This window comes from Mus musculus, chromosome 2 (assembly GCF_000001635.26).
Source record: "Mus musculus strain C57BL/6J chromosome 2, GRCm38.p6 C57BL/6J".
NCBI classification, from domain to species: domain Eukaryota; kingdom Metazoa; phylum Chordata; class Mammalia; order Rodentia; family Muridae; genus Mus; species Mus musculus.
Window position 1 is genome coordinate 172,995,574 of NC_000068.7, and position 68,564 is coordinate 173,064,137.

General features: G+C 53.2%; 2 protein-coding genes and 3 long non-coding RNA genes across 10 annotated transcripts in view, besides 1 other annotated feature; 3 read left to right on the plus strand and 2 right to left on the minus strand.

The window, feature by feature from the left end:
- The first annotated feature begins 4,542 nt into the window (after positions 1 to 4,542).
- Positions 4,543 to 20,166, plus strand: Rae1 (ribonucleic acid export 1). Of its 3 annotated transcripts, none has more exons than XM_006500023.2 (12): positions 4,543 to 4,677; positions 7,086 to 7,180; positions 7,934 to 8,038; positions 9,587 to 9,679; positions 11,308 to 11,394; positions 12,487 to 12,573; positions 12,671 to 12,742; positions 13,797 to 13,904; positions 16,427 to 16,533; positions 16,607 to 16,682; positions 17,054 to 17,248; positions 19,710 to 20,108. In XM_006500023.2, exons 2-12 carry the CDS (start codon positions 7,091 to 7,093, stop codon positions 19,794 to 19,796), a joined length of 1,107 nt encoding a protein of 368 aa, XP_006500086.1. In that variant the 5' UTR covers positions 4,543 to 4,677; positions 7,086 to 7,090; the 3' UTR covers positions 19,797 to 20,108. The 3 variants fall into 3 exon arrangements, with proteins under 3 accessions (XP_006500086.1, XP_006500087.1, NP_780321.1); XM_006500024.4 differs by having other exon boundaries at positions 4,543 to 5,050; positions 19,710 to 20,102; NM_175112.5 differs by having other exon boundaries at positions 4,544 to 4,803; positions 19,710 to 20,166.
- A 6,151-nt stretch (positions 20,167 to 26,317) lies between these two features.
- On the plus strand, positions 26,318 to 39,161 carry Rbm38 (RNA binding motif protein 38). 4 transcript variants are annotated; one of them, XM_030251891.1, is made up of 4 exons: positions 26,318 to 26,833; positions 27,219 to 27,342; positions 27,754 to 27,808; positions 37,933 to 39,161. In XM_030251891.1, exons 2-4 carry the CDS (start codon positions 27,225 to 27,227, stop codon positions 38,234 to 38,236), a joined length of 477 nt encoding a protein of 158 aa, XP_030107751.1. In that variant the 5' UTR covers positions 26,318 to 26,833; positions 27,219 to 27,224; the 3' UTR covers positions 38,237 to 39,161. The 4 variants fall into 4 exon arrangements, with proteins under 4 accessions (XP_030107751.1, NP_062420.2, XP_030107752.1 ...); NM_019547.2 differs by having other exon boundaries at positions 26,329 to 26,697; XM_030251892.1 differs by having other exon boundaries at positions 26,331 to 26,921.
- Positions 39,225 to 41,267: an enhancer, noted in NCBI's record as "VISTA enhancer mm92". NCBI's record gives its function as "enhancer in: heart[5/11]" and the evidence as "EXISTENCE:transgenic organism evidence [ECO:0001131][PMID:17130149]".
- Gm36337 lies at positions 54,111 to 55,446 on the minus strand. The gene is made up of 2 exons (XR_375355.3): positions 55,146 to 55,446; positions 54,111 to 54,269 (listed from the first exon to the last, which is right to left on the minus strand). It is a non-coding gene; the product is annotated as a predicted gene, 36337 (long non-coding RNA).
- A 9,039-nt stretch (positions 55,447 to 64,485) lies between these two features.
- Gm36462 lies at positions 64,486 to 66,334 on the minus strand. Its single transcript, XR_867072.2, has 2 exons — positions 66,224 to 66,334; positions 64,486 to 65,692 (listed from the first exon to the last, which is right to left on the minus strand). It is a non-coding gene; the product is annotated as a predicted gene, 36462 (long non-coding RNA).
- Gm36417 overlaps positions 66,144 to 68,564 on the plus strand; it is a 3,866-nt gene continuing 1,445 nt past the window's right edge. Inside the window, exons 1-2 of the long non-coding RNA XR_375357.4 lie at positions 66,144 to 66,424; positions 68,263 to 68,387. This is a non-coding gene — a long non-coding RNA (predicted gene, 36417). The remainder of the gene's footprint in view (positions 66,425 to 68,262; positions 68,388 to 68,564) is intronic.

Consider the following 68,564-nt stretch of genomic DNA (forward strand, 5'->3'; position numbering starts at 1 on the left):
GTTAGGCTATTTTGTCAAAAAATGGGAGGGAAACACAGGTCTACAGTGGTCATGAAAATTTGGAAATAAACTTCAAAATGGCTTGCAAATTCAGTCATCTAATTAAATTATCTAAAATTTATGACTGGAAATTTTCTTAAAATAATTTCCCATTATTTGGGAAATAGCAGATCTGCCACACTGAGGAGTTGGCTCCGCTGCCCACCTCTATTGGATGCACATGAGAGACTGGTGCAGACAGTTTGGGGGCCATCTAGAGCTCAAGCTCACAAAACCTGCTTTCAGAAAGCGTTACTGCACCACAGCTCTTCCCAACGGCAGCTGGCAACAGACATGCCCTCAAGGTACCCTGACCCATGTGCAAGAAGACAGGCCTGGAATCTGTTTATAGTTAGAGTGGGGAGGAACGAGGACCACAAAAGATGTTCAGAGAGTCTGGGTTTTTCCTTAAGGGCTCACAATGACCCTCACTTAAAAGGAGAACAAAAGCTGCATGTAACAGCCCACTTTCTGGGAGCTGAACTGTCATTATTACTGGTGATGCTAAGTGACTTCAGAAGTCATGATTTCATGCGAGGAGACAAACAGTGCATGTCCTCCAAACAGAGCAAATCCTCTTGGCCGTCCCTGTGGGCTTCTTTCAGGCCTCCTGGTTGACTGTTAGTGAGACAGGGATCTGTTGGGTGCTGCTGGAGAGATCAGACACTCTGAAAACTGTGCCACAAGTGCACATCAACAGAAACACTGGGGTGTCTGCAGAAGGTGGTGTGGAGCAACACTGACTTTGTCAGCAAGTGGGCTGCCCTCCCCACCCCCATGCACACCCCACAATTACAGCTACCTAAGACAAGTCAAGGCTGCCCTCTGCTGGCGAAAGCTTGCTGGGCACTCAAATCCTTACATTCTTTTGAGTAGTAATTTCCTTAAAATTATTTCCAAGTCACTTTGGGAAAGCGCAAGACTCCTAAAAGGAAAATGTGGGAGGCCGGGAAACCTCTGGTGAGCGCTTCTCAGGCCTCCTGAGCTAACTGGCTCCAGGTGCCCCGATCCCAAACCTCCACACTTGGCCTCCAAACTGCTTGCAAACCTTAAGTCAGCCTATGAGAAATTTCCAATAAAAGTGTCAAAATTAGGGGGCTGGAGAGATAGTTCAATGGCTAAAAGCAATGACTGCTCTTCCAGAGGTCCTGAGTACAAATCCCAGCAACCACATGGTGGCTCACAATCATCTATAATGGAGTCTGATGCAGGTGTACATGCAGATACTCATACAGGAAATAAAAACAAGTAAATAAAATATCAAAATTAAATATTGTTTAAGTTGAAAAATTAACTAGAACAAAAGTTTTGGTTTTTTGTTTTGTTTTGGTTTGGTTTGGTTTAGGTTTTGGTTTTTTGAGACAGGGTTTCTCTGTATAGCCCTGGCTGTCCTGGAACTCACTTTGTAGACCAGGCTGGCCTTGAACTCAGAAATCCACCTGCCTCTGCCTTCCGAGTGCTGGGATTAAAGGCATGTGCCACAATGCCCGGCTAGAACAAAAGTTATAAGCATACCCAGTGAGTTGGAAGAGAATTATAAACTGCAATACATCCTGAGTTTTCACCAATAAGGGTAATGTGATATTCACAGCCAAAATTTCAGTATTTTGATTCTTATGTGAGTTTTTACCCATACCGAGTGCATAGATGATTGATCTCCCTTTGGGATTTAGGCACAGGGAAGAGACAACACTGCCTCTCGTGTTGTCCAGGCTTTGGGGTTACCTTCACTTGCTGCCTCTGTGGAGGGGAACATGTTATAATCTGGTTTCCAGCTCACAGCCATGACAAGGATGGCAATAGCAATAGGGAAGACCCTAAAGGACCGTCGTGAGGATGAAGTGGGAGTACTCAGGGAAAGTCTACTTCTGCATAATACAGTTTAGAGAGGGTCCCAGAATGGGCGCTGCTGTGTTTGGTGTACTGATGTGACAGGCAGCTTGCAGCCAGGCCCTTATATCTCCTGAACAGAAGGGATTCCTGGCTGTATCTCAGAACTCTCTGGGAAAGTAGGAAAGAATAATTTCCTGAGTTCCACCCAAGACCTACTAAATTTGAGTCTTTTGAGTGCAGCCCAGGCATGAAGGTTTTTTTTAAAAGCTCTCTGACATTAACAGCCTTGCTGGAATTCATTGGTGGGGTCTTTGGTCCAAGAACCCTAGCTGAGAAGGTGGTAGAAATGTGGTTCCTCCAGCCTGCCCCAGACCTATCGGGTCTGCATTTCACATCACAGATCTAAAGCTCTTTGAGAGAAGGTCATGAGGACCCAGGACACATAAGCAGCCTCACGCGCTCGGTATTTTCTCAGTAACTGGCAGGCTCTGAGGACACTGGGGCAGGACCCACGGTTCATAGTCCGCAGTCTGTGAAACAAGGGGATGGAGGGGGTGGATGGTAACGAATGCTAAAGCTGGGGGGGAAAGATGACCTTTCTGCCCGACATGATCTCCCCGTGGCCTGCGAGGTTGATAACTATCTGAAGCTGGCTGCATAGGCTGCAACACCACCTGTCTTAGTTACAGTTGCCACTGCCGTGATTAACACCATAAGCAAAGCACGCTGGGGAGGAAAGGGTTTATTCTGCTTAGGCGTCTACATCACAGGTCATTAGCAAAGGAAGTCAGGGCAGGAACCTGGAGCAAGAGCTGATGCAGAGGCCATGGTGGGATGCTGCTTACTGGCTTGCTTTCTGTGGCTTGCTCAGCCTGCTTTCTTATAGAACCCAGGGATGGCCCCATCCACCATGGGTTGGGCCCTCCACCACTGATCACTAATTAAGGAATTGCTTTACTGTCTTGCGCACAGCCTAATCTTATGGAGGCATTTTCTTAACTGAGGTTCCCTCCTGTCAGATGACTTTAGCTTGTGTCAAGTTGGCATAAAACTATCCAGCACACCCCGCAGGACTATAATGCAGTGCTGCAAGGGCCATGGCCCTAAAGGGAACTGTGCTGTTTGCTGCTTGATGGTTGTGGCCGTTACTGTAAAGCCTCTTTGGTCACTGTCAGCTGCCCTCACTAAGGGTGTGCTGTGCTGGCTAGTTAATGAATTCTTTAGACAGGGATCACAAGGCTGGGGAGACAGAGGAATCAGTCTGGGCGGGTCCTGGGAAGGTCATAGTAACAATGCCCTGTGAAACCAACCTAAAGGAGCCCTCTACTCTGGACCCAACTCTTCCCCTGAGCCCCAACAGGAATAAACACGACGACGACAAACCAAACACTATGTACGCTAACTAAACCTTGTTATTTGACTTCTCAGGGGATGGGAGTAAGTAGATGATCACCAAGTGTCCTAGACAGGCCTGTTTCCTCTGTGTTGTACTGAGGTCCCTTAAGACAGGTAACCAGCGGCCAGTTTTTATTCCATTGTTCTGTAACCCTGTTCCTGCCTTACATTTTTAAAAATTGTTTTGGAGACAGAACATTTCTGTGTAGTTCTGATTGGCCTAGAACTCACAGAGACGCCCCCCCCCACCCCCTGCCTCTACCTCCTGCGTGCAGGGATTGGAAGGCCTGCCAAGTTGCCCAACAAGGAAACTAATTTTGTAGGGACCAATCACATTTTGTTCTTCCTCACTGACACTTGTCCTTTCTCTCTCTCTAAAACCGCTTTCCCTGATTGGTTCATTGGAACCCCCATTCTGGAATCTAGCTAACTATGTTGTCATTTTATCTGACACCTTAAACACTCTATGTGGAATGTTTCATAGAGCAGGACTTTTGTGTTTCAAACAGGCTTAATACTGACCTATTAGTACATGGGGCTCAGTAATTAAGTGTACTTGTTGCTCTTGAAGAGAGCCATGGTTCGGTTCCCAGTACCCACATGATGGTTCGACTATCTGTAACTCCTGTTCCAGGGGCTCCTACACAGTTTTCATGCCTCCCCAAGCATGTGGTGCATATACATACACACAGGGACAACATCCATGCACGGAAATAAATCTTAAACATCTCAGGGAGTAGGAACCATTCCCCTTATCATACCGCTCGGGATGTTCCAAGTAGGCAGCCTCTCAGAGGACAGTGCTAGATCTGAGCTGGGGAACTCTTTTTTTGTTTGTTTGTTTGTTTGTTTTTTGTTTTTACATGTATATGAGTATGTTGCCTGAAGAAGTTTAAGCACCACTGCGTGCAATGACCACAGAGACCAGAAGAGGGCGTCAGTTCTCCAAGAACTGGTGTTGGTTCTCTTGGACCTGTGAGCCGTCCAGTAGGTGTTGGGAATAGAATCTGGGTCTTCCCCAAGAAGCCACTGCTCTTGGCCGCTGAGCCATCTCTTCGGCTCCACGATCATCTTTAGACGTTTAAACAACAATCAATATAACGATACACACGCGAAAACAACGCCCTCTCTCAACTAGTTGCCTGGCAACTGCGCTGGCCGACTTTCCACAAACGCACAACTGCTGGCATAAACACTTCCTCTCGCCCTCAGCAGGGCTTCTGCGCATGTGCGCCCGCCTTGAGAGGGGCGGGACGCCGTGCTCTGACGCTTTCCGGGCAGTCCCGGAAGTGGCTCGTGGCGCGTGCGCGGTGCTTCTGTGGTAACGGGGCAGTTTCCACCGGCTTGAGGCGGACGACTCGGCGGTCTGGGGTCTCCCGGCTGCGCCCCCTCTGCCCCGCGCCAGAGCAGGTCCGTGGCTTCGGGCCCCGCCGCGTGCGTGTTCCTCAGGCGGCCGCCGCGCTCCCTCCGGGAAGCCCGGGCCCGCGTGAGGAGACCGAGCCCCTCTCTGCAGCCGGACCCCGTGCGCTCCGCTAGGTAGGCCGGGCCTCTCCGCGTGCGCACACCGCCCAGGCCACGGGGGTGAGGGGACGGTGGGGGACCGCGGCGTGCGCGGATGGGAGGGGCACGGCCGAGCCGGCGGGCGTGGTCGGACGCTTGGGAGCAGCCCGAGCTAACCCAGTCAGCCAGGAGAAAGGCCCCTGAGAGCTACGGGAGCTGGAGAGATGGCTGCGCTGCCTGCCAGAGGTCCGACCGCCTCTTCACCCCCGCTGCAGGGCACCCGGTACGCCCTTGCTCTTCTCACGTGCGCATGGTGATCTGAAACTAAGTCCTCAAGTAAATTGCACGGGAGAGGAGCGTGCGGATCCCAGCACACACTGGGGGTCGTTTCGTTTCCTAACTCCAGGATGGAGGAGTTAGTTTTTCCGGTGAAAATCAAGACTAACTCACGCTCCGGAGAAACATAGCCCTGGCTGCGTGTCTGTGCATCCCTCTCCCTGTACAGACAGGCTTGTAGTCCTCAGCCCCGAGAGTTGTCTCCCGAGCCGTCTTCTGAGACGTGAATGTGCACCTTATGGTGGCTCTGACACATCGTGGCTGTCTCGAAGGCAGCAGGAGTCAAATGCGCTCCCACAGTTCCTTGCAGTTTCCCTTTCCTTGTTATTTTAAGGAAGCGACCCTCATTAGGCTGTGGATTGCTCGGGCCTTAGCCTCGCTTTTGGAGAGGTGGCTGACTTGGTGGAAGTCTGGGTTTTAAGAATTTGCTTTTTAGTAACAGCTTGAAATGTGGCAAAAGCATATGGGAGTCTGGAGTCACAGTGCACAGATGGTTTCCTTGGCAACGACACAGTTGTCAATTACATTCAGTGTTAGACCGTGCAAATCCTTTTCTTTAAATGGGCTCTTTTGTAGACCAGGCTGTCCTCAGATTTCTGTACAGTCAGGGATGGCCTGCTCCTCCTGACCCTGCCTCCCAAGTGCAGAGATCACCTGTGCCAGCTCACCTGACTAACCCTAAACTTTCTCTGCCTGTTGTGTGTATGGCCATGCATGCGTGTCACAGTCCACATCTGGGCAGAGGACAACTTTGGAGTTCTCGCCTGCCTTTCTGTTGGTTCTGAGGGTCGAACTCGGGTTTCCAGGCTTGCACACCAAGTGTCTTTACTACCTGAGCCAACTCACCAGCCACAGAGGAGCCTGGAGAATGTGCACTGTTGTTTCAGGACAGCCGGAAGATGAGGCATGGCGAGGGACGGTAGGGCCCGGTAGACTGCCACGCTCAAGAAAGCAGTGCTGACTATCGATGGCTCCAAGTCTACACCGTCACACCAGACCTTCAGTACTCAGTGGGCCAAAGTAGATTGCTTTGGATTGTTCTTTTCTTTTTTGGTGTTTTGAGACGGGGTCTCTGTGTAGCCCTGGCTCTCTTGAAACTCACTCTGTAGACAAGGTTGGCCTCAACTCTCAGAGATCCGCCTGCCTCTGCCTCGCAAATGCTGGGATTTAAAGGCATGTGCCACCACTGCCTGGCATGAACTGCTTTTCTTAAAGCCCTGAGAAATTGTGGAACACCTGCCAGAACTGGTTGTTCTTTCTAGGTAACATCATGTAGACATTGACCTAAAATAGAGAGGAAGGGGGACCCTGGGCACAGGAGGCCCCTCTGCCCACTGCTGGGTGCCCAGTGTGCAGTTCTGACTCTGGAGAGTGATACCTCTTTCCTAGCTGCTGACTGAAGCACTGTAATATGTCTGCGTTGGTGCCCTAGTGCTAGCAAGGGCATCCTCCCTAGACAGTAAAGTAGATGTGGATGTAGGAAAGTCTTCCTTCATAGCTTCCAGAGGCTAACAATGCTCTAAAAATAATAGTGTGTGTGTGTGTGTGTGTGTGTGTGCGCGCACAGACACAGCCTCTGTGTGTGTGTGTGTGTGTGCACAGACACAGCCTCTGTGTAGCCCTGTCTGGCCTGGAATTCAGTATGTAGACCAGGCTGACCTCATCCTCAGATCTACCTGCCTTTGCCCAAGTGTTCTGATTATACTATGCTGGGCAGAGCGGCTTTTTTTCTTCCCCCTGAAACAGGGTTTCTCTGTATAGCCCTGGCTCTCCTGGAACTCACTTTGTAGACCAGGCTGGCCTCGAACTCAGAAATCTGCCTGCCTCTGAGAACGGCTCCTTTTATTAGGCATTCTGCTTGTGGAATATTTAAATCTCTTCTAAAGAGCAAGGCTGGCTTAGCACCACAGTGCTAGTTTCTACTGTGTACTTTGTACCTAAGAGGGGCCAGTCCTTAATGGTTTCCACTTTGTGTTTTCCAGCCAACATGAGTCTGTTTGGATCAACCTCTGGATTTGGGACTGGTGGGACCAGCATGTTTGGGAGCACAACCACAGATAACCACAATCCAATGAAGGTATCACCTGGACCCCCACAGGGCATGCAGAGAGCCAGGGAGCCTCATGTTGGGTGAAGAGAATCGGGTGGGGGTCTCTCTCACAAGATGAAGCTGAGGAACCCCGGCACACATAGCTCGTCCTCAGCAGAGCTGGTGTCCTGCCCTCACATGTCCTCATTACAACTGCCAAGCCACCTGAGAGAGCCGGAGCTTCCCAGGGCCAGCTTGCTGCATAATGTGGTGTGGCTCTCACAACAGACCTGGAGAATGTCCTGTTGTCTGTCTGTACCGCAGGAAAGCTAGGACTGGGGTAGGCGTGGGGCAGCTTGGCCAGACAGGTGGAGCAGGTGGGAGCCGCCTTGTGCAAATGCCGCCTTGGTGCCTTTCTTTTAGCACATGGTGAAGCCTGCAGCTCTAGTATTTTCCTTGACCTGTGTACTGCTCCTGTGTTTGATCAGAGTAAGGAAAGGTAAGATCCAGTTAGGTCTCAAGGCAGAGATGAGCTCGAGGTTCTGGATAGAAAGAGAGGTACCGCCGGGCGGTGGTGGCGCACGCCTTTAATCCCAGCACTCGGGAGGCAGAGGCAGAGGCAGGCAGATTTCTGAGTTCTAGGCCAGCCTGGTCTACAGAGTAAGTTACAGGACAGCTAGGGCTACACAGAGAAACCCTGTCTCAGAAAACCAAAAAAAATTAAAAAATAAAAATGTAAAACAAGAGAGGGATGCCTTATGGTGGTGATGTGTGCATTTAACCCTGGCCTTCCCTCCCCAGGATATCGAAGTGACATCTTCTCCTGATGACAGCATCGGTTGTCTGTCTTTCAGCCCGCCAACTTTACCAGGCAACTTCCTTATTGCAGGATCATGGGCGAATGATGTAAGTGCTTCTCAGGCAACTGCCATGCTGGCGAGCCTGCCTGCCCTTCAGCTCCACTCTGTCTGGGTGAACTGAGGCCAAGGCTTATGCAGTGTGTGGTCCTTTCAAAGACACAGTGTAGAAACTGCATCCTTCTGAATGGCAGCACCATAGCCGGGCACTGCCCACAGGTCCTCGTACCTGACTCACCTGCACTTTATGCTGCTTGTTAAGAACTTTTCTTGGCACCCAGGAACTGTTCTTCAGATGAAACCTGAATTTGTTAGACTTTAGCTAATGAGGCAGATTCTTCACAGACTGTTCATCGGCCCCTGAACGGTACACTCACTGGCTGCAGAAAGGGGGGTTTGTAAAATCTAGCATGGGCACGCATGTCAGTCAGGAGGCTCCACACAGCCCAGCAGCCCTAGCCCATTCTGCTGCTTTTGTGATTGGAATGTATGCTACGCTCATTCCCATGGGATTAGAAGAATAAGCGTCTGTGATGGGTCATAGTGCGAGGGACAAGCCAGAGCCTTCCAGTCCTGCTAGCAGGCAGGCTAGTTGGAGCAGCTCCTCAGAAGTCTTTCCATTTACCTTCATTCTGTGACTCTGCATGTAGGACTTGGGGAAAGCGCCTGATACTGCCCGTCACATCCTCAGAGCGAGACTGCTCATGTCCATGCTGTGGGACAGTGGCTTCACATGGCTGTCTGTGAAACTGGGATGCAGATCTGCCAGCTAATCTCAGTGCCCCCAAGTCCAGGGTTACAGCTCCAGAGCAGAGCACTCACCTGGGGTGTGTGAGGCCCTGGGTTCCATCCCCAGTACCACAGAAAGCCCAGGCTTAAGGTCCACAGTTAGCTTCTGCCTGATCCTGCTGTACAGGACCAGACTCAGCTACACAGACAGACCCTGATTCTCACCTGGCCTGCGAAGCGAGCATGCAGGGACCGGTGAGGAGGAAGCATGAGAGGGATGAGCAGGCCTGGTCTCTCCTCACTTGACTGCTCCTTGGTGTTGAGTGAAACCTAGGTTTGGTGCCACACACCTGTTGTCTACCCCCTGTCTCAGAAAAAAACATAAGCCAGGTTAGAAGCACGGTCAGAGCTGGACAGGGTGGGCCTGCAGGGGAGGCGGCCGCAGCAGCAGCAGAAGCTGGCCGCGAGTTCCAGTGCTGTCTCTGGTTTGTTGGCTGTAAGATGTGTGTGCATTGAAGGAAGACTGGATGTATCTGGAACTTAACTAGTTCTCCCTGGTGGAATTTATTTTCTTGTTATAGTTACAAAATCTGCAAAATTCATTACTTTAACGGGAAAGTGACAGGGGATGCATTCCAGGAGAGAGGTGGGTTTCCTCTTGAGGCCTGAGTGACTGCTGAGTGAGCAGCTTGGCTGCAGTATGGGTGCGAGCGATCCCGTTTGGGTTTCAGCTGCTTGCTTGTACTTAGTTTGCTCTTGAAGTAGATAATCAGATTTATGCAAGAAGTCTGAAGTAAACTGTTCTATGCATGTGCACACCAGAGACTGGGAAATGCCCTGATCTCATTAATCTGTCCTATTCTTACAGGTTCGCTGCTGGGAAGTGCAGGACAGTGGGCAAACCATTCCAAAGGCCCAGCAGATGCACACGGGGCCAGTGCTTGACGTCTGCTGGAGTGATGTATGTCTTGTTTCCTCTTTTAAGATAGGATTTGTATTACTTACAGACAAACAAAAAATTGTTGCTATGTCAAAACACCAAGGTTACTTATAAAAGAAAGAGTTCATTGAGCTTATGGTTTCAGAGGATTAGGGTCCATGATGGCAGAGCAAAGTCATGGCCACAGGAACAGCTGAGAGCTCACATCTTGACCTGCAGGTAGGAAGCCATTGGGAAACCTCAAACGTAAGAGCCTATGGGGCATTCTCACTCAGAGCACCACAGGGTCTTGTAGTGCAGCCCTGGGTGGGACAGAAATAGAATTCTATGACCCTCGACTTTCTGAGCTCCTAATATCTCAGCAAAGAGTTAGTCTTCTGTAACAAAAGGCTTAGGGCCAGAAGTGTCTTAGTTGCCAAAGCTCTTGAATTTAGTAAGCAGTTGCTTGTGGTAGCAGCACCTTGGAGCCTGGGATTTTGGATTAAGGATATGAACCCTGGGCTGGGCAGGGGTGGTGCGTGCCTTTAATGGGAGGCAGAGGCAGGCGGATTTCTGAGTTCAAGGCCAGCCTGGTCTACAGAGTGAGTTCCAGGATAGCCAGGGCTACACAGAGAAACCCTGTCTCGAAAAACCAAAAAAAAAAAAAAAAAAGAAAAGAAAGAAAGAGAAAAAGGGTTATGAGTCTGCACTTCTAGTTGTTCATGTAAGGTTTGTTTTCTTCCCTTTCCCTCTTGTGGCTTAGTGGAAGGCTTTTCCCTTTCTGGACCTGTGCTCTAGATAAGAGCTCTGTGACAGGAGTGGCCACCCTGGCTTTCTAAGACTGTTTTTTTGTTGGTGGTGGTGGTGGTTTTTTTTTTTTTTTTTGAGACTGGGCCTTTTGTTTGTTTGTAGGCTAGAATGGCCTTGAACTCTGAGATTCAACTGCTACGAAACCACCACCCAACTTGTTTTGTTTTTTAAGTAATGTGTGTTATGATTTAAATATAAAGTGACCACAGGTTCTTAGTTTTATTTTTATAGGTGTTGTGTCTCCCCCCCCCCTCCACCCCCCATATATGTTTTTTGTGTTGTTTTTGAAGGGTGTGGAACTTTTCAGACATGGCGCTTAGAAAACTGAGCTATAGAGGCCAAACTAGATAATTCTTGGATACAATGCCCTGAAATGTGACAGGTGAGGGTCATGTGATCAGTCAGGCAGGCTAGGCAGTGACTAGTACCCACTTAGTGTCTCGCCAGCCACATTTGGTTTTCATTTGCTAGCTTTCAAAGCCACTCAAATTCTTAGAGAATCTGTTTCTTTTTGTTTGGTTGGTTTTTGTTTTTTTAACACATGATTCCTCTGTAGCCCTGGTTGTCCAGGAATTCACTCTGTAGACCAGGCTGGCCTCAATTCAGAGAGACCCATCTGTCTCTCTGCCTTCTAAGTGCTGGGATTAAAATCATGCACTACACCACCCCTTGAGAGCCTGTTTCTCTGTGAGCTCTGAGTGGTCACTTCCAGCTGTAAGTGTGTGCTGCCTAGGAGACTAGTTTGCAGTGTGCTGGTCCTTAAATGGTAGGACACCACAATGCAGAGAAGATGCTTTGCCCAACTTCTCGGGCGTGGAGACTTATTACTTTTGCTCAGCAGACTGTCCCTTTTAATTTAGGATGGGAGCAAAGTATTCACAGCATCGTGTGACAAGACAGCCAAGATGTGGGACCTGAACAGCAACCAGGCCATTCAGATAGCACAGGTGAGAAGCCTTTGTGGGTGGGCTTACTAGACAGCATAGAAAGACTTTTCAGAGTGGTCATAGCGTGTTTTGTAAGCTCCTACATTTGTGCTAGTATTTCTCAGAGCACTTTGCCACAAATCTCCCATGTGCATGTGATGGGAGTAGTGACATCAAGATCTGTAGACAAGGGGACATAGTTCTTGATACTTAAAGCACCTGTGTGTGATTTGCCTCTGTCAGTTACACGTGTTCACTTATCATTCAGCAAGTGTTGGTCGAGTGTCTGCCATGTGCAGACACCATGGGGTTAGGACACCACATACCCATGGAGCCTTTATCACTTGTCTTAGTTAGGGTTCTGTTGTGAAAGATACTATGACCGTGAAAACTCTTACAAAGGAAGACATTTAATTGGAGCAGGCTTACACTTCAGAGGGTTAGTGCATCATTCTTATGGCAGGAAGCATGGCAGTATACAGGCAGATGTGGTGCTGGAGAGGTAGCTGAGAGAGAGGTCTACATCTGGACCCACAGACAGCAAGAAGAGAAAGTGCCTGGCTTGAGCATTTGAAACCTGAACGCCTCCCCTCCCCCCAGTGACACACTTCCTCCAGCAAAGCCACACCCACTCCCTGTGAGCCCACTGAGGCCATTTTCATTCAAACCACCACATCACCTGAGGGGCAGAAGGTTGGGTCTCAGTGAAGACCACTGAGAGTAGTGGGTGTAAGTGTCACAGAGGCCACCTTAGGTGAGGGGTGGGGAAGGCTCCTGAGGCTGTTTCACAGCAGCACCTGTACTGCAGGCATCCCCCAGTCTCAGATGGATGCACCCTAGTGACAAATGGCTTTCCCTCCACTGTTCCCAATGGTTCCCTGGGGATGCCCTGGTCATCACCACTGATTAGTGAGGTTGAGCCTAGATCAGAGCAGCACATGGGGCAAGTCCTTGGGCTATGTCCTGGGGTCTTGGGAACACAACAGTGCCGTTTGGTTTTGTTAGTGTTGAATGTAACCCAGTGTCTGAGTAAGTCAGTTCTTTTGGATTTCCAGAACTAGAGTTGTTGTGCTAATTGTTGAACTGTCCCCCTGATTTTTGTCTTGTGGAAAGCATGATGCTCCTGTTAAGACCATACATTGGATCAAAGCCCCAAACTACAGCTGTGTGATGACCGGGAGCTGGGATAAGACTCTGAAGGTATGCATGCACTTGAGGGGTTGTGCACTCTTGAAGATGGGATTGCTGGGTCCACGCAGGCTTCAGCCCTCTCACTGCTACTCCACTTTGCTTGCAGTTCTGGGATACGCGGTCCTCAAATCCTATGATGGTCTTGCAACTCCCTGAACGCTGTTACTGTGCAGATGTGGTAAGGAATCTCACTTCCTTTTCAACAGCCAAGTAAACATGGCTCTATGTGGTACCTTGCAGTTTGTAGGTATTCTAAATCCTTCAACTTGAACAGACTGTTCATACGTGACATTTGGGACTGCATGTCCTAAGAGTGCCGAGTGATAAGTTTGGGGCGTTTTCCTTTGTTGTCTTTGGGTCTGGAGATGAAACTGCTGGGCTATTGATTGAGCATGTGTGCTAGCCACTTGTCGATAGTCCCTCGTGGGGAGACAGCGTGGTGTAATGGTACAGGAATGTCAGCAGGAGAGATCATGTGGGTATGGGTGTCCCTATCCCTGATCTCTGGGACTGCCTCTGAGTGGTTTGGAAACTGAAGTGCTTTCTCAGTGTCTTGATTGAGTCTTAAGGGTTTGTAGCAACTGCCCTAGTAATTCCACAGTGAGGAGATCCACCTTGAGAAAAGTGCATGGTGGGGGCTGACACTCACTGCATGTTGGAACATACCTGACCAAGCATGACTGCCCATCCTGTAGCCCCAGGTCGGAAGGCAGAGGCAAGGACAGTCTCTGTGAGTTCTAAGCTAGCCTGGTCTACAGTAGGAATTCCAGGCTTGCAAGAGCCACAAGGTAAGATCCTGTCTTAACAAAGGAAGGAATGAAAGAGACAGGAGGTGTCAAGACAGGAGGAAATCACTAAGATCATATGACGGGGTGGAGGTGACCATCCATTCTCACTGGTGACTCGTGTACTTTCTGAATGTCCATACTTTATAGTTTAAAAACTGTAAAGCACATAGTGACAAAAGCCTGGAACTTAGGATGCACCAGTAAGAGAATCCAGGTTCAGGATGAGATCACACTAAGCTGTGCAGAAAAGAATCCCTAGCACCAGCATAAAGCATGTTAAGTACGTGGTGCTCTGCTTACAGGCGGGGCTTCTCTAGGCTTTCACAAACACTTTGATATTGCTAAATTATAACATTAAAATTTTGTGACTAAAATGTTGACTGGTCATTTTGGTGTGAGAGCCCTGTCTTTACCTCAAGTGCCTGTCTTCCTTCTCTTCTCTAGATATACCCGATGGCTGTGGTAGCCACTGCAGAGAGGGGCCTGATTGTCTATCAGCTGGAGAACCAGCCCTCTGAGTTCAGGAGAATCGAGTCTCCCCTGAAGCACCAGGTGGGTGCCACAGCTCTGAGAAGCGCACGGTGAGCGCCTGCCATGTGCAGGGTGGTGCTCGTGTAGGGGGGCACAGGTACGTGTTCTCTCTCTTGAAAAGCTTGCTGCTACGTTCAGAGGAGGTACATTTAAGGAAGCAAACATAGTTTGACATAAGCATGACTGAGCCGGGCTTCCCTGGCCCCCAAACATCCCCCGAGTAGCTTAGTGCTGCTGTGTTCTCTCTGCCCAGCTGGGCGGGCTGCGTCTGTTCTCCAGCTCAGTCCTACCCGGGGCCACAGGACTGAGTCCTTCCTGCCTCCCTGATCTAAGTCTCCTCCTAGCACACATCTCAGCAAATGGGATCAGTCCTGTTAGAACAGAGGACGAAGGTTCAACCATCCGTGCCTTCTTTCTGCCGCAGCTTCTCCTGCTAGATGCTGGCCAGGTCTTTGGAGGCTGGTTCCATGGTGAGCCCTCTTGCCCTGCAGCCTTTGCAGGAACCTGACATAGTTCATCACCAAGCATACGCCTTTAATCCCAGCACTGAGGAGGCAGAGCCAGGCGGCTTTCTGAGTTCGAGGCCAGCCTGGTCTACAAAGTGAGTTCCAGGTCAGCCAGGGCTACACAGAGAAACCCTGTCTCGAAAAACCAAAACCAAACAAACAAAAAAACCCAAGAGTTCTCTAACCCTTCACTCAGGTGTGCTTAGTCTAGTTGATCCTGGGAAACAGACCAACCTGGCCCCTTCAGAACTGCCTACAATCCTTTTCCCTCTGGGTCAGTTTTCCCACACCTCCCACTCTTCTGTTCTTTGTCCCCAGTCACTGATAGCACTCAGTGTAAGTCCTACAGCATCACCAGGAATTCTCCAGAGTACCTTGCTCTGAGTGGTCATCATCTCTGGCCAGGCTCCCTTTGCCCTTCAGACTAGAGGTCACGCTTGAGTCACCTCTCTCACTTACCGCCCCCCAGGCTTCCCCATTCCTTTCTCTGTCTACCTGCCACTCCCAGTCCCAAGTCTTCTTGGAGTTAGAAAAAAACTTCCTGCCATTCGACCTTGCAGTGCTATCTTGCATATGACACCAGAAAACATAGGCAAGAAATAAACACTAACCCAGCAGGACCACACCAGACCAGTCCTCACAGGAAGGAGCAGCCAGCAGTAAAAACCTACAGGAAACAGGCCTGTAGGTGGTAACATGTCACCTTTTAAAGGGATAAAGAACTTTTAGCAAAACTAATGACCCAGTTAAAATCCCCAAAGGTAACAACCTGGCCAGCTACCAGTATGTGAAGGCAGTGTTTCTTTTTATCCCAGGAAAGCTCGGAGACAGCATCTCACACATTGTTTTCAGAAACTCAGAACATAGGGTGGGCGGGCTCTAAAGAATGGCTCCATGGTTGAGAGCACGTGATGCATGGTAACAAAGACCTAAGTTCAGATCCCTGACGTGGTGACAAGGTGGGCCTGGTTCAGTGCACTCCTGCAACCTCGGTGCGTGGGAGTTGGAGACAGGTGTATCCCTGGGTGACTGCCTTGAGAAAATACACACAAAGTGACAGGGGACACTTGACCCCTCCTCTGGTTCCTATGTATTTGCTCACATGCCTGCACATTCATACCACACCATTCACATGTGTGAACACACAAGAGATACAAATAAGAAAAAAAGAAAGATAGCAGGTGTTGGCGAGAGGCGAAGCTCCTGCACCTCGGAAGTGGCCCAGCGTACCTAAGGTTCTGACGGTCGGGTAGAACTACCGCCAGGCCAGCAGTTCTGAGAATGAAATGGCTTCTCATTGCACAGTGGATGAACTTGGGAGTCTGGTGTACTAAGTGCAGTGAGCCAGGGCAGGAAGACACAGTGTGGTTGGATCCTTATACATGATAGCCAGAATACTGTCTTAGGGTTTTACTGCGGTGCACAGACACCATGACCAAGGCAACTCTTACAAGGACAACATTTAACTGGGGCTGGCTTACAGGTTCATTATCATCAAGGTAGGAACATGGCAGCATCCAGGCAGGCATGGTGCACAAGGAACTGAGGGTTCTACATCTTGTTCTGAAGGCAAACAAAAGACTAACTTCCAGGTAGCTAGGAGAAGCGTATTCAAGCCTATGCCCACAGTGACACACCTACTCCAACAAGGCAAGGGCACACCTCTAAATAATGCCACTCCCAGGCCAAGCATATATAAGCCGTCACACTGGCCTTGCTATGTGTAGTTTATCCCACATTCCCTGTGAGCGAGCTGGCTGTTACACCGTTTCCAGGCCAGGGAAACAGGACAGACACTGGGTGTCTGATCTGTAGGTAGCTGCTGATCCAAGGGGCTAAGCTGAGCGGGGCAGCTGCGTTTGTACACGCGTGACTCTGGGGTCCGGGGCTGTAAAAGGTTGGAGAGTAGCATTTGCTGGGAACAGAAACGCCTTCATTTCTGAGTCATGGTTTAGTTCTTCTAAAGCCTAAGAGTAAATAAGGTGACACTGATGTTCATGTTAACTGCTGATGGTCCCTCCTTTATTTTAACCGTAGCATCGGTGTGTGGCTATTTTTAAAGACAAACAGAACAAGCCGACTGGGTTTGCTCTGGGCAGCATTGAGGGGAGAGTTGCCATTCACTACATCAACCCTCCAAATCCGTAAGTGACTCGGGGCCTGGGATGCTCCTTCCAACTGGTTCTGAAAGCAAACTGAGACGCCTTTGCTTTTCAGGGCCAAAGATAACTTCACCTTCAAATGCCATCGATCCAACGGTACCAACACTTCGGCTCCTCAAGACATCTATGCAGTACGTTCTAGCAGCACTTCATCCTAAAGGGAAACCCCCAGAACCAGACTTGGAGCTGGCTCTCCAAGTGCACTGGAACCAGGAGTCATGGGAGAGCCTGTGTCTGTGTGCTCGGACTGCGAGGTTGCCGCGTGTCTGTGGGTGTCCATAGACACTTTCCACACAGAGTGATAGTCTGCTAAAAGAAATGCACACTTTTCCCTGAGGTTGCTGCTTATGTGTGTTCCTCGGGGAGCTCCTGAGCTTGGGTTAGGTCTAAGCTGCTGCACCTCAGACAGCATGCCTGGGGAGTGAAATGTGCCTGGGTGTTTGTTTTCCTTTCTTAGTGGGAACCTGTTTCTGCCTCTCACTGTCCATGTTCACCTTCACAGGTGAATGGGATTGCCTTCCATCCTGTCCATGGTACCCTTGCCACTGTGGGCTCCGATGGTAGGTTCAGCTTCTGGGACAAAGATGCCAGGACCAAACTAAAGACTTCGGAACAGTTAGATCAGCCCATCGCAGCTTGCTGCTTCAATCACAATGGAAACATATTTGCCTATGCTTCCAGCTACGACTGGTCCAAGGTGAGTACTTTCAAGCCAGTTCTGGTCTCCCTCTCAGACTCTGGAGCCAAAAGTCTGAGTTTGAGTTGTCCCTATGGACATGTGTGCCCTTAGCCAGGCTGTTGCCACCTCCCTGTGGGCAGGGACCTGACTCTTGGTGTGGGGTTTACCCTTGCATGGGGGAAGGAGGGTGCTATGTCAGGGAGAGCCATCATGAGCTCCTCCCTGTTCTTGGACACAACACATGAACATGGATGGAGGAGGTCTGGGCCACCAAGGTACTGGAGGCAGTGCAGACAGAGTGGGCCTGGGGTTGTAACTCGAACCTCCCTGGGGAATGTGTCCTGGAGAAGCAGCTCCACTTCATTCGTGGTTTTCACTTCCTTTTCCCACCCAGCCTTGCTCCCCATATGGCTTCTCCATCCGCCTCAACCTTTGCTGCCCTCTCCTACCCCACGTTTCTCACTCCATTCCCCTACACTGTTTTCTCACTGCCATCGGCAGAGTATACATGCCCGCCTGCTCAGCCCCATCTCAGCTTCGCCTTCCCGTGTGCACATGCGTACTCACTGTTGCCTGGCCGGAGTGCTGAGATGCACCCGGTCTCCTCCCTGTCTGCTTCCCACCACTGCTTAAAGCGTCGGTCAGAGGCCACTTACACCACTGCTTGCCAGTCGTTGTCTTCCAGTTAAGGGGAGACTGGGCTTCTTTAGCTGTTTCTGTCCTGAGGTGCCAGTCCTGGTGCACAGCTGCTGCCTACTCATTCCCAGCCATCCCACTCCTGGTGCCAACTTCTGTATATACAGTCAGGGTTCTCTATAGAGTCACAGAACTAATGGGTAGTCTCTGTGTAGTAAGGGAATTTGTTGATGACTTAAACATCTGTAGTCCAACTCACCAAACAGTGGTCAGCAGCAGCTGTGAATGGAAGTTCAAGGATCTAGCAGTTGCTCGGTCCCACAAGGCAAGCAGGTGAAGACGAGAGCAAATCTTCCTACTTTCAATGTCCTTAAGTAGGTCTCCAGTAAAAGGTGTGGCCCAGATTAAAGGTGTGTGCCACCACCTCTGGATCTGGGACTTGCTTTGTCCCAGATGACTAGAAGCTCTCCCTGCCTTAGTCTTAGGGGATTCATAGCCACTGTGCCTCAAGATCTCCATGCCAAGATCCATGTCAGAAACTTGTATCTCCTGGCCTCCAGATTAGGATCACAGGTGAGTCTTCCAGTTCTGAATTGTAGTTCATTCCAGATATAGCCAAGTCGACAACCAGGAATACAGCTGGAATAGCACCCTCGTGGCAACTAATAACTGTAGCTCCAGTTGTAGGGTCTGATGCCCTCTTCTCCGCCTCCCCCCATGGAGTTCACAGGCACATAAACAGCTGTAAACACCTGCACTTTTCTGGGAGTGTTGGCTGAGACTGAGGTGGACGGATCACAAAGCCAAGACTCCCCTCAAACTTGAAGTGCCTGTATGTATAGCTCAGTAGCCGAGTGCTTGCCTGGCATTGTGACAAGGCCCTTGGTTCAGTCCCCAGCACCACCAAAGACAAATGTTTAGGGGGGAAAAATTCCTGCATCCTCCCTGGAGCCACGTAGCACTTATGCTCTTGTGTGCTGCCCAAAGCCAGAAGTCAAACAGCTGAGCACACCTTTAATCCCAGCGCTGGGGAAGCAGAAGCAGGTGTATTCTACTGCGTTCAAGACCAGCCTGGTCTTCATAGTGGGACCCTGTCTCAAAAAACCAAAACTGAAAAACCAGTTGAAGTTGTAATTTGTTGAAGCTTGTGGGCTCACAGTGTTGTGTGGATAAGTAGAAACAGGCTCAGGAATCCTCTGATCGGAACAGGAGCATCTGTCTCCAGTGTGCAGCCTGGACATAGCCATTCCCTAAAGCTGGACTTCACATCCTGTGATAAGCTACCATTGACCACTGACACACTCTAGAGCTTTGTAATGCTGCTGGGGTGAGACTAAAAATAGCAAGAGTGTGCTTCAGCTGTGTCACTTCTCCTGGCCACACCTTCCCAAGTCTCACCTCACCTGCTCAGGATGGTGCTGCGTTCCTCCTCACTCTGGGATCCTAATGGAAGGGGGGCCCAGCATTCAGAGCCTGGGCAGGCTGGCTGTGTCTCTTGGCCCCGCCCACTGATGCCCACAGCCGCTGCTCTTCTGGGAGCTGTTCCTTCTGTGGACTAGGTCCTTCCCCTGAAGCAGCATGGATGAGTTCAGCCCTTTGTGAAACCTCTGGTCAGGGCTGATGCTAATCCTGAGACCCTCAGCTGTTGCCTTGGCAGTGAAGTCATTGACGGAATACCACAGGCGCCTCCGAGGGTAGAGGCTCTGATAACACAGAACTGTTAACTTCCCTCCATTCTTACTCTGCCTTCTCAGCGGTGGCTCCAGTTCTCAGAGCAGGACTTGGTGTGTGTGTGGCTATTGCTTTTAATACTAAGGTCATTTCTTTGTTTTTCCTTCTTTAGGGACATGAGTTTTATAATCCCCAAAAGAAAAATTACATTTTCTTGCGTAATGCAGCTGAAGAGCTAAAGCCAAGGAATAAGAAATAGTGGCCTGAAGCTGGGACTGTTGGAGTTTCATCTCCTCTCTGCCCAAACTTGGGCTCAAGCCCTCGGTGGCCCACAGCCCTGGCCATGGGTGTCCACTCCTGGAGGGACTGTTCTTGTTGAGCATCAGCACAGCATCCTGGCGACTTGCCGTCTCTCCATTCAGCTCCCTGCTGCGGTTTTCCTGAAACTGAGATTCTCAACTGGAGTCAGATCTTGGGGGCACTGTGTCCAGCAGTGTGTATTTGACAGTGTTGGGTGGGAACTGTTGGTGAGCCCTGTGTTGTGTTTTATAATAAAATATTTTGAAGATGGCCTGCCCCTTCATCCCTTTCCCCAACTCCTCAGGAAATAGCCATCAATCTCAGAATAATGCTATGTTCCAAGTTTCTCATCATTTTGTCAGCTCCTGAGAAGCTGTGTGAGCCACATGCCACCCCTGCCTCAGTGTTGAGGGAAGGTGCTGCTATGATGTCCTGAGAGAGGCCACGGGGGGTGGGGGGTGTCTTCCTTCCACAGCTCATTTATCCCACAGAAATTGTAGACAGTGGATCCCAGGTGACTGGCCTGGGGTGCCCTTGGAATCCCAGCTACTCATCTTGAGGCAGAACTTGGAGTCTGGCAGACAACTCGGTTTAGATGGGCAGGGAATGAGGGCTCTCTTTCCAGAGGTGTCTCAGCTCCTCTCACGGAGACTCTTGGCCTCCATGACGGTGAGAGGAGTAAGCGGTAATGCCCAAGCCCTTGAGTGTGTGGCAGTTGGTAACGAGCCACAGGAGCGGAATATAGGAGCTTCTTGCGCTCAGACCCATGGGTGTGGTGGGAGAAGGGCCTTGTCTTCCCCAACCAGAGTTCAAGGGACCCAGAATCATTGTGTGTATGGTACACACACACACACACACCAGCACTCTCAGCTGCACCGGTGCCTTGGAGGACACAAGAAGCGAGAGGCTGCATGCCAGTATGCAGCTGTCACCAACATGGTGACATGGTGTTTGCCTCCATGCTGTGATACAATGCACCCACCAGTTGTCTCCATAATAACGCACTAGTATGACAGCACACACGTGCCTACATCATACATGTAATGAAGTTAATATTCATTTTTATGAACTAGGAATAGTAACATGAAATAATACAATGTGAGATTAATATTAATGTAGCAACTGAATTTAATTTTTTGAGACAAGGTCTCACGTAGCCAAAGCTCATCTTGAGCTTGACGTGCAGGGGCATGCAGGGATCAGAAGAGGATGCTGGTCCCCTGGAGGAGCACCACACTTGAGATGCAGTGCTGGGGCTTGAACTCAGGACTTCATGGATGCTAGGCAAGTGTTCTACCCACTCACTGAACCAGTCCCAGTCCTCAACAGCTGTGGTTTAAATATGATTGTTCCCTTTGCATGCAAAAACATTTGTCTGAGTCTTTAAGCCATGACTCTGAGAAAGTTCCTCCAGTCTCTGCGGATGGCTACAGGCTCCAGGGCCTAGGAGGACCTGTGAGGGTACACTAGTTGGCAGGATACAAATTCACAAGTTGTTGCTCCTAATGCGGATGAGAATAAGTTAGATGCTCTCTCAGAGCAACCCCAAACCATCTGCAAAATCCTAGAGACATTAGCGCCTAGAGACAGTCCAGTGGTTAGTGGGAAATGCCACCAACAGAAGATGAGTTACCCTGCTATGACTCGAGGGGACAGGAGGGACAGATAGGGTCAGGCTTTGCCTCCTCCTGAAAGTCTAAGCTCTGAAGCTCAAGGGCACCACATGGTAGTTTGCTATTTTACTCCAGGACTCTGGCAGGCAGGTTGGCTGAGTTTGGGACAGGTAGGTGGCGTGCAGCTAGGACTATTCTGACTGTCCTCTGGGGAGGAGATTGTAAACTGGTGTCCCACGCCATGGGCCTGAATACTCAAACTTCACACCTGTTCACGTACTTCGATCCCCCCAACCCCAGAGCAGAAGACAGCACTGCAACCAACCAATCTATCCACCAGTCACTGGAGGCTTGACAGCGCAAGAAACGGGGCTGAGATCCAAGTCCAGGCTGACCCCAGTCCGTGCCACAGCCGCTGAGGGGCTGTGGGGAGAAGGGCTGGAACCAGTCCCAGGGGCCCTGACTTCCATACCCAGGACAGAGCACCACCCCTGACCTCCATCCCACGATGCAGTAACACCCCTGACCTCTGCCTGCAGGTACAGCAGCATATCCTACCCGACTCCCACCCCTACCAAGCTGTGACTATAAAGGGTGTCTCTGTGTTTAGTTAAATCAGAACAATTGTATCTTGCCCTTTGCCTCATGGTCACAAGATGTCTTCAGAGCTCCAGACATCTGCTACAAACTCAGGACAGAAAGAATGCTATGGTTTGGCTGAGGAATAGCTCAGTTGACAGAGAGCTTGCCTCATATGCTCAGAGAACTTGGTCCCCAGTACCATGTAAATCAAGTGTGATGATGCAACTCCTGCAAACCCAGTAAAAGGATGGGAGCTCAAGGTCACCCTTAGCTACTAGCAAAGTTGAGGGTAGCCTGGGCTACACAAGATCCTGTCTTAACAAAAAAAGTATAGAAAAAGAAAAAATGATTGCCAAGGTCTAGTATTGCCTGGTACTCGATCTCACCAGTCAGGAAGTGGAGAGCTCCACAGGGGCCCTGACAGACTTCACTGGGGACTCCCTGGCCACAGACGGTTGGAAAAGTAACTGCATCCTCCAACCTCGCCTGTCACAGGGCTCCGGAGAGGAAGAAGGTTGTGGGACAGGGTGTTATCTGTCGACTCCAGGGTAGCAAGGTTTCACAACAGGTTTTCATGTCCACTGTCTTGGCACCTGATGCCACCCACATCCTGCCTGAGGTGCCTGAAAAGCAGCAGCAGAGATTCACAGTCAGGCTGTCTCTAGAACAGTGTGTGACGGGTTTTTCCTCTTTGTTTGTTTGTTTGTTTTACAGTTTTGTTGGTGGTGGTGGTGGTGATGAAACAGAGCTGTGTGTGTGTGTACACATTTGAATGCAGGTCAGAGGACAACTTTGTCCAGTCAGTTCTCTTCTATCTTTATCTCTATTCTGGGGATTGAACTTGGGTGTCTAGGCTTCCAGTTAAGCACATTTGACTCCCTGAGTCACCTTGCAGACTCCTAGCTCCAGAAAGGTTTTCAAAAAACCGGCTTGCTCCAAGATGCTATCTCTCACTTCCTTATGGTGTAATCTCTGGTTCCTCGGTCCCCTTGCTGGGTCTCTGGCATTTATTTAGCTTTTGCTGGCTCCCGGGGCAGGATTTCCCGCACTAAAACGGGATCCTCCACAGCACGGGCCAGCGTTGAGAGCATCACAGGGGTGGTAAGAGCTGATGGTAGTTTCAGGCTTGTGCCAAGAGCTCCGCCCAGAGGTGCTGACCCTGTGAGAGTTATAATTATCCCCTAGTGGCAGGAGGGTTCCAGGGACTGGCCAGCCCCAGTCCCGCCCCTTGTCCTTCTCAGAGCCAGCTAGCTAGGCAGCCTGTCTATGCCCACACCATCAAGGTTCCTGACGACTGGCCTTGCCAGCTGGGGAGTGGGGCAGCCCAAGCCTGAAGCCTGATGGGTTCTGAGCTTGAGAGAAGTTTCTTTTTGTCAGGTGAGGTTGGCCCAGCACAAACAGGTTTAGACAAAGTTTAATCAACTGATAGTCAGAACAGCTGGGTTATAGCCAGCAGCACCCCACTCTAGCCCAGAGGATGAGGTGTCAAGGGTTTCCCCCCAACTCCTGAGTTCAAATCCTGACTCTGCCCAATCTGGCTGTTTTGTCCTGGACCGTGCACCTACCTCTCTGGGATTCTGTCTTCCCAGACCTCACAGCAGGGGACCAGGGCAGCTTCTGAACGAGACTGGGAGGATGAAGTGGGGTCTCAGAGTTGGATTGGCTCAGGATCCTCTGTGGATGAGCCTCCGTCCACCCCACCTGAGAACCAGGCTGACGAGAATGGTATAAGGCTGCCTCTGGTTAAGTCATCTATCTAGGGAACTCCTCAGTGAGCCAGCACCGCAAAGGCCAGATGAAGTTCATGTTTAGTGATGCTAGAGGCAGTTGCCAGTACTCAAGAAATACCACTGAGCCAAGCTCAGGGGGCAATAGCAGCACGTGGGAGGCTGAGGCAGGAGGACAGGAAGTTAGAGGTTGGCCTGGGCTGTATAAAGAGACCCTGAGTGAGAGGTGGCAGGGAGGCGGGGATTCGTTAGTAACTGCAGCTGTCACTTCTGGGCCTTTTGCAGTCACCCTTCCCTCTCCCCACTGGCCGCGCTTGCTTTCTTGCCCTCTTTGTCCCCTCCTAAGTGCCCACCTGGGCAACTGTGCCTAGCGGGCGTGCTTTTTATGCAGACTTCTGCAACTGCACGGTTCGGGAATGAAAGCTTGGCGAGTGATTGCTTCCCATTCATAGCAACCCTGGCCCGGAGTCGCGGCCGTTAGGGCATAAGTGTTCAGAGCAAGGCGAATCCACACGCATGGGAGGGAGGTGGAGAGCCTGGACAGGTGCAAAAGTGGGTGATACGGAAAACCCAAAGAGTCAGGGGGAAGCTACGAACAGGGACGGCCATCCCACAGCCATAGTTTCAAACTCGCAGGTTTAGCCAGCCCCCCGGGGTCACGCCCGTGCGCCGCGTTCTCGCATGTTCGGAGGTCCCCTCCCCCTCCTCCCGCCCAGCACGTGCCTGCAGCGTCCGCCCAGCGAGCTTCTTGGGGCGGGGCCCTAGGGAAGCGGAGGGGCGTGGCTGGGCGGTGGCAGGGGCGGTGCTGGGACTTGTAGGCGAGGAGCCCTGAAGCTAAAACAGTCTTTGCCACCAGCTGCGCTATGCCACACTGGGGAAACTGAGGCCCCAGGAAGGAATCGAGGTGGCTCAAGACTTCAGGGCCAGGAAGTCTCGACGCTTTAGGAATAAGTAAAAAAAAAAAACAAAAACAAAAACAAAACACACTTCAACGAGTTTTCAAAAGGCGCTTCTTTAAGGGGTCTTTGGTCTGGAGCCCCCTCCTCTTTACGTTCCACCAGGGATTCACTCAACAGACGCCTCTCTTGCTAATCCCTACGCTACGCCTTGAGCAACACTTGCTAGAGAGCTCCGTCAGCAGCAGAAGACCTTAGACCAGAAAGAAGCCCCGGTTGGGTAGGGTCTGGGGAGAACAAGCCTTACAGCAAAGGAAACTTGAAGCGAGGAAGGTAAAGCCAAGAGAGTGAGGCGCTGGGCAGGGGTATCCCCAGCAGGCTCGGAGTTCTGCTCTGTGTGAAGGGGACTAGACTGACTGGGGCTGAACCTGCCCAGAGGCTGCCTGCCTTACTGTCCGCCTTGACCAGTGGGGCCAGGCCAGTTTTAGCCCCACTAAAAGCTGTAGGTCTTCAGGTCCCAGTGTGATAACCAGGAATGGGGACATGAGGGACGCAGGATCAGGGCTGCTTCCTGGCCCGGAGGCTAAAGCATCGTGCCTGCTTCTGTGCTGAAATTCCCATTTTCTTCTTTCTATTTTATGGTTTCCCATCATACAGGCTAGCTTCTGACTTTCTGTGTAGCAGGGTATGGACCCGGAACCCTCCCACCCTCCCAACTCCTCAGTATTAGGATCACCGGTGTATTCCACTCGGCTGTTTGAAATTTCTGTCTCTAACAAGGGCCCCACGTTTGCATTTGCGCTGGTGGGGAAGAGTTCTGCAGACTGGCATCATGGTCCCAGCCTTGGCCCACGTTCTACACAGGCCATGTCATGCCTTCTGCTTGTTCTCCTGCTAAGGGTGACCCCACAGGCGGTCCCATGTCAGTGACATGGGAGCCCAGCCGCCTTTGTTCTTCCTCACAGTAGAAAGTAGAAAGTAGAAAGCTCTTAGCTTTCTACAAGACTGTAAAAGGTGTATTCACTATCGATTAGCCCTCATTTTCACAGACTACCTAGTGTCCCGGGGTATGCCATTGTTGAAGTCCCAGCAGAGAATCCCTGACACCACAGGACCGCCAAAGTACGTGTGATGTATTATGGTGTGCGTGTGAATTATTTTTATAAACATGGCAAATTCACTTTGCCCTTTATTTTTATTTTTTATTTTTTGGAGACAGGGTATGATTTAGTCCAGCTGGCCTCAAACTTAGTATATAGCCAAGGGTGGCCTTGAACTGACTCTCTTTCTTGAGTGTTGGGTTTACAGGTGTGTGTCACCAGCCAGGTTTTTGTGATGGGGAGATCAAACCACAAGGGTTCGCGAATGAGTAGCTGAGGCACTCCTTCGGACCTTTTTTTTTTTTTTTTTCGGACCTTTTAACAAGTACGTTTGCACCCCTAGTCGCTCGGGTGTAAACCACTGAATCAAGCAACGCTTGGAATATACCGGACCGTGCGCCCCGCGAGACAGACAAGCTGATACCGGCGAGCACCTAGGGGCTAAGTCACCTCATTCGCCGGACCCGCGTCCTGGCACGCGGGACGTACTTAGAACTACAATTCCCGGCGGCCCCCGCTTCCAAAGGCGTGTCTTAAACGAGAGGGGCGTGACCGCGGGGCGTGGCCGGCTACAAAGGCGGCCGGCAGCTCGCAGGGCGCGGAGTAGACGCTTCGCGGCGGACGGAGAAGCGGCGCGGGACAGCGTGGGGAACTCGGATTCGGCCTGGGACACCCCCGCATGCGCCGGCCGGCTCGGTAGCGGCGGCCCCGATGCTGCTGCAGCCCGCGTGCTCCCCGAGTGTGTTTCCGCGGCCGTCCGCCGCCCCCAGCGCCATGCACGGCTCACAGAAGGACACCACGTTCACCAAGATCTTCGTGGGCGGCCTGCCCTACCACACCACCGACGCATCGCTCAGAAAGTACTTCGAGGGCTTCGGAGACATCGAGGAGGCCGTGGTCATCACCGACCGCCAGACCGGCAAGTCCCGCGGCTACGGCTTCGTGAGTGCCCGCGGCGCGCGCACCTGCCGCCGCCCCTCCCCCACCGCCTCCCAGACCCGCCGCGCGCAGCCGGGACTCCGGGGCTTCCCGGGGCCGTCGGCCCTTCCCCCACACTTTCCAGCTGCCCCAAAGAAGCGTAAGCTGTTAGCGCCAGCGACTTGAAGACGGTTTCCCACTTCCTTCCACTCTAGTGTCCCCAAACTAATTCTCTGAGAAAGTTAACGGTACTTACTGATGGCCTGGACAGCGGGGGGGTGGGGAGGACTCCCCTTGAGGTTCCCTTTACTCCACTTCCTAGGGGATTGTCGCTGTCCTTGAAGGCACTCCGCACTTGAACTTTGGGGAAGGAGCTGCAGCCCTGGAGGCAGAGAAGACAGTGCCCCAAGGGTCCTAAATACCAGATACTCTTCTGGGAGGAAAGACCCAGAGATGGCCCGATGCCCGGGCAAAACCCCCTTCCCTTCTCTGCCTTGTTTTCCTCAGCCAGCCACCAAAGCCCCTGACCCTCTGTGTTCCTGCAGGTGACCATGGCAGATCGGGCAGCGGCTGATAGGGCTTGCAAAGACCCTAACCCTATCATCGATGGTCGCAAGGCCAATGTGAACCTGGCCTACCTGGGTGCCAAGCCTAGGAGCTTACAGACGGGTAAGAGCTTTGAGTTTTCTTTCCAGCCCTCCTTGTTTCTATATTCAGCTTTGGTATCTGTCTGATGGAAAAACGCTGCCCCCGCTCCCCCTTTGTCCCCGAGTGGCAGCCAGCAATCATGTGCCTGCAGAGGCAGCCCAGGGCAACCACCCCTGGCTTGGGAGCTTGCTCCTCTTTCTCGGCAGTTTATGGTCCCAGGGATAATGATTTTTTTTTTCCAAAGTCTCCTACTCTTGGGGAGGGAAGAAGTCAGATGCCGACCAGGCAGGGGATCATCCCGAAAAGCTGGTACAGCCTGTGGACTTAATGTGCTTTGACCAGGAGAGTGGCGCGTGTTATTTGCCCTCCCTGTGTGTGGCCCTGGGACCTTACCCATGCAGTGTGCTGTTCCTAACTGCTCTCTTGTTTTAGGCTTTGCTGTTGGTGTGCAGCAACTACACCCCACCTTGATCCAGCGCACCTACGGGTGAGTGGCTGTAGCTGGCTGTGGGTGGGAAGGAAGGCCTTGAGGTGGGACAGCTGTGGACCTCTCAGCTCTTCTCAGGGCTGGGGAATGGCTGTTTTCAGAAATTAGATTGTGTATTGGGGGTGTGGAGGGAGAGATAAGACCCACTGCATTTCTCTAACCCAGAGGGGAGCACATGTCTTCGAGCCTGGTGTGTACCTTGCCCCCAGTTATGCGACACCTCCTCAGCCAGGTGTCACATGGGCATCCACTTCCTCACCTGTGCAGTGAATGAATGTGGGGACAGCTTTTCTAACTCTCTCGAGTTGGGGAGTTTGGCACACACCTAGTGCGGGCAGCTCTTCTGAAGTGTATGTTAAGGCTGGACCTGGTGGGCTGGGCTCTTCCTGGAGTGCTCTCTGATGTGGGCAGATGCCACGAAGGTAGCTACTGTGGGTCTGTACCAGCTGAGGTTTGATGTTTGTGAATGGCATAGTAGGTGACTGCCACTGGTTGGCTTTTTGTGTGAGTCACTTGCTCTGTATCCCCCTCCTTCTATCTTGAAAAGACTGATAGGCCTGGTAGCTACTTAGGGAAGGACTTGCACAGTTAAAGAGACACAAAAGTTGGACCCTGGTACTTGGTCTGTTTGTTCAGTGTAGACTAGCTGTGAATGAGCCGGTGGGTGGGGACTCTGACACGGACCCTACCTTCTGCAGTGGCAATCTTGTCAAATCCTGGCTGCTGGGTTTTGTGTCCCAGGTTGGGGGGTGGGTAGAGTGGGGTGTCTGTTGGGGCTGGAGCTGAACTTGGCCAGCACAGTGGGTCAGATGACTGGAGAGGGTGCTGCTTGCTGTCTCTAAATGTGCTTGTCCCGTAGGGTGGCACCAGGATTCTTCACAGTCATCCTTGGGGACTGATGGGAGTTGAGCAGGAGCTGTCGATGGGGAACTATGGTTTAGGCCCCAGCCTGTGTTTCCTGCCATGGGGTTCTCCTGGGGAAGTTCTTGGGGTGCTACTGTGACAGATTGTTCCAGATCGCATTTCCCCTGGGATCTGTTTCCTATGTGTAATGGCTGCCTGGACAGAGTGTGGGAACATCCCAGCCTTGGAAACTTCGTATTAGCTTCTCCCTGCTGGCTGTGAGGAGAGTGCTTGCTCTCCAGTAGCTCGCTCGTCTCCTGCTCGCTCTTCTCCTGGGGCTGAGCTTCAGGCTGGTGCTGGGCTGCGCTGAGCTATGTACAGACGGACTGGAACAGGGCCTCCCACTGGCTCAGACGCATAGTTACTGCCTCAGGGACACTAGTGCTTGGCCTCTGTGACCCCTCAGATCTGGGTTCACAGGTCTAATCTGTTACTCTGACTAGACCCTCTTTAACTTGCCTTTTCTTACCTGGAAAATGGGGGACAGCATGCTCTAGTCTCCAGGGAAAGGCTCTCCTCAGAGAGCTAGTGACTTAGGAGTGAGGTTTGAACTCACAGCCACACATGTTGTCTTTGGGGTTGGAAAGTTTCCAGAAGCCCTGGTACTCGGGCGAATCTGACATTGGTCCACAGTGATTTGTAACTAGATTAGGGGGCTGGTCATCTAACACTGATTACACAGTGGCCTTACAGTGTTGGTTGGGTTGCCAAGGAGTGTAGTCACATATGGACAGACAGGTGGGCACGAGGGACTGGCCAGCCTACATTGCCAGTGAACCTTGGGTTCCTCTGAGGAACATCCCACCTCCTGAGCTTGCCAGGCTCTGGGGAGCCCGGGTGGTGTGGTCAGGCCTTGCTGCCTGGGCCAGTTGCTATTAATGGCCAGCTGGGAGGCAGAGCTGAGCTGTCAGCAGGCAAGCCCCCTTTGTTTTTATAAACAATCTGGCCTGCCCGGCTGGCCTGACTCAGCGGTTGGTTTTGTCAGTCAGCCTGGGGCTGCCCTGGCTGAGGGCCTGGTGGGAGCTGGAACCCTGGCAGCTCAGAGCCTGCAGGCACCTGGCTGTACATTTTCCTCGGCCTTTGACATGCTGAAGACCCCACAGCCCACCTGTAGGCCAAACCACTGGGCCTCCTCTGTCTGTCAAGACCACCCCTCAGCTTAGAAAGACGCTGAAAGAATAGCCAGCTTTGTGCTTGCCCGAGTCCTCACCTGCTTGCGGAATGCCTGCTTGTGGAATAGGCCCTGTTGGTTGTACAGCCTGTGCTTGTCCGTCATGTAACTGTGTCTGGTGAAGTCTCAGCCATGGCAATAGCTTTTCCCAGCCTCCAGGCCCATCTGGTAATCTCTCATGGGGATAGGTGACCCGGGGCCTTCTGGCAAGGGGGTCTCTGCCAGCCCTGGGGCACAGTGATGCGGGTGAGAAGGGAGGACTGCACAGTGGAGATGGGTAAGCGTTGATTGGGTTTGTCCTGGCCTCCCAGGGTCAAGGGTGTTTATCCACTCTCAGCCTAAGACTCATGGGAGCTGAGGTTTGTCTCCAGCCTGGCAGCCATTGGAGTCTCTCCTGGCCTTTTACTCCAGAAGGCTGCTCTCTGCTCTTAGGGAGAACCTTGCTGTGGCAAGATGCCTGCTTACTCCCATCTCACTTTCTCCTCATGTTGGAGTCAGGTCCTGAGGTCTGAGCTCAGGTCATGGTCCCCAGGTGCTGGGTAACAGGCTACACCTCTGCAGAGTAGAGATGTGACCGGGCCACATTAAGGACTAATTGATCGTGGAGTATGGAACATGTTGATCCCAAGGCCGTGGAAAGTTGTGTGTGGGGTTTGTGCTGGGTGTTCCTATGACAGGCCCAGCAGCAAGCTTTGCTGGCCTAAGCTTGGAGCCACATAGATGAGTGGCCTGCCCTCTACCGAGGGCCACTCAGGCCTATCCCTCTCTTCCTAGACCCTCATGGGGACACTTCTTGGATGACTGTGTTGTCTCTGAGACCAACACTATCCAGGGATCCTCTCCTTGGCTTGGGCTTTCCTGCAGGCATTGTTTTAGAGAGTGTGTTCTCTGTGGGATGGACCTGGTACACACATGGAGGTGTCTGTCCTGATGCCACGTCATGAGGAGGCCTATGCCTATGCATGAGGATTGAGGAGAGGAGTTGGGGAGGAGTCTGTCCCCCAGAGACTGGAGGCGGGGTGGTGGTGGTGAGAATGTGTGTGTTGCCTCAGATGCTCTGGGTGAAATGGCCATTCCCACCCCAGGGCCCAGTGTGGCAAGGACTACATGGTTAAACAGGGTGCCTCTGGGCTGCTCCTCGGGGAAGTGGCCAGAGCTTTGTTGAATCTGACCGGCTAGGCTAGTTGTGCCACACACAGGCACCGGTATAAGCAAGTGCCATAGTGTCTAGGTCCCATAAGGGCCCCACACTGTACCAGACATTTCCTGCACAGGCACATGGAGTGGGGTGAGGCTGGGGGAAGGGCATTGTTTCTGTGCCTTCAGAGAGGGAAGGTTGGGGGAGGGACATTGCTCCTGTGCCTTCAGAGAGAGTTACTAGTTTCACTGAGCACAGTGAAAAGTGAGGCCTCTGTGGGGCAGGTGTGTGACACACTGTCTCAGGAGGCCTGTCTAGGGCTGCTGGCAGGCACATGGCCAGACCCAGAGCAGCAGGTGTGAGCACTCTCACCCCAGCACCTGAGGGGTGTCTTAGGGGTGGCCCTGCTTGCTCCCCCATCATAGCTTCCTGTTTGGCAGGCTGTCTGAAGGCAAGCGTGGGCTGTGTCTTGTCTGACCCTCCCAGAGGGCGTGTAGCTTATGCTGCCGCACCTGTTGTTTGTCCCTGTCTGCTGTGATAGAAGCTAGCCTCTGGCGCCCTTAGGTTCCTCTCAGAGTTCAGTTATGGCCAGGTGCCTGAGGGGCCTATTCTGAAGCCTCAGGCTGAGGGGCCATGGCTCGTATGTTTTAGTCCATGGCATGGACTGGCCTTTGGTGGATCTTGGCCCAGGAGTTTAGACATCCCTTGGGACAGTGGCCTTGCTCCCTGCCCAGCCCTCCTTTGGCTCCATGTCAGCTGGGAATGCACAGGGAATCTGCAGAGTCAGGCCAGAGACCCCAGCTCTGCTGCTGTGACCACAGTGCCCCCCCTCCCCCACCAGGAGGCTTGCAGCAAGGTGCAACAGGACTCAGGATGGTAAAGAGCTGTTGGAAGGACTGTGGGTGATGTGAGGGCAGGGACCAAAGCCCAGTGACAGACAGCCATCCCACTCTGGAGGAGCTGAGCTAAGGTGAAAACTGGTCTGTCTTGATTTTCTTTCTTTCTGAGACAGATCTTGGTATGTAGCCCAGGTTGGTCTTGAGCCTGCACTGAGCCTCCTTCAGCCTCTTTAAGTGCTGGGATCAAAGGCGTGTGTGCGCCATCACTTTCTGTTTCCTTTCTAAGATGGTCTTAGAGCCCAGCAGACCCTCCACTCCCTGGTTCTCCTGCCTCCGCTCTCGCTTTCTCTGGAGGTGGTTCTTGAACACAGCCTTTTGCACGCTGGACAGACGAGCTTCTCCATCCCTGGCTACAGAGCAATCCCCCTGCTTCCTGAGGGCTAGACTTTGGACTTGTTTGAGGGTGTCCCTCTAGTGCTGAGTTGAGCCAGAAGGCCTTTTCTTGGGACAGCAGCCATCCAGCCTGAGACAGTGGAACTGCCTGGACCCCTAGCCCTGGGGAGGAGGGCTGAGATGCCAGAGTAGATAATGGATGGCCTTGGCCTTGGAGGAGGCCATCATAGAGGACAACTTTGAAAGTAGCGGTGGAGTTTAGGCAGGTTCAGGTGGGTGGGCCTGCTGCTCCCAGCTGCCTCCCACAGTAGCCTGTCCTCACCCTGTCTTCATTCACCTGCCAACACTCACCAGCTGTCACCAGAGAACCTGGTGCCCCCATCACAGGACATTCCCAGGAGGCCTGCCAGGCTAGCTCACTCTCTGTCTCTGTCTCTCTCTCTCTCACACACACAACCCACACACTACCACTTCACCCCAAGGCCAGGGCTGCTGGTAGGCTGCCAGGTTGCCTCCAGCATCGTGGTATAAGGCCCCCAGGGAGAAGAAAAAGTGAAATGGGCTCATTTGCCTTTTTCATTTTTATTTTCAGCAGTGGCTTTGTGTTCGGGAAGTGGCCCCCTGGGCTGCAGCCAATGAATTTTTTTTTTTTTTCCTGAGTTTGGCTACTCACAGGGCCAGGGCCTCTACTGACTGCTCACTGTCAGTTCCAGTAGTAGCCATGGTGGGGAGACAGATGTCTCAAGTGTCACTGCAGAGTTCCCACCCCTCTTCTGGGCAGCCAGGAGCCCAGGGGATGTGCCTGTGGTATCTTAGTTTACTGGTTGAGAAACTGAGACCAGGGAAAGCTCAAATGGGCGGTGGAATCTGGACCCCAAATCTCTTGGAGGCTGAGTGAGCCAGGAGCTCTTGGCTGCTCATTTGCCACCCTGATCTGGACTTGGTGTAAGGAGAGGCCACCTATTCCACCACTCCCAGTGGGTTAGATCTCACGGCACAGCTGTCAGCCCTGGCCAGCACCCATAGCAAACCACTGTGGGTACATCCCTTCAGGCTGTGGTGGCTTGGGTGCTACCCAGAACCGAGGACCAGTGGGAAATGGAACCTCAGTCACCCTTCCCTGGTCTCACATGAGTCTCCCTGGCAGAAGGGAACTCTAGGATTTAGACTCCTTTGGTGGTCTCTGGCCTGGGAACTCTGTTCTGTTGCTGCTACAGAGCCCTGGGCTTATTGTCCTGGGGCCACCCTGGCTTGAGAAAGGGCAAAAGGTTCCCTGAATAGAGTGAGGAAATGGAACCCTGGTTGTGATGAGGAGACACTGGCTTCTGCTCTCATCCGAGGCCTGGGTGGGACTGAGCCTGACAAGGCTGATGGCAGAGCCCCCTGAGCTGGGAGTGGCAGCTACCCTGGAGTTTGTGGGTCACCCAGCCTTTATATTCTAGCCCCCAAGACTTGGGTGTGGAAGGTGTCCACTTGGCCTTCGCCAGGCCCCAATGCTGCTAAGGGTTTGGGTTCCCACAGGGCCATGATAAGGACATTCTAGGGCTGAACCAGGCAGCTGTTAGTGGACTAAGGACAGCAGGTCAGATTACCTGTTGGGATCTTGACAAGCAGAATCCAGCCTTCTGTCTCATCACACTGACTGGTGTCTAAGCCTGCTGCCCTCTCTGCTCTCTCATGGCTGGGCCTTCTGGCTTGCCCCGGGTGCTCAGGTATCCACAAAGGCTTGTGCTGGACCCTTGGAGATCCCACATACAAGCAAGCTCTGCACCGTTGGTCATATAGGTATACACAGAGTAAAAGATGGGGTAGTTTTGTATGGAAAAGAAAAGCAGGGTCAAGAGGCCCCTCAGGATGGTGTTAGGGGGAGAAACCTTTAGGCTGTGTGCCACAGGTGCCAACACTTGGGAGTGGGTATAGTCTAGGGTAACAGTCATTCAGGTTGAGAGTCAAGTGGAGAGGTAGGTGTGGGCTGCCATGTAGGGAAGCACAGGAGCAATGTGGATTTGCTGCCAGGTCCAGTAGGAAGGTGCTAGAAAGTTCTGGTACCTGGATTGATGCAGTCTTGAAATCTACAGAGATGCTTCGAAGCAGTCTGTGAGAGGCTCAGTGAGCTAGGCGAGTGAGTCAGGGGGCCCAGAAGGCTGGAAGGAGGGAGAACAAGGCAGCATTGGAGCATTTTCAGGTGGGTGGGCACACTGAGACACAGGGACATTGAGTCCTGCAGAGCCCTGTGTCGCTGATGTGTGGTGGGTCAAGAGGCTGAAGCCCTTGCTGGGCTGGGCATGATGAAGGTCAAATGTCAAGTGGTGGCTGGCATTCTTACCTCTCTGAGTCTGAATGAGCAGCACTAGGAAAGTCTCTGAACATTGTGCGCACGGGCACATGCACACAGCAGTTCCAGGTTTCTTCAGGCAGGTAGAGTTGGGGCTTGCAGTAGTGTGCAGCCTGGGACCAGGGCCAGCTTTGGACAGGGCACAGGGCTAGGACTCAGGTGGGTTTTGAAGTGCAGGCTGTGACTGTACAGAGTGTTCTCTGGTGTGCAGGCCCCTTTCCCAGCTGCTGCTGCCACCATTGGCCTGAGGACCTGTGGTAGCCATAGTGTGTGGTCTTTGCTGCCCCTCAAGTAGTAGTGTAGCCTTTCAGGGAGCGTGCTCTGCACTGCACTGCATGTGGCACTGGAAGCTGGATATTCTGTGTTCTGTTCTCTGCTGGTTCCATTCTGCAAAAGTGTCCGTACATGACGGTTTAGAGCCACGTTCCATTGCAGCGTGCCATAGGTGGGGGATTTAGTGGGCCACTCAAGACTCTGAGCCTTCCTGCCTGTCCTATGTCTTGGGATGACACCTGGCCAGGACCTCAGAGATGGTACATGTGATTAGGCAGGCGTGGGTGACACTCAGCGTTCAGGGCATACAGGAAGCCAGGCTCTGCTTGCATGGGACTGTGAGCTGGCCTTGCAAGGAGCCTCAGTGTTAGCAAACTCCACCCCTAGAGGTATTGGGTAAAGGTGTGTCTCCCTCCCTCTTACTCATGTTTAGGGAAGTTCAGGGCATGGCACTCCCAAAGTCTCGAACTGCTGAATGCTTCTGGGTCTTAGGGCTGCGGGTGGGGGGACCCCTCCCCCTCACACACACACAGGCACACACGTGCACTCACTCACACCCAGGTAGGGGCACCAAGATAGTCTGCGCTGCTCTGGGAAGGCCTCCAACCCAGCGAGGCCCGTGTTGTGACTGTGGGCAGGGCGTAGGCAGCAGCAGCACTCTAGCACAGCTCTGCTTTCAGGAGGGTCAGGCTTGTGAGGAGAGCAGGGAGTGGCCCTGGCCCCAGACGTAGGCAGGGGGGTCTTGGGTGCTGTGGAGTCTGCTGCTGTGCAGGTTTTGGGGATCTCGTGGGCCAGTGGTGCTGGAGAGGAGGAGTCTGTCACAGTCCTGCCTGGGCTCCTCCCTGTAGTTCCCTCAGACCCTACTTTCCTACAGTGTCCCCTGAGCTCTGGTTTCTGTCCTTCAGAGCCCAGCCATGTGTCTGTTGATGGCTGTGTGCTGGCCTGAATGTGAGAAGGTACCATGCAGCTCAGAGATAGTGCTTGCATCCACATCAGTGCCGTTTCAATGAAGGGAGTACCACAGCCAGCCAAGGAGGGCGCGCACCTACTGGGGCTCCTGCTGCAAGCTGTTTGACCTGCAAGTTGCAGTCAGTGCCCGTGGATGTATAGGATGCTAATCACTGCTGTTGCAGTGTCCGGGCAACACCTGGCCAGCTGCCTGTGCACTTTGAAAATGGAGAGGGGAGTTGTGAGGGTGATGGACACAGCCGTGTCAGGGGTGCCTCCTTGCCTGCAGCCCAGCCTTGCCTCTGTACCTTTGGTAAATGTGCTGTCAGAGGCTGCCATTGGGGCTAGGGAGGTGGCTCAATAGGTAACATGGTTGCCGCACAAGTGTGAGAACCACAGTTCAGATCCCCAGAACCTAGGAAGTACTGGGTAGGTATGGAAGCTCACCTGTAATCCCACCATGCGAAAGGCAAGAGGCCGGGTCCCCAAAGCTAGACTATAGAATCTGTGAGGGCTGGGCTCAAGTGAGAGACCCCACCTCAGTACATATAATATGGAGAAGGTCCAGGAAGACCCCAGGCCCCTGTGTGGCCTCCCTGCACACACACTGCTCCAGCGCTCCTGTGTGCCACTTGTTCTTGCCATGCTGCCCTGCCACACACACAGGCCACAGGTCACTTGTCTGGATGCTGCTCTGGGCGTTCTCTGCACCATACCTTCCTAGGATGGCCTTGGGCTGCCCTTGTCGCTCCACCTGTGTGTAAGGTGTACTTGGCCCTGGCTCTGCACTGATCTCACCCGTCCCATGTTTCTCTTTAGGCCTGGCTTGGGGTGTGGCACCTGTACTTTGGAGGGTGTAGGATGCCACTGCATTGGTCCCCTGAGTGACCTTGATTACTTCTGCTCTCACACGAGCTGCTGGGACTCACCTCACCACATCTCTGGGAAATGATCTCTCCACAGAGATGTGCACATCCTGCTGCAGATAATGGCTGTGGAGCCGCTGACTTTTTCTTTTATAACACAGCCTCCCTGGAGTTTGACTGGATTCTAGGCCTATCCTAAGATATTAAGGGCAGCTGAGGCCCCAGTGGCTCAGAGGCAGAGCTCAGACAAAGCATGAGAGAAACCTGTGTGCTGACGCTTTGTGGCATTTTGCTCTGACAGTGGCACTCTGCTGCTGTCGGTACTGCCTACTGTATCGATACCGTTGATACACACACGGGGTACATAGGGTGGGGATGCTGCTGCAGACAGGTCTGAGGCCCAGCGAGGCTCAGCCCTTTACCCAGGCCTGCTCAGCAGGAGGCTTGCCATTCAAGCAGAGCCAGCAGTAGGTCCAGTGCCCTCTATGTCAGTGTCAGGCAGTCAGTCCCCTTTGCCTGTTTCCTCCTGCAGCAGTGCTGGGCTTCCTGGGGGGAGGCTACAGCCAAGGGCAGCAAGTGGCACCCGATGCATTTCCACAGTGGCTGGGGTGTGGGGAGGAGCTCCGGTCTACAGGTGCCTTCCAGTATAAGCTGCAGGACCTGTGTGGTCACCTGGCAGAGGGCGCTTGGCCTTCCTGACTTGTGAATGGATGTGCTGGCAGGGCAGTGGATGAGGCCTCTAGAGCACTTTGTGCCCAGTAGGGCACAAGCATACCAGGAGCCCTGACTGTAGTGGGTGGGCCTGCCCTCCTGCTGTCTTGTCTGTAGGGGAGGTAGTGGATGGCTAAGGAGTATAGGTGTCTGGGAGGGGTGGGAGGTACCTGGCATGTGCGCTGTACCATTCCCCAAGTGCTTTTTCCACAGGCCTTGAGCTCTGTAGGCTACCCTGTCCTCAGTCTCCCAGTTTAAACAAAGGCCATGTGTTATACATTGGGCAATAGGTCCTCTGGGAGATATATGGGAGAGTGGGAGTCAAGTCTAGGAGGAGGGTACCATGAGAGCTGGCGCTAAGTGGCCTGTGGAGTGATGGCACTGTCTGTGCAAAGGCCCTGGGGTTGGTGCCCACCTGAGGTGTTGCTGCATCTGTTTTGTAGATGGGTACACAGGCTTGGACAGGGCAGGGCACAGACCTATGCTCTCTGCACCCCTGGCCTTCCCCACTCTGCCAACAGCCACTGACACTCTGCTTGGCCCACAGGCTGACTCCTCACTACATCTACCCACCAGCCATTGTGCAGCCCAGCGTGGTGATCCCTGCCACCCCTGTCCCGTCACTGTCCTCGCCCTACCTTGAGTATACACCAGCCAGCCCAGCCTACGCCCAGTACCCGCCAGCCACTTACGACCAGTACCCATATGCTGCCTCACCTGCTGCAGCCACCAGCTTCGTGGGCTACGGCTACCCTGCTGCCGTGCCCCAAGCCTTGTCTGCTGCTGCACCTGCAGGCACCACCTTCGTGCAGTACCAGGCACCTCAGCTACAGCCTGACAGGATGCAGTGATGCGCGTCCTGCCCAGGGCCACAGCTGCCACCTGCCAGCCTCTGGAGCCACCACCATTTGGGTCTCCTCAGGCCCCCGGGCCCACCTGCCCTGAAGGCAGCAGCAAGTTTCTTCTGCAGCCCTGCCGTGCTTGAGGAAGGGCCTGAGGAGGAAGGGACACTCACTCTGGAAGCTCTGCAGCCACTCCGTGCCAGGTGCCTTAACTCTGGGACGTGTACAGACGTCCTCCCTCCTCTTTGGGAACTGTCCTCTTGGTGGATCCGGGTTCCTGACCCCACCTCCCCCCAGTTGCCCCTCAGTCGAAGCACTGTGCCATGTCCTGCTGGGAATTTTCTGCCATGCAGGCAAGACCATCAGCACCGAGAACCCCAAACCTGTTTTGTACTTAGAGACTGGCTTTGGTCAGTAGTTCACTGTGGAGACAATGACAGTATTCTCTGTGCCAGTGTCGCTGATGGAGCTCCCCCTCCCCACAGGGCTGCCATTACCAGACCACGGCCCTGCAGGGCCCTGGGCTCCTGTCTGCTGATGCTGCCCGCCTCACCTGCAGAGGTGCCCATCAGGGCGAGTTCTCAGGTGTCTGTTGCTGTGCCATGGGGGCCTTCTTCCTGGCCCTGTGCCCCTCAAGCAGGCTCTGCCCACCCACCCTCCCGTTGTCACCTGTGCCAGTCTGACCTAGCTGCACAGAGAGAAGGTCCAGCCCACGTCTAGGAGGGGAGGAGTGGGTATCTCTGGCAGCATGGGCTGCCCGCAGGCTGGGCAGTGGGTCCCTCCACACCTACCTCAGGGAGCCAGTGTGCGGGCGGGAACTCCACAGCATGCCTGTTAGTCAAGGCCTGGAGGACAGAGGGAGTAATGTTATAATAATATTTTTATTAGAATGTTCTGATTATAAAAAATAAAACTTGTTTTCTTTAAAGAAAAAGGTGGTTTGAGGTTTTTCTCAATGGCAAGGTGGTCCTGTGTCCAGGGTTTTTGGCAGCTGTCCATGGAACCCTTACCCTGCTTCAGCCTCTGCTGATCACTAGCTTCAGTGACCAGCAGGGCTTGCTCCAGTGTGCCCCTTCTGAACGGAAGGGCTCCAGCCCCATAAGGTAGGTATCTGCAGCAGCAGACTGGGGACGGTCACTGTTGACCTGATGCTCGTCTTTAGACGGGGGCCTGGGTCTGCTCTCTTGCACTGTCCCTGGTTTCCCTCTGATTTGACTTAGAGATGTGCCTTCTCCCTGCTCCTGTGGCCCATGCCCGTTTGGGCTGACAGGCCTGGGTTTGGTTTCATCCCAGGCCTCTACCTCTTAAGTGTCAGTTTGCAAACACTGAAGGGTCAGGAGGTCACTGTGGGGCTCTCAGCCCACAGCTGACATTTGCTGCTGAAGATAAGAGTGTGGGGCCAGGGAGGGGTGGCGGGCACTGCCAGGGTTATCAGGAAGGCCATTCGAAGCCAGTATACTTCCTGTCTCTTATCAGCTGGTGGCAGCACAAGAACAGGCCCGCAGGAAGCCCCCTGGTCTGGACAGTGCCCTCCTGGGTCTTGACAGAGCAAGCCTAAGAGACTTTAAAGTTGGAGGTGCCTTTTTGAGCCAGGGGCACACCACATTACCATCAGTGAGGGTGATGACACCTGCTGTTCTTGCTACAGGACAGTTTCCCAGCAGAGTCACCATTGGCCCTGGTATAGCTTGGTGAAAGATCTGGTGTAGGAGAGGCCACGTCCCAGAACAGGGATTTTTCCCAAGGACAGGACTTCTCTCATTCGTGTCTCCAGGTGCCAGCACAGACCTGGTGCACAGTGTAACCCAGGGGACACACACGCCCATGCATGTGCATGCTTACAGACTGATGCTCCACCATGGACATGTGCATTTGTACATGGCCTGGGGACACACAGGATACACACAAAAACTCCACACACAACTGTGTGGATACAGATATCTGGCTCGGCTCAGGTATACACTTGCAGTTATCTGCAAAGCAACATATGCGCACGCATACCCCATGGCCAGGTATCCCGGATAATATGAACAGGACCCATGCGTGCCATCTGTGTTGTGTGGTAGGTAAGGACTCTGGCAGCTGCAGTTTGAGTTGGAGTCACTTGGGGAGGGGCCAGATCTGGTTGGGAGGAACAGGAAGGGAGGACCCAGGGCCCTGGGCTGGACTTCTCTCTGCAGGGACAGTACTTGCTACTCCCTGCTGGAGCTTTTTCTTCTAGCTAAGTGCAGGTGGGCAGCAGGCAAGAGAGGTGAGCTGAGCCCTACTGCTATCCTATATGGAAAGTTCAGTTGGGTGTCATTCGCAGTGTTTGTCCAGAGCCCAGAGCTTAACTAAGGTCCAGTTGCCACATTGGTCGGCCACGCAGTCTCCACCTTTCTCTGGGGACCTACCTCTGTTCACCCGGATCTCCATCCCTGGGCACCCACCCCTGTGAATCTCTCAGGGCTCAAGATGTGCGAGTCACTGTCAGATCCTATTTGTTGTTCAAGCATGAAGACTGCCTCTAGCCAGTGTCTCAAGCTGAGGACTCTCAGGAGTGGCCTTCTGCAGCCTGAAGACTGGCAGGGGTGGGAACATGCAGGCCCAGAGAGTCCTGAGACCTGAATTTGGAGCCTGTGGCCCTAGGTACTTTCCTTAGCCCCAACTCATTAGTGTCCTGCACTCCAATGCAGTCATGGCCCCTAAGGAGGGGAGCCATACAGTGGTTGTAAAATCACCTCCAGAGGCCTCACCGGGCTCACTCTGTCCCCTGGGCTCTTGCATGTGTGTGTTCCCAGGTCCTTCCTGGGCTCAGTTTCCTCTGCACAAGCTAGGCTGACTCCACTCTGCCTAGCAGTAGCTTCAGTCTTCCTGGGCCCAGTGGTTGGGTGGGGTCAAGGGGCCCCCTCCTGCCACCTAGTGTCCCCAGCTGAGCAGTCATTCACGCTCCATACCCCAGCAATTGGGTCAGGAATGGATGTGGGCCCTGTCTGGGTCACAGGAGCCACAGGAGCTTTCTGGAGGAAGGGGGGCTTTTCTGGAGGAAGCAGGCTAGGAACAGATAACCCTGAGTTTTGTCAGGGAGGCGGGGCAGGGCTTGTTGATTGATGGACAGGCTGATGAGGGTGAGCTGGGAGCCAAACGGGGTCTTGGTAACATCTGTGAGGCTCTTAGGATCAGTTGTAAGCTGGTCCTCAAGTGTGTGTGTGTGTCTGTCTGTCGTGTCTGTCTGTCTTTTGTGGCTTTTTTTTTTGGTTTTTTTGGTTTTGTTTTGTTTTTCCGAGACAGGGTTTCTCTGTATAGCCCTGGCCGTTCTGGAACTCACTCTGTAGACCAGGCTAGCCTCGAACTCAGAAATCCGCCTGCCTCTGCCTCCCAAGTGCTGGGATTAAAGGTGTGTGCCACCACCGCCCTTGTCTGTCTGTTTTAAACAAGAGCCAATTGCTTCCCCTTGCACTAGAGGTTGGTCCTCAGATATAAATCTCCCTTGTCTCAGAGGGCAGAGTCCCAGTGTAGGCATTTGTGATCCTGGGCAGGGTTGGGGCTGTAGCTGCCCATGCTTCTGCTCCCACTGCCTCGGCTCCTCACTGAGCTCCCGCCCAGGGAGTGTGATGGACAGCTCTCTGTTGAAGGGAGCTGGGTTGGGGCAGAGTTGACCTGCCTATACATCTATGTTGTGGTCCACTGGCCAGCTGGCACCCAAGAGTGCCCGGTGGGACATGGTGACCATCCTTCCTCATGTCTCCATTTCTCTATCAAGTATACAGACCTACTGCAGTCAGGCTACAGTGGGAGGGGCCAATGTGCAGGCCGTCTCTGGCTCTACCACTCTAGAGCTTGGACATGAGGGCTGGAGCCCCAGCAGCTGTCCTGATGCTTGGTGATTGACCCAGCCATAGTTCTATCTCCTGTAAACTGACTAGTTACCACGTCCCACCTCCCTGGATCATCACAGAAATGAAAGGAGATGGCTTAGGTAAGCTGCCCAGTAGAATCTGAGGTGAGGTCGGTACTCATCTCACAGAGCCCCGAGAAAGACTGGGCAGTCAGCAGAAGTGAGATTTACACCCGATTCCCATGAAACCATTTGAGCTTAAGGCCTCTGCTCCCCTGAGAGAGTAGCCATAGTTCCAGATATCCACAGCAACACCACCAGTTCCAACCTCCTGTCTCCAGAACTCAGGCTGTCCTTGGAGTCTGAGGACTGGTGAGCTCATCTGGCATGTCCCTGAGACCCTGGCATCCCACGGGAGGTTGGCCATTCCTGTGCCAGATAGGCATCCAAGGCACAGAAGATCCAGCAGTGCCCAGATGCTGCCAGAGTGCTGGAGAGTGGCTGGGCCCGTTGTAGCCCAAGCACCTTGAATCTAGCCATGTGAGACCTTAGGTCCTGGTTCAGGCCACCACCCTGTGTCTTCCACCTCACCCACAGCCAGCTGGGTGTTGCCCCCACTCACAGGCCTCCCTGCCTGCTGAGTCACACTGGTGTTTTTCCTCAGACATGTAAACACTGAGCCAGGACCCCAGGAAACAGGTTGGTGTGTCTAGATACAGCTTCGGAGAGCTCTGTGTTCTGGGTGTCTCCTCGGGCTGGGGGAGGGGCTGGCACCTGCCCTCCCAGTACCTCCTGGGGCTGCTGATAAAGAGTCGGGCTTTGCCTATCAGCCTGGTATTCTACCTCTGGCTGCTCACAGGGGTTGAGAACAGAGATGGGGAGCTTATACCACCCCACCCCCAGCTCCTGCATGACCCACGGCTCAGAAAGCCCTGGGTGCCACCTGCTGGCCCCTGCCTGGTGATGGGGGCATTCTTAGAGGAATTTTAAGAATAGAGATTGGGTTTTGCAATTTAAGCCTATAAATAATCTCAGTACTCAGGAGACTGAGGCAGGAGGATTACCTTGAGTTTGGAGCCAGCCTCTGTTTCACAGTGAGACCCTGTCTCAAAGGGAATGTAAGTAAATCAACAAATACTTGTCACTTGCAATACAGATAAACATACTCTGATAGAGAATCAGTGGGGTGGTTTTGTGCATGCGTGTCTGTGTGCGCACAGAGAGAAGTGATGGGGGCTGGAGAGATGGCTCAGCGGTTAAGAGCACTGACTGTTCTTCCAGAGGTCTTGAGTTCAAATCCCAGCAACCACATGGTGGCTCACAACCACACGTAATAGGATCTGATGCCCTCTTCTGACGACAGCTACAGTGTACTTATATATAATAAATAAATCTTTAAACGAGAGAGAGAGAGTAGAGAGAGAAGCGCTGGAATGATTTGTGTGCGCACAGAAGATATTGGCTGTTTTCTTAGTTAAGTTTTTGAGACAGGGCTTCACTCTATATCCCAGGTTATAGCCTGGAACTTGAGATCCTCCTGCCTCAGCTTCCAACCACACAGGATGCAGGATTGGCACTTGGGGCCAGGCCCTGTGCAGAGACAAAGGAGCGTATAACAGGAAGCCACAAAGTTTGGGGGAGTTCCTTATATAACAACTGAAGCCGAGGGGCAGAAAAGCACCTTTCAGAATTGAGGAAACTGTACACAAAAGTATTTTAGAACCCCTCCTTGGAGGGCTGGGAATGCACCTCAGTGTTAGAGTTGGGGTGGACAAAGCCCAGGAGTCCATCCCCAGCAACACACACATACACACACACACACACACACACACACACACACACACACACACACATCTCCTGCAGCCAGGTTTACATAACTGTTCAAGGAAGGTGGGTCATACCCTGTCTTTTACAGCCACACTGACCCCCTGTGAGGCTGAGGGCTGGCTCAGTGCAAAGGTGGACCCCCTTACCACTGACTGCAGATGATGAGCCCCAGAACACCCCAGGTTCTGCAGAGAGGACTTCACACTCGCCATCAGGAGCAGAGGGCAGCGGATGCCACCTCTGAGCAAACAGTGCGCCAGTGTGTCCCAGGTCCCCAACAAATGCATCATTTCTACCTGGACATGAACTGCACTTTCCTGAGCACATGACTTGGACCCTTGTCAAGAGTGGCAGGAAGGATGGAAGAGGGAGCGATGCGATGGTGAACTCGCCTCTGGGTCTTATCAGGCAGGCCTCTGTGAAGAGCCACGGAGAAGTGCATGCTAAGAGCATGCATGGGGCAGAAGGAAGCACACACCACACACACAGGTCCTGGTGGGATGGGGTTTGATGTATTGGAGGGATGTGTCCACAGTGGCTGGAGGGGAGGCCAACTGGAAGTGAAGAGGTCATTTGGGGGCTGGGGAGATGACTTAGTATTTAAGAGCACTAGCTGCTCTTCCAGAGGCCCCAGGTTCAATTCCCAGCACCTGCATGGTATCTCACAACTGTAACTATAACTCCAGTTCCAGAAGATCTGGCACCCTCAGATACACATGCAGGCTGAACACCAATACACGTGAAACAAAAATAGACATTCATGAAGGAGGAACTGAGGGGCTAGGCTGATGGGTCACTTGGGGTCCAGGAACAACAAAAAGTGATGGGGTGGCACCATCTAGCCCTGAGTCGCAGGAATCTAGCTAGGGTGGGGGCGTGGGGCCTGGGCATGGCAGACAGGTGACATGTCACACCCACACTCACCTTTGTCTGGGAAGCAGGCACAGCCTACTGTGTGTCTGGGAGCACTGTGGCGGGGGGAGCACCTCAGAATCTCCCATACATAAGTGCCACTATCTGGGGCCATGCAGAGTACCTGCAGAGAGATCCTGGCTCAGGGTGGGTGGACGGAGCTTTGTAGAAAGTGTCAGGCTTAAGGAGGGGCTGAGGAAGGCCTCAGCCAGCACTTCTTTACTGAGTCTTGGAGGGCCTTACTGGCCTTGGAGGGCCAGGAGTGTGACTCAGCTGGACCCTGTGATCCCAATGCAGAACAGGGTTTTGTCATTCCAGAACCCAAATACCATGTCTAGAACACACTTGGTGCTTAATAATGTCTGTGGAGAGAGCAGTCAGGAGGGATGTGCTCCTGGCCAGAGCACCTCTCAACCACAGGACCTTTGCACATGCACTTTCCTCTGCCCTCAGTGCCCTTCCCTGACAATCCCTGCCACCCCACCAGGCACTCCCTTGCCGCCTTCTCACTGCTCAGCAAGCCTCTGGGTTTGACCCCTGGTTTAGGTCATGAGACCCATTAGTTGCTCTCTCTCCCCATCCTGAACATTGAGCTCAGAGGAGGTAGAGTGTTTCTGTTTCTGGCCCACCATGACAGTGCCAGCTTCACTTCCTCTATGAATGAGTCCTGAAGAACTTTATAGGCTGGGGCCGTGGCATAAGGAAGAGCCTGTACAACCAGGTTCAATCCCCAGCCCTGTATAAACTGGGCGTGGTGGTACACTTCTGTAATCCTAGCACCCAGGAGGCAGGAGCTTAAGAAGTTCAAGATTATTCTTGGCTACAGTTTGAGTTCAGGGCTAGCCTGGGCTAAGTAAGAACCCGTCACAAACAAACAAAATTTAACTTAAACAATTCTCCAGCCATAGAAGCCCCCCGAAGCAGGAACATCTGCTCCAGAACTCCTGCATGAAGACTGATACTTCACAAGCCTAGGCAAGGGCGATGCAGCTCAGCTGTGGCCCATAGAACCAGAGTGCAAAGTGCCTCTGCTCCCGGGAGTGTCCTGAGAGAGGTCAGAGGTGACCCCTGGGAGGTGGAGTGGGCCCCCTGGGCCTGGCTGTCTGTGGACTTGAGTTTTGACCATATTTGTCCAGTGACATGTGGCCACCCCAGGCTGTGGCATAAATACCAGTTTATCAGGCTTATTTGCTTTGTCCCCGCAGAGCACACAGGGAGCCAGCAGCCTCCCTGGGTGGTGTCCTTCACTCAGATCGCAGCCCTGGACTGGAGGCTGGGAGCCATCCTTTGGGGCCCTGGGACAAAGGAGACCTGGCCCAGTCTGCTGAGCATTCTGTCAGTCTCCAGAAGGCAAAAGAGGGTGTGCTCTTCCCCCAGCAGATTCTGTTTGTTTGTTTGTTTGTTTGTTTGTTTGTTTGTTTTTCCAGACAGGGTTTCTCCTTGAGGCCCTGGCTGTCTTGGGACTCACTCTGGAGACCAGGCTAGACTCTACTCATCTTTCCGTCTCACCTCCCAGGCACTAGTGTTCCAGGATTGCTTTTCTTTTTCCTTTGTTCTTTGTCTTCCTTTTTAGTATTTTTGGTTTTAGTTATAGAGACAGTCTTATGTAGCCCAGGCTGGCCTTCAACTGTACCAGAGGATGACCCATGATCTTGAACATCTCTGCTCCTCCTGTCTCCACCTCCCTGGGGCTAGGATTGCAGGTATAAAGCACTGCTCTGGGTTGATACAGCTCTGAGCCTGCTAGATAAGCTCTCAGCCAATTTACCAGCGTACCCTGCTTGCTTTCCCTCTGCAGCAATGTAGATGATACCCAGGGCCTTCTGCTCCCTAGGCAAGTGTTCTGCTACAGGCCATGACACAAGTATAGTCCAGGATGGTTTCTAGTTTTATTTTTATTATTTGTGGTGTGTGTATATGGTGTGTGTATGTGTAGTATGTGGGTATGGTGTGTGTTGTGTTTGTTTATGGTATGTGTGTATGGTGTATGTGTGTGTGTGTTGCGTGTGTATGTGTTGTGTGTGTGTGTGCGTGTGCATGCACGCGCACGCACGCAAGCACACATATACGTATGTGCGGATGTCCACAGTGGCCAGCAGCAGGCATCAGGTCCCCCAGAGCTGGAGTTTTAGGTAGTAGTGAGCCCCTCCGAGTGAGTGCTGGGATCTCAACCCCAGTCCTCACCACAGAGCACAGCTCTTAGCCTCTGAGCTCTCTCCAGCCCATCCATTGGCCTGTTGTTACAAATTGCCACCAACTGGGCTTAAAGCATCTCTCATTTGATGTCATGGTTCAGTGAGGAGAACTCCAACACAGTATGACTCAACTTGGGCTGCAGCCTGGGCTCCCACGAGGACAAATCAACAAGGCTGTGTCCCTTGCAGAGGGCTCCAGGCTGGACCCCATCCTCTGTCTTGTGGACCAGGGTCTAGGCCCGGTCAGCTGTGGATGCAGCAAGCATCTGCCCGAGGTAGCCACCCTCCTCCTGTCTCCTAGGTAACCTTTCCAGAGAAAGTGACCGGAGGCCCTCAAGCTTCCAATCAGCATCTTCCCTCTCTCGCTCAGTGCAGACCATATCAGTGCCTCCTTCGCAGTCAGGGCTGGGACTCCCAGGCCCTGCAGGCTTCGTTACCATCCTGGAATGCAGACAGAGTTTGTACTGTGGATAGGACCATGGGGCAGGTCTGTGTGGCCCTGCCCTTTATCTTAGCAGCACTTACAGTGTGGTGTCTGTTGATGGAGCATGTGGGCACGCAGGAGCGGTGGTGCCGGGGGTGGGGGGTGGGGGGGCACATGGAAGCATGGAACACAGGCACTGGGCTGTGCTGACTTCATGCTCACCCCGTTCAAGTTGAACACAACTCTGGGTCTTGGAAACCTCCTGTTGTTATTTTTCAGGTTGCAGACACACATGATGGGGCTCATGGGGTGCCCCTCCCCTCCCCTGCTCCCTCATGCCTGCGGCTCCTGGCCCAGGACACCTGTGCCCACACCAGCGTCTGGCCTGCAGGTGCCCGAAGAATCTGGCCCGCTTCATGACCAGTTCCTAACCCTCCCATACCCAACTCACTGATCCTTCCAGAGAGCTGCTTCTCCCTACCCTGAGGGTACACAGGCTGTGCCCACTGTGGGCAGGAATGCATCTGGGGCCTCACACGAGACACGGGTGTTGTCAGTTCCAGGCGGCTACGCACTGGGGATTCATTACCTTCAAAACTTGCCTACAACTTAGTGAACAGTACACGGTCCTAGTGGGGAGGCAAGAGTGTGCCACTCCTGGGACCACAGATTAATTTTAGTCCCATAGATGCCACGGTGAGGTGGTCCTCCCCCACCAGCAGATGTCTCTGCCCCAGGACTTTGGCACCGCTGTTCTCATCTCTGGAATGTTCTTCCCTCCATCCTGCCTTCTGGTGGCCAGAAGCTCTTCTTCTTACTTCCTCTTTGGTGCTGACCATATCCAGACTGCCATGTCCCTTACCTTACCTGCTAGCTGACTGCTCAGCAAGTGCCCCTGAGGGGGGATGGGTCACTTCGGGGGTCTAGGATGTGCCCCTGCCCAGTTCTCCTGGAGCCTAGCATTTAGACTCTTTTGGTCAAAAGAATAGTGAGAACCAAAACCAAAACCAAACCAAACCAAACAAACAAACAAAAAAGCCAGGCATGGTGGCACACGCCTTTAATCCCAGCACTTGGGAGGCAGAGGCAGGTGGATTTCTGAGTTCGAGGCCAACCTGGTCTACAAAGTGACTTCCAGGACAGCCAGGGCTCTACAGAGAAAACAAACAAAAAAAAAGAACACTGAGTCACATATACACACCAGGGGCCAGGGTTTGCCCTAAGCAGCCGCAAGCATGCGTGGGGAACAGAGCCCGGCTCCCAAAGGGAACAGCATTCCAGGCAAGGGCTCAGCAATGAGGGAGTTCTGGGATGCAGGGGCATCGAGAGGGAGAGTGGGGAGGGGGAGGGGTGTGTCCTCTGTGGCTGAAGCTTGGTAAGAGGAGCCAGGAAGACTGAAGAGTCAGTGGGGCCCTGCCGGAAGTGATACATGTGACATACATGTGACATACGGTGGCTCTGGTTTCCCAGGGACTCAGGAAGAAAGCCCATGACAGTTCCCAAAGGACTCTGCCCTTGACAGCCAGAGTCTCCCCACTTGTGCCTGGTCTCCTTTCAGCTGCTGGGAATGTATCGCCTAACCCTGGGGTCCCTGCTCACCCTGGCCTTCCAAGAGCCTCTCCTGGCTGGTGAGAAAAGGCTCCTTCCTTCCCAAGCTTTATTCGGACTAAAAGCACCGAAGACCTGGCTGGGGACCTTCCCTTCCACAAGAGGCCACTGCTCACAAGAGTCTGCGTCACAGGCCAGACTGGGACGAGCTCTTGGGTATAGGCCAGCCTGCCTGGTACCGCCCCAAGTGACCTGAGGACACGGGCCAAAAAGTAGCCATTGAACATGCCAGCCTCCAACCCCCACAAGGCCCTCAGGAAGGACACCGAGTCCCCAGCTCCCTGGGAGCCTCCTGACCCAGCGGCCCAGCTACGGAGAGCTCACTCCTCTCCAGGCAGATGAACTCGGTGCCAGCCCCGCTCTGTGTGACCAGGCAGGACTCCACATCCTTTCTCTCTGTAGGCTCTGGAGGCAGCCCCTCCCATTAGAGGACCAAGAGTCAGAGAGGGCGTGTGACATGCACACGGTGACTCAGTGGACAGGATTCATGTCTTTCTGCGTTGTAGACAGTCTTTTCAAGGCCGTTGTGTTGGCTGTCTCTCTGGGACACGGCTGCATGTTCCATGTACATGTGATCTCACGTGACTTCATGCGACTTCAAGTGACTGTCCACATCGCCAGATCATGAGGATAGGGGGTACAAGCCTGCGTGGCACGCTGGTGATTCTGCCGTGCACCCTTCATGCGGTCAGGACTCCATTGTTTTGCCATAAACTGAGTGAACGGCCGTGCAGACTCTTTGGAGCATCTCGCTTGCCACGGGTGAATTCCAGGACGGAGTTCCAGAACAGCGAGGGTTACACAGAGAAACCCTGGCTTGAACAGAAAACAAAAAGAACAAAACAAAATCAAACAGGGCTGGTGAGATGGCTCAGCGGTTAAGAGCACTGACTGTTCTTCCAGAGGTCCTGAGTTCAATTCTCAGCAACCACATGGTGGCTCACAACCATCTATAGGGGGATATGATGCCCTCTTCAGGCAGGCAGATGTATATGCAGCAGAGCACTCATGCATTAAATAAATAAAGTTAAAAAACAAACCAAAACAAAACAAAAAACCCAAATTCAAACAAAAAGAAGCAAACTTGGAGTTTATGAAGAGATTTTTAACACAGACGTTAGCACAGGTGGTAAGGGGAAAGACAAGAGTCCCTTAGGAAAAGCTGAATACAACCTCTAGAACCGTGGATGTGTGCTTCTCGAGAGACCCGTGGGATGAAATGTGTATAGTTTCAGTTTTAGGTGTATTTACTTTTATTCACAGGTATGTATGTGTGCCTGAGGAGTGTGTGTGCATCATGTGTGTGCCATGACCATGGAGGGCAGAAGAGCTCTTGGCCCCCTGGAACTGCAGTGACACACAGTGGGTGCTTCGAACAGAACCAAGACCCTCTGGAAGAGCAGCCAGTGCCCTTAGCCACTGAGCCATCTCTCCAGCCCTTGATGTCTTTACAGTAGCCATGTATCGGAATTGGGGGCTTCTGCAGCTCCCTCTCAAAGGGTGTTTGAGAGTCCACTGATGGGATTGTGGGGTGAAGCCGTGGCCACAGGAGGATGTGTGCATTGTGAACAGTTCAGAGTCTGCCTGTGAGGTCCTCAGAGCAATGTAAGTTTACTCCTTGGAAAGGAGTCAGGTTATACACAAAGGTCATATATACTTAGGCCTTAAGCACAGCTCGTTGCTATTTTAACATCCCCCCCCCCCCGAGACAGGGTTTCTCTCTGACTCCTGAAACTCTCTCTGTAGACCAAGCTGACCTTGAACTCCTGCCTCTGCCTCTCAAGTGCTGGGATTAGAGGCATATGCCACCAACCCTAGGTGACTCCTGGACGCTTGCCCTTAAGAGGCTTCGCCCTGGTTCCAGCTTAAGGGACTCCCTTCCCTACCCACACCTCAGTCTCTCTGTCCTGCCCAGAGCCTCTAAGCTGGTTCAGAGCACAGGGACCACTCTGCTCTCGGGGGTTCACTCGGCGAACCCTGCTGTCCCCAGGAAGCACCCAGACACCCCTGCCTCGCAGTGAGGGGTTCATTTCTCCATTTTCTTTCCTGGGGCTGACAGTGCTCACCGCCGAGAGGGCTGAACCTCTGGTAATCAAAGCCACCACTTCCTTGCACAGCCTTTGGCTATATTTAGAGCTACAGCCTCTCCGGCTCAGAGTCCGGGCGTGGCTGGGCCTGTGGCTCCTTCCTGAGCTGAAAGGAAGTTCCCACCTGCTTCCCCTCGTGCCTAGGCCAGGGGCACCTGCAAGCTGTGCTAGCAGCAGGCTGCACAAAGCACCCAGCCTCCTGTGTCTCCAAGCCTCCGGAATCCTGGACTGAAGGAGGGAGTGCAGCCAGACCGTTCTTTCCTCCAAGGACCCTGTGTTTCCTGAGGGTCTTCCAGACCCACGACGTGGTAGACCCAGGGCAAAAGAGTAGGGGACCTAGATAGGGCCCCTGACCTTGCGAGGCCAGAGCACAGTTGTGGGGGAAGTGGAAGTTCAAACCACAAATGGTAATTTAAGAAAAAGCCAGGGGCTGGGATGCGGCTCAGTTAGTAGAGTGTCTGCCTAGCATGTGCTTGCCTCGGTTGGATTCCTTATGATGCATAGACCGGGCATGGTGCATAGCTATAACCAGGGCACTGGGGGTGGGGGTGGCAGGAGGGTCAGAAGCTCAAAAGTCAACTTTGGCCCCATAGAATATGAGGCCACACAGGCTTGACCATTGGGAAACTTTGGAGTGTTTTTTTTAAGGGGAGGGGACGATATGGCTCTGCCTGAGTTTGATCCTAGGACCCACACAGTGAAAAGCAAAAACTGACTCCCAAGAGTTGTCCTCTGACCTCCACATTCACAACAGGGCTTGGCCTACCTAATAAGTAAATAAATAAATGTTTTTTAAAAAAAAATTGGGGGAGAGGGGAGCAGAGATCTCTGGTCAGTACCTCTGGAACCCAGGAGTGTGTGGGAGGAGCTTGAGGCTTAGAAAAGTATGGTGTGGTGTGGTGTGGTGTGGTGGGGTGTGTGTGTGGGGGGGGGTGGGGTGGATAGGACAGGGGCTGCCTGGCAATTGGCCAACAAGCTGAAGACTAGGTGGCTTCAGCCTAGAGAAGCCTCTGTGGGTCACCAGGACAGGAGTGACTCCAAATATGGAGAAAGAGCCGCTCTGCCACCCAGAGAGGCACCAGTCATGCATGGATGGTCGCTCTGTCTGGTTAGGTTCGGATGACTGGGAGGGAGCAGAGGCTGGAGGTGTTTGCAGTAGTCCAGGGCGTCTCCCAGGGAGTCAGTCCCCGACACCAGTGAAATCTGGAGCCATAGTAAGCACAGATGACCACCTGCTGGAGGCCAGGGACACAAACACCGCAGGGGCCAGGACAGTCTCCAAATGCTGGAAAGCTGGGGTGGAAAAGGCTGGGTTTTGGAACTATGGGGGGTGGGGAGGAGTGTGCATGGCTGTGTGGGGACCCAAGGCAGACAGGATGGATGTGAGTGTCTCTCACCCAGGAAAGTGACGCGCTCCACACTCGAGTACTGGTGGCTTCCAGGAGTGTGGCAGCGATCCCACCAGCATGGGCACCAGCAGGGTGCATGGGTGCCTACAGGACTTGGATCTTTAACTCACACCCATGAGGTGGCAGAAAGCTATGCAATGGTGGGACTCGGGGTGGGGGTGGTGAGTCAGGACCTCCTGCCCACGCAGCATCTGACACAAAAGATGACTACGGAAGAGAGAAAGGGTTCCGGCACCGTAGTGAGTTGGTGGAGTGGCTTGCTCTGACCTCTGGCCTCTGGACTTCCAGGAGAGAGACGGCTGGGGTGGTGGTCCCTGCAACCAGGAAAAGCACCTGATACTCCCGTGGCTCTGGACTTGCTGATCCAAGAGCAGGAGACAATTCCTTTGTCTCAGCCTTGGTGGCTTTGGTTTGTCACGACCAGTACCAGTGAAGAACTCACTCAGTCACGGGGTGGGAGGGTCGTCTAGATGACGGAGCTGGGGCGGGGACTAGGGCGGGCACTTGGCCTTTCCATAGGCTCAGAGGGTTAAGGTATTTGTCACCAAGTGACCTGGTGGAACTTGTCCTCTGACCACTACATGAACTGTGGTGTGTGTGTGCCCTCCCTATAGAAAGGAAAAAAAATGAATGAATGCATAAATAAATAAATGAATTCAATACAAATTTAAAGTTTGGTTTTCAGGGGCCCTGCCCTGTGACATTGAGAGATGTGACCCCAGAGGTCATACAGCCTGCACATCCCCAGGGAATTCTGTTATTCTGTCACTCAGAAGGGGCACAGCTTGTAGCTGGAAAGAATGTCTGACATGCCCTGCCCACCCTGCTTACATCAGAAGTGAAAACAAGGAAAGCCACAGACTTTGCCAAAATGAACCAGATTTTGAGGCTCAGACCTGCGGATCAGACATGCTCCATGAAGCTTCCCAGCTTCTGTGTAGCCAACCCCATGGCCTTGTCCCAGCCAAGGAGACAACTCAGAAGCAACAGTGTCTGAATGGTATTGTAGAAAAACAGGAGGGGCAGGGACATGAGTTCAAATCCCCAGACCCCCTTGAAAAGCCAGATGTGGTATCACACGAATCCCTGGCTCTGCTCAGAGGCCAGACTGTCTAGCTCCAGGCTCATAGAGACTTTGTCTGCAAAACGAGGTGGATCGTGAGAGAGAAAGATACCCAACAGCAGGTCTGTGTCTACACATGTCCACACACACACACACACACACACACACACACACACACACAGAGAGAGAGAGAGAGAGAGAGAGAGAGAGAGAGAGGACCAGACAATAGAATCAGCAGAAGTCTGTGAGAAGCTCAGGGCCCTGGCACATGTCCCTGAGGTGCCCACACTGTTCAAAGTGCAGACACAGGTCAGTTACTAGTGCCTTGTAACCACCTATTATCTTCTTTTTAGCTTTTGAGACATGGTCTCATATAACCCAGGCTGGCCTTGACCTTGGTAAGTAACTGAAGATGACCTTGAACTTCTTACGACCCTGCCTCCTCTTCCACAGTGTTGGGATTAGAGGTGTGTGTGGTACTACGAATGAAACCCAGGACTTCCTAAGCGACACTTCACAAACTGAGCCACGGCCACAGCTCTGAGGTAAGGTGCCTTTAACCACTGTGCTTTGTGTCTTTTCTGAGAGCCCTGTCCTGCTGATGACCAGGTGACATGGTAGAGCCAGGGTTCAAACCAAGCAGAGTCCTGTACTAGGGAGATACAGACAGTTTCCGGAGGGTGCTGTCACCAGGGGACACCTGCAAATAAACAAACAAACAAAAAAAGGACTGTTTTCTTTCCTCTGCTTGGCGGCAAAGGCAAGCTATGCTTTTAGTGACATGCCCCAGCTTGCAGCTGGGGTCCCTGGGGATCTGCCTTCAGTGGTGGGTTCAGAACGGCTGAGCCCAGTCACCAACCCAGGCAGCTCTCTATGCCCTCTATCCTCACAGAACCAAGTGAGCACCCTGACCCTGGGGACCGACAGCTGGGGGACACTCAAACCCGGCCTTTCTCCTTGCCAATGTCTGCACAGTCCACTAGGAGGAGAGCAGGGTGCCAGAGCCCAAGGCCTGAAGGCAGCTGTGACTCCAGAGGTGCCCTTTCCCGGAGGACACACTCTCTAGTGGGTTCCCCGTCCTCCTGCAAAGAGGACAGGAGGGGACAGCTGGCACAGGTGCCAGAGAACTTTCTCACAAACACGCGGAGGTCAGACAAAACCAAGGTGAGAGTTGATGGGGTTGGTCAAAGCTCTGAAGTTTCCTTCCAGGTTCAAGTTTGGGACCAGTGGCTAAAGCCAGCCTCAGGCACCGACAGGGCGGCCCTGACAGTGAGGCTCCCCCTCCCCCATTGCCACACTGTTCCCTGAAAGGTTGGAATCTCTTTCCTTGCCCTCTCCTCTCATCCCTTCCCCCACTTCTGCCTTTTCCTGCATTACCAGCTGCCCCCTACCCAGAGCATCAGCTCTGATACCCGCCCCACCCCCACCCCCTATACACTGTCTCTGCTCCCATCTTGCTGGGAGGGTCTTTCCTTGTGGGGTGGGCTGCCTGGAGTAGCCCCACCCCCACCCCCATTCCCAACTGTTCTAGCGCAAGATGAGAATGAGTGCCTGCTGGCCATCTGAGCATCAGGACCTGGCCACTTCCTGCAGGTGCCTCAGAACACTGGGGGAGGGAGCACCAGGGAGAGGCAGCTTGGACCTTTGTCCTCTCAACGTGGCCTGTAATCCCCTCTGCTTTAGTGGCTCTGACATTAGGAGGTGGGGCTCACATTCTGTGTTTTGGCCCTAGGCAGGTCTGCAGGGCCATAGGTCATGGGAAAGGGAGGGGGACTTAGGGATGACAGTTTTAGCCTCTCCACTATGGTGGCCCTGTGACCTGTGGGCCAGGTGCTACTGTCACAATTGGCACTGATAAAGCCGCTGTAGGATATGTGGGCTGGACTGGAGGCAGCTACACTCCCACAAGCGTGACCTACAAATTCACTCTCAGAGAATTCCAGGGTGGCTGGAAGGCAGAGTCCCCTGATGGGCAGCGGGGATTGTGTTCAGACAGGCCTGGTTCCGGGGACACTTAGTGGATGGAACCCTTGGCGGACTACTAAACCCATAATGCCCCCTGCTGGGTGGTGTCTAAAGCTGGAAGCCCCAATCCTCACTCTATGTGACCCAGGGCAGCTGTGTCAGCCCCTCTGGGCTTTATTCTCTATGTGTTCACGATAGAAGTCCCTTCTGACCAAGATGCACAGATACTCCAGGAGGCTGCCAAGGTGCCTGGTATCCAGCAAGCCCAGCTACTTACCTCTATGCCCTTTTAAAGATGGCCTACTAGCCCAGTGGGCACAAGTATCCTTTAAGCCATGGAGACTTTGGGTCTCAAAAGCAGGCTTAGGGGACTCTAACTCTGTGCCTGGGGACATCTGCTGGGCCTGCACCAGTTGCACAGCAGTTCGTTGTCACTGTGGGGCAGCCACATCTAGAGCCAGAGATGCTGGGCAGCCACTTGGTCATCCCTTCTTTCCCAGGCCAGGCAAGATCGCAGGGCAGGGACAGGGCTCTGGCAGAGGGCACCTGGCTGTCCCCTCCCTTTCCTTAAACTCCATAAACTCCAGCTGGGCTGGCCAGGGCAGGATTTTGTTTGCCAAGAAGGCAGGTAGTCAGACAGTTGAAGGAGGAAGGATGAAGAGGTAGTCAGCAGGTGGGAGAAGACCCTGTCCCCCCCCCCCCACACACACACACATGCAGCAGGCTGGCCAATACACCAACCAGCACCTCCCCCCCCCCCCCCCCCCCCCATGCAGCAGGCTGGCCAAAACACCAACCAGCAGCCCCTGTACCTGGTCTTGGCACCAGATGAAGCAGACAAAAGTATCCCTACCCCACCCCATCCCTTCTGGGTCCTCAAGTTCCTCTTTGGTAAAGTGAGAATAAGGTTTCCCTGCCCCTCCTTGAGATGGAGAAAATCACAGTCCAGAACCCCAAAGACTGAAGACACAGAATGCATGACCTGGTGATATTAAACCCTGCTTCAAGCTCGGCTCTCTACAGCTCCCAGTGAAACCCGGCTCCTGCACAGACTCCATGGCCCCGTGCCTCTGCCTGTTCCCAGCTCCTCTTTACACTGCCCCAGTCACCCGGGGCTCCAGACTGGACCAGGCTCTCCCTGCCTCAGGGCTGTGTCTTCTGCTGCAAGAAGCTCCCTCCTCTCCGAGGACTGACCCCCTATGCATTTTGGGGTCTCAGCTTAAAAAGTATCTACGTGGGGAGACCTTCCCTGCTGGCCTTCTTTGAAGCAGTATCTATCCGGGCTGGTTTGCTGTGGTGTCCCAGGCTTATAATGGGGCCTGACTGGAGTATTAGTCACTCCACATAAGTGGTCAGAAAGTGAGTAGACCAAGGGCCCAGACCTCGGCTACCATGTGCAAGGCCCTGGGTTCAATTTTTCAAGCCAAACAATGAAAGCGAACCCCTTTTCTTCTGAATTCCAGTCCCCCTTTATCAGGGCCCCGAGGAGCCCGAGTTCCAGATCTTTCTGAGACAGGAACAAGGTGACAGAGAAGTCCGCTGGTATAGCCGTTTAGTCTTCAGACCCAGGGTTCAGAAGCTCAGCCATACCCACCATGTGGTTCTCCTGCATCCTTGGGGACCCCCTTTCTTTACAGACAAAGGCACATCCCCCCCCTCACAAGAGAGTCCTAGTAGCCAAAGCTTTATCTGTGCCTTCTGTCTGGTACTGCCATTTGCTGGGGCTCCTCTCTCTAGGAGAGGAGACTCCAGCACACTGTCAAAACTGTCAAACAATTTCCCTGCCAGGTCTTTACAGGAATCCAAGGCCTCAGTGCCCAGTGCCAAGCACCCACTTAAGACAATACCTCCAGGGCTGTGGGTCTGCACGGCGCCCGTGTCTCTCCTCAGCCTTATATAGGCAAAGGCCGGGGAATCCCTGTCTAGGTCTGGGATGGAGTCCCAAGGGACCCACTGATCCTGGATATCCCACCTCTGACTCTGCCAGCTCCTGGTCAGGTGGGTGGGGGTGGCTACCCATCTGGTAGCCCTGGGGTGAGTCCAGGGCCTTCTGGAGTCCCAGTGACCAGGGCAGCGCAGGCTCTTACCAAATAAGGCCCGGGCAGCGGGCTTGGCCAGGCTCTGCAGCCGCTCACCCTGCCTCCAGTGCTCACCCAGCAGAGATTTGCTCACACTGGTTCCAAGATCCCCCACTGCAGTGGCACCCAGCACTGTTTTGTATCCCTTCTTAGCGGAACTTACAGTTGGACGTTTTGCAATGTTCCACTAGAGCCCTGTAAACGGGGACATGCAAGGGCCCCGGGGTCCTGGCTACAGCGGGGACCTTGAAAATGGCTGAGGCATGACCCCTGCTCCCCTCCAAGGACAGGAAGGCCCCTGCTCCCACATGTCCTGGGGTAGGAATGGGCCAGTTTCCAATGTCTTTTCTGTAGGGCTTAGGGGCAAGATTTGCCGAAGGATGAGTATAGGTAGCTGGGGGTCAAGGGCAAACCGAGGTCTCTGTGTCTGCAGTGTGACATAGCTGGAGACTTCTGCCATCAAGCCACCTCGGAGCAAGTAGACCCTCTGCGCCAGTTGGGGTCGACCCAACCAGAGGACCTAGGTGAGGCCAGGTGTGGATCGAGAGTTCCTGTGGGCATGGAATTTCCTGCCCACCTATCTCAGTTCCTGCAAGCAACTCTGCCACCTGGAGCCTCAGTTTTACCTTCCTTACAATGGTTAGATTGAAAACCACTTAGGAGCTGGCAGAGGGAGGGATGCTCTTTCCTGGGAGTTGGGAATGAGTGCAGAGACTCCCCTTCTGGTCCATCACCCTCCCCAACTCCTCGACACCCTCCAACTTTCTCATGGTCGCAGGGTGTTAGAGAGGTATGCTGCATCTCTCTAAAACCCCCAGAACAGGAAGTGTGTGGGAGGAGGCGGTCCTGCAGCTCTACTGCCTGTGTGAACCTGTGCGAACCTGTGCATGAGCGTGTGTGTGTGTGTGTGTGTGTGTGTGTGTGTGTGTGTGTGTGTGTATGAACCTGTGTGAGCCTGTGAGTGTGTCTCTGTGCCCATGGGTGAACCTTTGTTAATATGTGTAAGAAACTATGTACATGTGTGTCTATGCGAACCTGTGTGTGTGTATCTGTGTGCATGTGTGGAGGGGGGCACCTGGCCCAGCTCTTCAGACCCTCCAGCCCTGGTCTTGGACTTCAGGATGATCAGTGCCAGGCCGGCTGGTCACTGCAGACTCCACAGGCCTCTGACATGGCAAGTAGGGTCGGCAAGTGTCTGTAAAATGACCCTGTGCCACCTAGCTGGAAGTAGTCGGGCCACCCAGCCCTTGCCGAGAGTGTTCTGGCCACTCTGCCCAGTGCAGAAAGGCCAGCAGCTTTTTGAAGGCTTTGACTCCAGCCAAGGAGTTGGGTGCTGTATTGTGAGTGAGTGTCTTAGACTGGAAACATTGGCATAGCCTGATGCATCAGCTTGGGCAGAGCTGAGTTCTAGAGGCCAGGAGGGGTAGGGGGCATTGTGGACTTATTAGGGCAGTGGACCCTGGTGGCCTTAACAAGCCAGGCCCAGCCACCTGCCCTTACCAGGACGATTAGAGAGACAGATCGCAACGAAGCAGAGAGAAGGGGGATATATCAGTGTGGCTATACTGAGAAGAGCACGCAAAGAGGTCCCATGACCCCCAAGTCCATCTCCAGGGTCCTGGCATGGGGTTTAGGCTTAAACACAGGGCAGAGGGTGCGCAGCTAAGGAGTCTGGTCAAGGTGTGTCCTGCCTGTCACTGACCCATCATTGCCCACTCCAGTCTCTCCTGCAAGGCGGGCCGACAGTCTGCCCGGCTGTGGACTCTTCCTGGGAGACAGGTTCCTGCTCTGACTGCACTGGGCGCCAGCCTTCCCCTCCCCAGCATGGATGCTGGGGACAATTCCAGTTTCTTGAGGTGCATTGTCTCAACAACCTTGTCACCCAGAGGAAATGCTCTCTGCGTCATCCTTTTAGGGCGCCATGACTCCAGCCAGGCCCTCCGTACCTTGCCTACAAGATGCTTGCTTTCCTTAGGGGGTTCTGAGATGAATCCTTCTACTGGAGGAGACCTGCTTTTTTTTTTTTTTCCTAAATATCTCTGTGATTGACAGACGCCCCCCTCCATACCTCCACCCAACACTGAGGCATGTCCCTTTGGAGCCTCCTGCATATTACTGAGAAATGTACCTGTGGTTTTGGGGTCATGACACTTGCTCCCCGACAAGACAGAGTGTGACTGGGTTGCAGGTTCTAGTGCTTGAGGAATCACAAGCCTGGAGAAGCTGGAGGATGGACAGCAGGACACACACCACCAGTGGGACAAGCTCTGGGGTGTGGCTCCTGCCAAGCCACTGCTGAGGCTGAGATGTGCTCTCTGGGTTTCACTGGGGAGCAAGCTACTGTGCAGCCATTCACTCTGGTTTTTAAATAGGAGAAAGATTTGTGATTGGGCTTGGGGATTTGTGGATGCTGGCCCTGTGCTCGGCAGAAGCGCCGGCCAGTGTGTCTGCCTGCCACCTTTCCAAAGAAGGATGGAAATGGAGAAAAGTAATGTGATTCCCCAGACCGTGGGCCCCGGGCTCTCTGAACGAACTCCCCAGCTCTCAAATAAGCTTGTCCTTTCAAGTAATGAGCCGGACAAGACATATCTAAGTGAGGGCCCAGAGCCAAAGCTTCCCAGCGCTGGGACCTAGGAGTGGGGGGCTGGGTGGGCAGCAGGTAAGTGGGAATTGGACAAGCTGAGGCACCTGTGCCCACATGCAAGCAGGCCTGTTTTCTGTTTTATAGACGTGAACACCAAGGCTCAGAGAGGCTGTGTGAGTTATGTCAGACCACACGTTATATGATAGCCTTTGGCCTGTGAGGCTACTGAGCAGAGATAGGAGCCCTGTGAAACTGAGTTTGAGCATTGCCTCTGACCATGGGTGGGACCTTTCACCCAAACTTGGGTTCCTTCTAGATCTAAGAGTTGAACTCTGATCCTTTCCAACTAGCCTCAGTTTACTGTCTGTCAAATGGGAACAATTACTACTGGCTCTTTTCAATTGCTTAAGGAGTATTTGCCAAGCACCTACTGTGTGCTGCTGTCATGTGTGCACGATGCTCTAGGTGCTGACATGTGGCTATTCATTAGAAACTCACCATGGGTTGAGTTTGGGTTTGGGGGCTGGTAGTACATCAGACCAGAACTCTTCAGTCAGCTATGCTGTGAGCAGGGGCACTCTGCAACACAGGTCTTGGCTCTGTCTCCACCATCTGCCCTTACATGGGGGGTGTCGGGGGGAGGAAATGCATTGCTGAGGGAGCAGAGAACGATGAGGCGGAGGGCAGAGCAGTAGAGGGTTGGGGTTGGAGGGGGGGAGGAAGGGCCAGAGCTTCCCTCCCTCCCATTCATTTTGAAGAAGACAGGAAGAGGCTGAGGCTATGGCTTGGTTGGTAGAGTGGTTGCTTAGCATGCACGAGCCTCTGTGTCAGACCCTCAGTGCCACATAAAACTAGCTGTGGTGTCGTGTCCTGACATCAGGAGATGGAAGCAGGAGGTTCAGAAGTTCAAAGTCATCTTCTGCTACACAACGAGGCCAGCTTGGGCTACACAACACTGGCTAAAATAAACCTTTAAGCCCCACAAACAAGATGAAAAAGGGCTGTGAGGAAGGAGGAACACATTTAGTTAAGGTACACCCACTGTAGACAGAGGAGGGCTGTGTCTCCGCCCACCGTACACAGAGGAGGGCTGTGTCTCCGCCCACCGTACACAGAGGAGGGCTGTGTCTCCGCCCACCGTACACAGAGGAGGGCTGTGTCTCTGCCCACTGTACACTGCAGAGGGCTGTGTCTCCGCCCACTGTACACAGAGGAGGGCTGTGTCTCCGCCCACCGTACACTGCAGAGGGCTGTGTCTCCGCCCACTGTACACAGAGGAGGGCTGTGTCTCCGCCCATCGTACATTGCAGAGGGATGTGTCTCCGCCCACTGTACAGGGACCGAGGAATGTGTCTTGACCTATAACCCACTAGTGAAGTGAGAACAGTGATTGTCACTCCCTTGGAATCCAGGCACCTGGGGAGTCTGTTGGCCAGTCAGAGGTTCATAGGCTTTCTTCCCAGTGTCTATGAGGGGAGAGAGACCCAGGTAGGCTGCTGTGGGTGGGTGTGACCTGGCCAGCCCCTAGCTTAAAATGACTCAGCCGTTAAGAGCACGGACAACTCTTCCAGAGGACCTGAGTTCAATTCCCAGCAAATACATGGTGACTCACAGACATCTGTAATGGGATCCAATGCCCTCTTCTGGTGTGTCTGAGGATAGCGACTGTGCATTAAAACAAACAAACGAAAAACAAGAATAAAAAACCTAACAGAGGCAGCACAGGTGCAGTTGCCATGGTTGCTCACCGCTGATAGCCCGGAGACCCTCGGTTGACAGATGGGGAAACTGAGGCTCCAGAGTTGAGATCACTAGCCTATGGTCACAAGGTCACAGTTTGAGAGCTGTTCTGCAGCCCAGGGGAGGTGGGAGGGGACAGGAGACTGGGGAAGAGGGGAGAGGGCGACCCCTTGTCTGCCCGGGCTTCAAGCTCTATCTGATTTCTTATCAGCTGCCACTGAGCCCCAGGCAGGCCAGGAGTCCTTTGCCCCTGCCCGAGGACTTTGAGCACTTGAGGACAGCTGCGCTCAGGAACGACGGTGGCCCCACCTTGGTGTGGGATTCTCCTCTCTGAGCCAGGGACCTGATATCTTTGGCTGCCTGAGGGGACTATTTTTAAACCCCACAGCTGGCTTTGGTAGCAGCGGCTGGCATGTGTGTGTCAAAGCCCTGGGTTCTGTGTGGATAGACTCTGCCCGGGAGCAGGGATGAATGGGTGCGAGTGGAGGCTGGGGTCTGTCCCCACGGACTCTACGAGGGAAGGGGACAGAGAGCCAGCCTCGAGCAGGGACAGGAGGTCAGGGGTTGGACGCGGTCACAGACGATGCAGGCTGAAGCCAAGAGAGACGCGCAGGATTTATTACTGGAGTCCTTAGAGTTGAAGTCTGGACCCTGGCAGCCTGACGAGGCAGGCTAGCCCACTCATCCTCAACACACCAATTAAGCAAAAAACCAAAAGCAGAGAGGAGAGTTATTCAGCATGGTCCCATTGGGTAGAGGAACGAACAGCGAGGCCCAGCGGCCCCCTCAAGTTCATCTGCAAACTTCTCACACGAGGTTTAGGTTCAGAGGAAGAGGTCTGCACAGCTTAACCACCCTGCACAAGGTGTGTCCCGCCCATTGCTGATCCACTGTCAACTGGCTCCACCAGTCTCTCCTGCAAGGCTCTCTGATCAGCTGTCAGACTGTGTGGAATCTTCCCCTGGGCGATAAGTTCCCCTTCTGGCTGGCCGCAGGCGTCAGCTTTCTTCTCTCCAGCGTGAGATTCCCGAGGCAATCCCAGTTTCTATGGATGCATTGTTCCAAAAGTCTGAAAGCCCAGGGGAGGGACTTAGTGTCTCTTTAGACAGTCTACAGTCCTGCCAGGATAGATAGAGTCCTGGGCTCTGCTGCGACCTGCCCTCTACAGGTGGTGATCACTATGGGGCCTAGAGTCCAGCACAATGGACAGCCCTTAGCATCTGTGAGATGCAGTTGGATCACTGGCTACTGCAGTATCTGAGGCATGTATCCTCGCAAGGATGTCGACATTGTGGAGACTCCTGGGCCGCCCGTGCGACTCAGATGTAGGGTCTCTCAGTACCAGGGTTGGAGTGGGTGGGTGGGGACTGTATGAGGCCCAGTCTCACTGCCCCACCCCCTCACTGCTGCAGTGTAAGTCACCATGAGTGCTGGGCACGGCTCTTGGGGGTTCTGGGTTCATCTGTGATGAGCCAGCATCCAGCCTCGGCGTGGCAATGCTTGTCCATTGTCTCACGGTCTGGGTGGAAAGCTGGTTGCAGAGCGAGGCAGTGGTCCAGGAGTGAGAGGAAGGAGTAGAGACCATGGCATTCCTGATGAAGTGCCAACGTGTAGCTTAAAATAACGAAAATCGCCGGGCATGGTGGCGCACGCCTTTAGTCCCAGCACTCGGGAGGCAGAGGCAGGCGGATTTCTGAGTTCCGAGGCCAGCCTGGTCTACAAAGTGAGTTCCAGGATAGCCAGGACTATACAGAGAAACCCTATCTCAACCCCCCCCCCCAAAAAAATAACGGAAATCGAGGTGTGGATAGGGCTGGTTCTTTCCGCCCCAGGTCTCTTTCTAGTTGTGTGGCTTGCTGGTGTCCTGCGCATTCCATGACTTGTGGGCAGCATATCTTCTCACTTGGTGGTCACCAGGATTCTCCTCCCCCCCCCCCCGCCCCACTATGTTTCTGTGTCTCTGACCTCTGACCTCATTAAACCAGTATCAGATTTAGAGTTACTTTAATTCCACCCACGCAGATCCATATGTTTCCATATGAAGTCTCCTTCTGGCCTGGGTGAACATGAATTTGGGGGGCAGTGTTTGATATCTAGTCAGACACACCAGGAATTGTGGTAAGGCCATACGTCTGCCCATACAGACATGCTTAGGTGGAAATCAAGATACCTGGGATGTCTCACCCAGAGCGGTATTCTGAATTTTCACACTCTCTCTCTCTGGGAGCAAAGGGGACACATACCATGAGTGACCTGTGGTCCTAATGTTAACTGACAGTGCAATCTCACATTCAAGACAATCAGGTGTTTCAAGGCTTCCCAAACCATAGGAACTTCAGTAGGTAGAATGCTTGCCCAGGAGCAGGGGCCTGGGCTTGATCTCAGCACCACAGGGTGAGGGGTCACAAGCCTCTAACTGAAGCACTTGGGAGGTGGGGGTAGAGGATTAGGAGTTCAAGGCTACCCTCAGCTTATACTGACTTTGAAGCCAGCTTGGGACCCTGTTTCAAAATGCAATTCGACAACAATAACAACAACAACAACAAAAAAACTAGCAATAAGATTTATTTATTTATTCTGGATAGACAAAGAGCATTGAGCAGAGGCGGTTGCTTCAGGCTTAGGTCGCGCACCACCTCCCGAGGCCTGCAGTCAGGGCCAAGCCTCATTTTCCCTTTAAGAAACTGAAGGTCCTTTGATGTAGAACATCGAGTGAGTCTGTGCAGTTGTGCCGTGTGCTCTCTTGCTGGGTCCATGTGACTCAGGCACCTCTTTGGGGTCTGTGCCCCATCTCCCCACCAGCCACTAGGGCTGCATCCCACCCAGGTCGTAAGCAGAACTCTACCCAAAGCCCTCCAGGGACCTGAGTGACCTGTGCTTGTGGCTGTTACCTTTTAACTGCTGACCGAGCTCAGGGAGAAGGTTCCTGTCTGACCCCTTCTATGTATCTACGGGCACACATGTAGCATGTCACAGACCAAGCCTAGGGGTTAGCTCAGGGGGAGCAGTGTGGAGACCGCTCCTGACTGGCCACAGCGACTGTTGGAGTTTTGCATGATCTGGAATGCAGGTGACCAGTGGCCCATCTGTCTGGGCGTCATGCAAATAAGCCACCTCAGGAAGTTCAGGCGTGAGGCGAGAAGTTTGGCTCTAGCTTCCTGTTCCCTTGTCTCCTTGCCAACCCATCTCCTGCCCTCTCCAGTGACAGACCCCTGTTGCTCTGTTCTGAGGGACTCAATCCCAGGGTGATCCTAGGGCCACTCCTAAACTTCCAGTGTTGCCCAGTTCTCGGCTTCACCCTGCGGTACAGTTGAGTGAAGAACGCAGACAGTTCACTGACAGTCCAAGTGACTCCCTGACTGTAGGCCACTCTCTCCCCAGGCCATGGGGACCAGAGCAGTGCTGTAGAGTCTCACAGTCAGCATCTGGCTGCTGGCTAATGACTGCTTTATCTCCAGTAGCTGACTGATGATAACTTGACTGTCCCCAGAGCCCCTCCCCTCTCCCCCTCTCTCTCTCCTTCCATACTGCTGCGGGCCACTCTGACCTCTAAATCGAGTTACACTTTGACCCAGGGAAGGATGAGCTGAGGGCCAGGCTGCTGGTAAAGACATCTGCAGGGCTCTTTAGATTCTGAAGGGGCAGGCCTGTGTTGGGGGAGTTCCTGTCCTCTGAAGAGACTCGGAGCTTCTGGCCTGACTTGAATATTGTCACTTCTCTTGAACAGAGACCTTCAGTTTTGCTTCTCACCAGGACCTGAAAGGCACACAGGGGTCTCAGCACCAAGCTTGCTCCCCAGACCCTAGCAGGGAAGATCACAGGGTATCGTGCAGGTATTCAGGACCCGTTTTGCATCTCCCAATAGATGTCCCTGTGGAGCAGTGTCCCTGGGATAGCTCATTCATTCTGGCCTCTCCTCTAGCCACTTTGGATCTCTTGACACTGCATCTCTCAACACCACCATGGTTCAAATCTAAATGTCGCCCGTGGGCGTGATCACCCGTGAAAAAAAATTGGTCACCAGATGTGACAGGGTTCTGGAAACTTGTGTGGGACCTGCCTAGAGGAAGTAGGTTAATGGAGGTGTGTGTAGACCTTCCCATTTCCTGTCTGCCATGAGTCCCTGGACCCTCCTCCCTCCCTTCCTCCTCCCCTCCCTCCCTCCCTCCCCTTCCTTCCCTCCCTCCCTCTCTCTGCTTCCTGTCAGCCCCCTCTACTGCCAGCTTTCCCTCCACAATGTGCAGCCTTCATAAACTGCCCTTCCTGAAACCAGAAGCCTGAACAAACCTCCACAGCATTTCTCCGTTTCCCGTGGCCTGGGAAGAGAGTGGCCTACAGTCAGGGGGCTCCGCTTCAAGTTGTTTTATCATATATTTTGGTCACGTGACGAGAAAGGTAGTTCATACTGCCACATGCTCTGGTCACGCTCTGGGCCATCTTCCCAGCAGCTTGGGTGGCAGCAACCATCGGCCATACAGAGCCCAGGAGGTAGGTACATGCATCAATATGCCAGTGCCAGGGTTGCAAGAGGCAGAGATACCCACCCTTCAGCTGCAAAGCTGGATCCTTACAGGTCTTGCCGCGGTGGAGATTCCTCGGCCACAAGTTCCCTTGTGCTTGCTTTGTCCCCAAGAAAGCAGAAGTCCTGAGGTCAGGGGGAGAGGGGGCCCCTGTGGGACCTCTTGTGGTTAGAGCTGGGATTGGCCAGGCCTTAGCACAGTGACTTCTGGGATCTCCAGGGTCTGGTAAGGCCAGGCTGGGCTCTAAGGTGGCTGTCTAAGGTCACTTCCAGGCCACAAGAAGAAGAGGCCTCCCAGGTACACGGATGAGGTCAAAGGCCTAGCAGCCTTGGTAATGAGCTTCATGGCTGGTTCTGCCTGGCCCGTCCCTGTCCTCTGGAGTCTCAGTTGTCACAGGGCACTGTGGCCATCTACTCCCAGATTTTCTTTCAATGCGGTTGGCTCTGAGGCCCTGCCTTCCTCATTCGCTCCCCGGTGGCACCTGTGGTACTTGCTACTTTGGCATTTTGAGAGACAAGTCTGTCTAAGCAGCGCTTACGGGTCCTGTAGACAGAGCTCGGAGGCTTGTTCCGGCAGATTCCCAGGCTGCGCCTGGTCTCTGGGAAGAGGGTCTGCCAACCTCTCCAGCAAGCCTCCTGGGACCGTGTGCTTGCCCAGGGCCGCCCTTAACATTGATCTGGTGTCACGGTGCTGACCGAGCACGGGAGCACTGAGGTGGTACTGTTGACTCCATGCGAGGAAAGAAGGCTTTTTAGCCCTGTTTCAGACACTGGTGGATGCCACCAAGGGCCTCGAAGCCTCCACGGGTTTAACCTCACACCCATTCCCTGAGACAGGGTCTAACTATGGAATCAAGGTTGTTTCATACATAGCCCAGGCTGGCCTCCAGCTCCTGGTGGGTCTCTTGCCTCTTCCTCTCTAATTCTGGGATCCCAGGCTTAAGTCATCGTGCCTGGCTCGGTCTCCTCTTTGTCTGAAGTTCCCACTTGCTGGGATAGCATGAGAGGAGAGGGTCTGGGACCAGGATGCTCAGGGCAGTGGTGTCATGGGGCTCTCAGAAGAATTCCTAGTGCCAGTGCAGGACTTCTTCTCAGAGATGGTCTCCCAGCATCAGGGAAAGTCCTTTCAAAACACATCTTACAAGGTGTTTTCATAGATGGACAGGTAGGGCTTCCAGGCTCAGGGATATGCCCCCCTCTCTTTCTCTCTCTCTCTCTCTCTCTCTCTCTCTCTCTCTCTCTCTCTCTTGCTCTCCCCCTCCCTCCCTCCCTCCCTCCCTCCCTCCCCTCTCCCTACCCCCTCTGTGTTCCCGTGCTCTTGAACTTTGAAAGTTTCATCACCAGCAGAGGAAACTGCAGAGAGCCCCACCCTGGGCTTGCTGTTCATCTTCTAATGTTATCTTCCTGTGTGACAAGTTATATTTTTCCTAGCCATGAGCTCATGATTGGATGTGGGTTTCCAGGGTCATCAAGATGGCTCAGAGTATAAGGGCATCTGCCCATAGCTTAACAACCTGAGTTTGGATCCTAGGACCTGTGTATTAGTCAGGGTTCTCTAGAGTCACAGAACTTATGGAATGTCTCTCTATACTGAGGGAACTTATTGTGATGACTTACAGTCTGTGGTCCAACTCCCCCAACAATGGTCATCTGTGAATTGGAAGTCCAAGAATCTAGTCGTTGCTCAGTCCCACAAGGCTAGTTGTTTCAGCTGGTCTTCTGTAGAAGTAGGTTCCAACAGATGTGCTGGCAAGAAAATGCAAGCAGGCGAAGAGTGAATCTTCCTTCTTCCAATGTCCTTATGTAGGTTTCCAGCAGAAGGTGTGGCCCAGATTAAAGATACAAACCGCTACACCTGGAACTTGGACTTGCTTTGTCCCAGGCTGACCTTGAACTCAGAGATCTCCTTGCCTCAGTCTCCTGGAATTAAAGGTGTGTACTACCTTGCTTGGGCCTGCGATTTTCATGGCCACTGTCCCTCAAGATCTCCATGCCAAGATCCAGGTCAGAAACTTGTGTCTTCCAGCCTCAAGATCTGGATCACAGGTGTGCTCTCTGATTCTGGGTTGTAGTTCATTCCAGATATAGTCAAGTTGACAACCAGGAATA

Bases quoted from the DNA above. Each gene is read 5' to 3' on its own strand.
- Rae1 (XM_006500023.2), top strand. From the start codon at position 7,091: ATGAGTCTGTTTGGATCAACCTCTGGATTTGGGACTGGTGGGACCAGC. The intron at 9,680-11,307 runs GTATGTCTTGTT...CTTTTAATTTAG, and splicing joins TTGACGTCTGCTGGAGTGAT to GATGGGAGCAAAGTATTCAC. The intron at 13,905-16,426 runs GTGGGTGCCACA...TTTTAACCGTAG, and splicing joins AGTCTCCCCTGAAGCACCAG to CATCGGTGTGTGGCTATTTT.
- Rbm38 (NM_019547.2), top strand. From the start codon at position 26,467: ATGCTGCTGCAGCCCGCGTGCTCCCCGAGTGTGTTTCCGCGGCCGTCC. The intron at 27,343-27,753 runs GTAAGAGCTTTG...CTCTTGTTTTAG, and splicing joins GCCTAGGAGCTTACAGACGG to GCTTTGCTGTTGGTGTGCAG. The intron at 27,809-37,932 runs GTGAGTGGCTGT...CTTGGCCCACAG, and splicing joins TTGATCCAGCGCACCTACGG to GCTGACTCCTCACTACATCT.